The sequence below is a fragment of the Acomys minous genome, assembly GCF_964271855.1.
Source record: "Acomys minous genome assembly, chromosome: 4".
Classification (NCBI taxonomy): Eukaryota; Metazoa; Chordata; class Mammalia; order Rodentia; family Muridae; genus Acomys; species Acomys minous.
The window spans coordinates 26,212,877-26,280,756 of NC_140486.1; the positions used below are offsets into that span (position 1 = coordinate 26,212,877).

Consider the following 67,880-nt stretch of genomic DNA (forward strand, 5'->3'; position numbering starts at 1 on the left):
CTCTAACTCTGCAGATAAGCGGCTAGATGAAAAAAAAAAAAACACCCCCCCAAAACAAAACAAAACAAAAAAACACCTATCTAGTTTGCCTTGAATCTCAAAGCCAGAGTTTCTTTTGGGAGGAGGTGGGGGGGGTACACATGTATATACATATATATGTGTATGTGATTTTAGGGTCATTTTCACAACCAGAGGTCCTTTGGGGAAGCTTAGGTCTATTCTGGAAAGAATCCTGGGGCTGAGAACAACCTTTCCAGCCTGTGACATGTGGCATGGATCAGCTCCACAGCATCTGGGAGAGGCTGAGCCCCAGCTTGCCTTTGCAGAGCCTGGAGCTAGCCTCTTGTAAGCAGGGTGTCCAGGTAACTTTGAGTTAGTTGGGTATCGTATTGGCTTACGACAACTATGCTTCATTTATGGAGCTGCTACATAGACTTAGGGAGGCCAACAGAAGTGCGCCGCCATCTTAAAATGATAGCAATGAGAGCAGTTTTTTGTTTGTTTGTTTGTTTGTTTGTTTTTGGTTTTTCGAGACAGGGTTTCTCTGTGTACCCTTGGCTGTCATGTCATGGACTCACTTTGTAGACCAGGCTGGCCTCGAACTCACAGCGATTCGCCTGCCTCTGCCTCCCGAGTGCTGGGATTAAAGGCCTGTGCCACCACGCCCAGCGAGAGCAGTATTTGTTTCCTGAGTAAAACGTGTAACCAAAACCATACGCACAGGGAAGGATGGCCTTGAATTTCCTGCCCCTACCCACATCCAGAGTACTAGGATTAGAGGTGTGCACCACCCTGTTGGGTCTATGTGGTGATAGAGGAGATGGAATCCAAGGCTTCATTTGTGATGGGAAGATAATCTTACTAACTGAGCTACGTACTCAGCCCAGCATTTTCTAATAGCCTGTTTCACTGATGGAGAGCTGAGTACTGGGAAACGCTCACACAGGCTGATCTGTGTCCCAGACACCGCCTAGTCATAAGGAGCAAGCCCAATGCCTTCCTTTACAAAGGACTACGTTTACTGTTGATCTGCCTTAAGGGTCACAGTGGGTGCAGGGAGGGAGGGGTTACATTGGCCAGCGGGTTAGGTTGGTGGCTCAGAAGATGCAGGTGCAACCTACAGCGATGGTTTCCATGACGACGCGCTGACGGCAGGGCCCAGGGCGCGGAGGTGGCGGACAGAGGCGGCGGCGCACGGGCACCTGGCTGAACACCGGCACGCTCACCATGCTGCGGTCCTCCTGCATGGTGAAGGGGTTCACGCAGCCCAGACATAGGCAACGCGCCTCGGGCAAGTCCGCAGGGATGCGGCTGGGGTCGTGGTTGATGCTGCAGGGAGCGAGGGAGAGAGCAGGAGGGAGAGAGCAGGGTGAGCACCACCAGGAACAACAAAGGGCTTGTCCATGCCAAACCCAAGGGGGTCCTGCGGGGTTAGGGTTAGGTCTAGTGGCCAGGGTGTGTTGTAATGAAGTCCATGTCCCAAAGAGACTCAGATCTGGGAGCTAGTCTCTGCTCCCTGGGTACTATGTCTCCAGCTTACTCCTTTCACCCAGTAAGATACCACAGAAAAACCTAAGTCTTCCGTCTTCCTTCTCTAACCCTATTTTTATATTGTGGGGAAATAATCTACAGAGGTAAAATGTGCCCGTAGGTGTACAGTCTACATTGCAAGAGGTGGGCCTGCGTTCTATTGCGCTACTGAGCCTCAGAGATCCAACAAGCTTTGGGGCGTTGTGGTTTCATTTGGATCTATTAGGTTTTTCTTTTGGTTTTCATTTTTGAAAAGATCTTGTTTTGTAGCTCAGGCTGACCTCCTTCTGCCTGCAGGCCTGTTGCCTCAGCCTTCCAGTGCTGGTGTTATACCATGTCCAGCCCAACTACTTGTTGACTTTTTAAATTCTGTTTGTGTGTGTGTGTGTGTGTGTGTGTGTGTGTGTGTGTGTGTGTGTTGTTTGCTGTTTGTTGGAGATCAGAGGAGACCTTGCAAGGAGCTACAGGGCAATTTTGGGGGGGTCTGTTCTCTCCTTCCCCATATGAATTCTGGGGATTTTGTTTTGTTTTGCTTTTTGAGACAGGGTTTTTCTGTGTAGCCTTGGCTGTCCTGGACTCGCTTTGTAGACCAGGCTAACCTCGAACTCACAGCAATCCACCTGCCTCTGCCTCCGGAGTTCTGGGATTAAAGCCCAGTTTGGGATTGCATTTTTATACCACGTTATATCCTTTCTGTCCTAGACTTTGGACACTCACTGGTGAGCAAAAACAGAAAGATCCTTCTGGGGGGCTGTCCGGAATGTACAAGTGTCTGCTCCTTCTCTTCTCTGTCTTGATTTCTTTCTTAGACAGGAGTGAGACATAAAAGAATTAGACTTAGGGACATCAATTGCCTCACTTTGCTTGGGAGCCTCTTGGAAGTGAATTTGAAATCTCCTGAACGAGCTACAGTTTTACAATCTGCATGACACACACCTGGGCACAGCCGTGTAGGAGGAAGCTGTGGCCTGAAGAATCCTTACTAACAACATTGTCACTTTCCAGAGGCTAGTCCATTCAAACCGGTAGCCACTGGCTACATGAGCTAACTTAAATTTGAGTCAACTTATACTAGTCTTTCGGTCTCATTTTAGCCACATTCCAATGGTTCAGTAGTCACCCGGCTACCACAGTGGACTTTATCACAGGAAGTTCTCCAGTCTTAGGGAACCTAAACAGCAGGGCTGGGGGCGCTCTGGGCTGAGTTAGAGAGTGAGCTAGCTATTTCTTTATTCTGTCTAATCCATGCACCTTGGGTTCCTTCTGCATGCCAACCTAGGAGGTCGAGATAGACACACAGACATGGCTTCAGCAACCCACCGCAGCAGAGAGATTCCCCAGGCCAAGGCGGGGCTGTGGACCCCAAGCATGAAGAAGCAGATGCAATGCCCCGTGATCTGGGCATTGATCCTAGGGGGTTTGACTGGGTGAACACAGGTGGTTCTGAGACCGACATTAAGAAGGTACCTTTTGTCTGGCATGAAAGAGATGTGAGCACAGCCAGCAAGTGTGGACCACAGTGTTGGACAAAGTGCTTTAGAAACACTTCAGTTGGGACCCGGAGGATAAAAAGACAGTGATGTGTATAATAGCCTATGAAGTTCATACCTCTGTTACTTCCGCGGACAGCTGGGGAAACTGAGGCCCAGCAACATGAACCCATTGACCAAAAGCCTTACAGTTGGTAAGAGGCAGAACTGGGGTTAGAACTCATCTGAATCCAAGGTCTTGAACAGCATCTGGGGGCAGTGGGAAGGGTGGCCTGCTGTGCCCAGCCCACCTACCTGTAGCCCCAAGGAGACAGGCTTCTCTTGTTGGACAGCCACAGCTGCAGGTTGACTTCGCATTTCCTCTTGGCAGGCTCAGAGCTGTTCCTCAGCTGGGCCACCATCTCTCCGAGGTTCCTCTCATACTCTTCCATGCGAGCGTAGGGCTTTACTCGAGACACCAGGTCCAGTGGCACCTGGTGAGGCCCAGGGGCCAAGGGGCCAGGCCTGCCTTGCCCCTTCCTTTTGCCTTTGGTGTTCCGGGACTGGCTTGGCCCCAGGAAGACAGAGATGGCAAGAAGGAGCAGCTGAGGAAGAAGAGGCTACTGGTCAAAGAGGCCAGAGCCAAGCCTCTCTGGGCTAAGGCCTAAGGTTAGGTGAGGGAGGAGAAAAGACACTGCCACAGTCACCTTGTTTATGGACACTTGCTTTGTGTTGGGCACTGTGGATACCACACACACACACACACACACACACACACACACACACACACACACAGAGTGCCATCTTGAAGTCCTTAAAATAGGGTATCTCCTAAAAATCCTCCTACTTACGCAATCTGCAGATCATAGCTGCCTCCCAGGACAGCACCACCATCTCCTAACCAGCTTTCCCAAGCCTGTCCTGTTTCTTCTAGTCAGTTCACTACATCAAGGCCAATGGCAGCCATTGAAAAGCGCATCTGACAATATCGCCTTCTTCCTTCATGTCCTTCCTGAGGCCCTAGGGGTGCCATGGGGGGCGGGGCGGGGTGTCTCCTGGGCCCCTCCTTTGCTCCTCTGCTTGTGTTCATCACGCTCCTTGCTGTGGGAGGGTTTTGCACAGGCCTCTGCCTGCGCAGTTCTGTCTTTTCCTTTTACTTTCTGAACACCTTGCCCAGCTGTGGGCTCTGGCTCACCGCCTCAGCAACACTACTGGACATCTTGGAGTTGCCGTAACCCATACGTCCCTCACACATGGCCAGTTGTGCTTGGGTGTGCGGTTCTTTGATAGCTACCCTACCCCCACCCCCGCCCCCATCCCCACCCCCAAGGCACAGACTCCCTGAGAGCCCTGAGCTCCTCTCCACACATCTTATGCCTCATGTCTGTATGTGCATGGTGTTCTGTCAGGCCTCATAAAACACATACAGAGTGAACGGCTTCCCCCGCCCACCCGCCCTGAAACCCAGTTGTGATAACTGTAGAGGTAGAGCAGAGGGTAGGAGGAGTGACAAGCACAGGGGTGGCTGCAAGGTGGCTGGGCCCAGCTTTTCTAGAGACTCATCCAATGGAAGGAGGAGGAGGAGGAGTCGTGAGCAGAAGAAGCCTAAAGTCTTCCAGGAATGTGGAAAAGGGAAAGGAACTTCAGGCCGCTTATAGACTGTGCTGAAAGGAAATGAGTTGAAACAAGAGTGGGCGAGAAGAAGGAACACCACATGAAGTTGGCGCGTGGTTCCTGTCAGGGTTCCTCCTCCTCTTCCTCCTCCTCCTCCTCCTCTTCCTCTGCAGCAGCAGCAGCAGACAATCTGTCTTTCCCCTGTTCCCGTTCAGGTTTTCTCACTACTTTACTGAGTCTTACCAGACTCTATGCCTTCCCTGGACGTCTCGGCCCACAGGGACCCGGCCTGATTTGTGATCCAGGCTACCCAGCAAGGCTTGACCTTTAGAAACACGTTCCAGCACAGCCCCTCTTGGCAAAGCCACTTGCTGGCATAAGAGCTGCAGCAGTGAATCGGGTTGCTAAATTCTTCCTTTTGGTCCTCCATTCTGCTGCAGAAATATTTCCCTCCCTATGCGCTTTCTCAGCTGAGCGTCTCACATACTCCTCAACTCACCTTGCAGGGGAAACGTTAAGACCAGAATCAACATCCCCACCCCAACTTTGCAGACTAGGAACAAAGACAGAAGGACTTGCTTACTATATGCGTTCTGCCCAGATCCCAGAAGCCAGGCTTGGAAAAACCCAAGTGCCTGAGTCTATCCACATCTCCCTTACATGCTTCTACCTGAAAGAGCTTCAGTGTGCCCAGGCTGTACCCAGAGCTGGAGCCCCAGCCTTGGGCCAATGACTGCAGCCTAAGACCAGGCTCTGTTCCTCTCTAGGCCTGAAGGAGACGACAGAGCTGGTCCCTGCAGAGTCCAAGCCAAACACAGGCAGCCATTAATCACTGGGAAAGAACGGCTACAGAGAAGGTGGAGGAGGGATAGGGAGCACCACGTACCAGGCTGTGTGGCCAGTCCATCCCACCAAGCCAGGCGGCAGGCCTGCAGCTGCCACCCGACAGGAACCCCAGAGGCCCGCAGAGAGAGAATGGCAGCAACAGGATGGACTGAGGCAATTATAGCTCCACAGGGGGCTGCCGGAGGGTGTGGGTGGGTGGGCTCACTGTCAGCTGGGAGCCTCGGGCCCCCAGCTGGCTGTGCCTTAGCATAGTGGCAGGCGGTGAGGGGTGTGGGGGCAGGCCAGGAGCCAGGCTGAGGTGCCCAGAGGCTGTTGACCAAAGGACAATGCCCTGTGTGTCTGGTGGGGCCCTGGCTGATGGCACCTCTGCCTGTGGCCTGCGGCCGGCTGACCAGCCAGCACCCACAGCGCCGGCTAAGACAATCAGCTTCGTTTGCTTTGGGGATGGCAAGGGGGTGAGGGTGGAGGAGGGAGGAGGAGGGATGGGCTGCTGGTCAGTCAGGAGAGAAAAATGTACTGAGACCATGTTGGCACAGAGCCAGATAGCACCCTTTTCCAGAGAAACAGATTCAGTCACTCCAGCCAGCCTCAGGTAAGCTCAGTTGGTCACCGTCCAGTTCACAGACAGGGAAACTGAGGTCTGAACAAGAAGGGGATTTACCCAGTATTCCACAGTGAATCGGCAGTGTCAGAGCTGTGCTTTGGGCCTGATTCCTACCCAGAACTCAACACACTGCCCCACACTGTTTGTGTTGGGATATTTTCTGCACAGCTCTAGCCCTCTCCGAACGAACATGCTTCTGAGTCTGTGTGCTCCACCCAGGCCAAGGTGCAGATGTCTTAAAAACTTCATGGCCAACTGTTATGGCCTTCATGGAATAACATTTGACACCTTCCGTGACAGAGCTCCACGTTGGGGGCCTGCCCCCTGGGTGACTGCTTATGACCTTCCTTCCTTCTCTCTCAGCCTCAGCTGCGTTCTCTATGTAATGGGAGTCACACCCTGGGAATAGCGGCCCCGCTGACTCCTACTTAAAAGCCTAAGTCTGTTTCCACATCTCTTGATGTAGCCACAAAGAAAAAAGGAATAAAACATGGTCATAGCTGACGATGCTTGGCACAGAGTAAGCGCTCAATAAACACATTACTGCTTATTATAAAATGATGCTCAAGAATCATTATTGTTTCTTATGATAAACAACAGCTGCCTTGCTATCAGGGCTCATGTGCCCTGACAGCTCTCCTTTTTGTACCCCTCAAATCCATGCTTCTGGTTGAGATGCTATGTGCAGCTTTCTTAAAGCAAGCCCCAGCTTCATGAGTTCAAGTGACCCCAGGGTCCATGGAGCCCCAACCCTACACAGACTTTCCCCTGGGGGAACAGGCCAACCAAATGAGAGCAGGCAGCAAATACACTCGCTGGGAGGTGGGGGAGGTGGGGGTAGGGGGAGGTGGGGCAGAGGAGGAGTGACCAGGCAAGCTCCTCAGCCTTGTCTTTCTGAGGGCCAGTCTTGGCCACTTACAAGAACTGGTAAGAGGAGGAGGGCAGGGCGAGAGGCTCCTGAATGTCACAAGATTAATCTGTGTGGGGCAGGTTTCCACAGCATAACTGAGAAGCTGGCTGGGCCATGAGCTCCTCGAGAGATACCACCATATTTGGTCAAATACTAGACAGGGCTCTGTTTTGTCCTTGGAAACTCCAGAGGGCGGGAGACTCTGAAAATACCTCCGTGGGCAACAAGCCCCCACCCCCAGGCCTGGCTCTCCCAGCCCCTCTTTGAACAAATGAAAAAACCCAGCTGAGGAGTGAATGAGGGCAGCTTGGCTAATTGTTCGCTTTCTTCTGCCACTACAGCGGGATCCATAAAGAAGTGAAGAAATTCAAAAGTATGTCCTGGAATATGGCGGTCCCTCTGCTTTTCAGAAGCCCAGAAATATCCATCCCCTTACTCGCTAGAACATGCACCCTTCCTAATGATCCTTAAGGATGAAACAGCTGCCTAGTACCCAGCTACAGGGTGTGCCAGCAGAGATTCCAAAATAACAGAGCCTGGTGGTACAGCCTGAGATGGCATCGCTTGGGAAGTAGAGGCAAAAGGATCAGGAGTTCAAGACCATCTCCAGCTGTATACATCAAGTTCAAGGCCAGCCCGGGATAGAAGAACTCAGTCTCAAAACATAACAAGAGGAAAGGCATTGATTTATCTCCAGTGTTTTAGTCCAGAGATGTAGACACAGGAAACCCAGGAACCTTCATTTTAATACGAACCCAGTCTGGAAGCAACAGAGGTCCTTACCACTCCCCCATCAAGTGTTGAAGTGCAGGGAAGGTGTGCTTTACCCAGGTTCACAAGGGCTTTCCCAGGCTCACACGGCACCTGTGCTGGAGCTGCAAGCAGGACCAGCCCCCTGGTTCTGTTCACTGATCCTCTCGCAGTGCTCATAAGTGGCAGACAGGCTTGGGCCAGGCTGGGCCTCCTTGCTGGGCCTGAGAGGTCGGATCACTCACAATGGGCCTCAGGGATGGCAGAGGGGCCATCACTAATTTCCCCATTCCTGGGCTGTACCAGTAAGAAGCCTCCTCCTCTGTGCTGTGCCTTTGACACACCACAGAAGGCTCACCCTCCTTGAGTGTGGACATGTGGACAGTCTCAGAGGTCAGTGCCAGGGCCAAGAAGAAGGTAAAGATATCAGGTCTTCAGAGGCCCCTCCTGCCTCGTATATGAGGATGGTTCTTGGGTCTTTATGGATAAGGGTTAGCACATGTGAAGAAAGGCATAGCAGATGGAGGGATGGGCAGCCGGCAGTAGCAGTGATCCGGCATTCCCTGAACCTTCTATTGCAGAGAGCCTCACTGCACCCACCACTAGATGGCACCAACAGAAAGCCAGACAGCTCTGAAGAGCACCATGGCCCATTCCTTCCTCCCCAGGAAGATTCTAAGGCAGGATTAGAGCTCCAGTGGGCAGACAAGGCCTGTGCCTGCCCCTGGCTTCCAATAACAATGTAGTTAAGGACCCAGTGCTAACGACACCTTCCATTTCATAGTAGGCATGGCCAGCCATCCTGTGGAGGGATGTGACTGAGAGTTTCTATCTGATGACCCCAAATACCCACTTCTCTTTGAACACCTACTATACACTATACACTAGGCCTTTAGTACATGAAACCTGGTACCATAGTCTCAGAAAAGAGCAAGTAGAGGCTGAGGAGGTAGCTCAGATGATAAGATGTTAGCCACATAAGCATGAGAGCTTTGTTTCAACCACCAGACCCTAAGTAAAAAAGCCAGGAGTGCTGGTGTGTACTGTAACCCCAGTGTTGGGGAGGTAGAAACTGGCAAATCCCTAGAGATTGCTGGCCAGTCAGCCTAGCCTACTTGGCAAGACCAATGGGAGACCCTGTCTCAAAAAACAAGATAGAGTGCTGGAGAGATGGCTCAGGGGTTAAGAGCACTGGCTGCTCTTCCAAAGGTCCTGAGTTCAATTCCCAGCAACCATATGGTGGCTCACAACCATCTCTAATGAGATCTGGTGCCCTCTTCTACATGTAGGCATACATGCAGGCAGAATACTGGATACATAATAAATTTAAAACAAACAAGATGGAAACTAGGTGTGATGGTGTACACCCTTAATCCCAGCACTCAGGAGTCAGAAGCAGGCTGATCAGAGTTCGAGGCCAGCCTGGTCTACACAGATGGAGCTCCAGGACAGCCAGGGCCACACAGAGAAACCCTGAGGGATGACATCTGAGGTTGTCCTCTGACCTCCCAAATGAAGTGTGTGGTTGAAACCTATCCTTGGAACTCAAGAGTGAGCGATCAGAGCTATGGGGACGCAGAGGAGCCCGCCCACCCTCCAGTGTGGTTCAAAGCCAGCCACAGGCTGATGGGTACTAGTCACAGTCCTGTCTTCCTCACCATAGCTGTGTGACTTTGGGAAAGGGGCTGGTTTATCTGAGCCTTTGTTTCCCCTGTACAATAGAGGTAATACTGGGCATGGAGCTCGCTTGCACAGCTTGCACAAAGCCCTGGGTTCAATTTCTGGCACTGAATAAAGGAGGTGTGGTGGCTAATGCCTGTCACCCCAGCACTCAGAAAGCAGAGGCAGGAGAATTAGAACGTTAAGGTTATTCTTGGCTATGTAGTAAAATTGAGATCAGCCTAGGCTACAAGAGACCCTGTCTCAAAATAGCAACAGCTTGAATGGCAATATTAAAGTCCTTTGGGCAATGCCTGGCAAATGTGAGTGTCCAACTAATGATAGCAGGAATTGGAATTGCTATTAGTATAAAAGGAGTTTTAACTTGGGCTTTTGCGGGGATGCTTTTAGAGTTTTCCTAAGTAGAAATTTAGCATTATCAAATGAATGGGGATGGGGCTTCTTTATTCAATGTGCCTACCCTGGAGCTTCAGCCGGGCCAGGAGGCTTTGGTGGATGTGAGCCCAGACCCTGGTCAAGGGGATCCAGTTAGAGGCAGCAAGAGACTCACAGGCTCTTTTGCTGGCAACCCTCCACCCCAGCGCATCCCTCCAAGAGGTCCTGCCTCCTTCGCCCTGCTGCTCCCCCCCACCCCCCTGTGCCCTTGGGTAAGAACCCTTCTTACAAGCCCTTATTTGCACAAAAGCCTCACTGCTCACTGCAGAGTCCCAGCCAACAGGGTCTATTTTAAGCTCCAGAGACAGAAACATTGTTGGTGGGAATAGCCCTAGCCAGCAAGCTCCCAGTTCTCAAAAAAGGGAATGGCGGGGTGAATGGGACGTGTAGAAGGACAGCCATGTCAGCAGGGCCCCTGGGCTTAGGCCAGATACTAGCATCTGCACCCTCAAAGGACAGAGGTCAAGCAAGTGTGAGTTGGAGGCAGCTCCCTGGTGACCAACCTTGAGATGCCTGTCGGGCAGTGTCCAGCCATGAGAACACCAAGGCCACGCTTCTAGGCTGCAGAGTGGCCGTTTGCTCCACTTTGGGTCTTGTTAGCACTCACCACCCGAAGACACCCTCCTGGGCAGGGACCCCTTGCCAGCTATTCCAGTATAGGGTCTCTGCTGGTGACCTCCCTGTCTTCCAGAGGCATCCTTCTCCCAGGACACGCATTCCACCTTTGATGTAACAGGCACTTCATATTTGGTCTCTTTGGGCTGTTTCAGTTGTAACCTCCGTTTCTTGTGCACGTTCATGGGTGTGTTTCTGCTCGTTGGTTTTTTGTGAAGACTAATGCTTAGACATAGACTTTTTCAACCAAAGTAATCTGAACCCCAATCCGAGGCATGCAGCAGCTGGGCTACTTGGGGTTACCTGGGGCAGGTACCCCCTCCTCCGTCAGAGGAGAGAGAATGATGAAAGTGAAGTCATGTGAGTGACACATCTGTTAACTGTGCCGTGAATGGCCGAGCTGCCGTTTGCTTGCCCATAATATTCTTAGCTCTGTCCACTCAGGTAGCATAGCATAATTCTAGTCAGTTCAGTTCTAAAAAACCTTCTAAGTCCCAGAGAGACAAGGCCCCCCCCCTCAAAGAGAAAAAACAACCCTAGGGGAGATGGGTGCCCCATGTGTTTCAGCAAAAAGCCTAGCTGGGGCACCGTGTGTAAGACAAGTGGGAGCTCAGGCTTTCCAAGCTTGAAACTCCCAGCATGGAGAAATTCTCTGATCTTCTGTACTGGCCTCAGAGCCCCAAAAGCACGGTCCTCCTGCCTGGACTAGCTCAGGTCCCGGGGCAGGAAGGAGCAGGATATAAACAGCTTGTCTGCAGAGCACAGGCACTGGGCCCCCTGCTCACCCGCCCATCTGTGCCTCAGACCCAGGGGATGTTTATAATCTGTTAGAGTCTCCAGGACTCTGACACCCATCTCCCAAGCCACCACTCCCGCCCCCCTCCTTCCTGCGTGGCTCTGTGTCTCTTTGGGGTAGGAGGCCCCACTGCCCAGGAAAAAAAAAAGAACAGCCACAGAGCCCAGGCCTCAGTGGAGGAACTCGCCAGGTTAGCTAGGAGAAGGGATGGGCCAGCTGGTGTCTCTGGCCAGCTTATAAGGAGTCTTGGAGTGAGGTGGGCTAAGGTGGAGAGCCATGTCTTATGTATGTCAGATTTAACACTAGACTCTAGCTGGGGAGACTGGCAGGGAGCTGTTTTGTTTGGGGGGTGGCTCTCTGGTGTGGACCTGGGGGCAGATGGCCTTGAGGATAGTGTCGGTGCTTTTCTGTGGTTCTGGAGTACTTATTCACCTGCCCTGGAGTGCCTGGGGCCAGGTTGATGATGTAGATTTGCTCACATTCCCCCCAAGGGCAACTTACAGCCCAGCACTTGGGAAGCAGGGAACAACTCTAAGTGCACTCACTCACCCTATGGCAAGGAGCCTTGGTTGCCATAGCCAGGACCTCTGTCCCTATCCTACTGACCTCCAGAAAGTTCATAGGTACTTTAAGGCTACAGTGACTCACAATCCAGCCTCCCTAGTGAGCTTGTCTGTGTTGTTTGGGGGAAATAGTGATGGCTGTTATTTCTAGTTAGCGAGCAGTGTCCTTACTAAGCGACTGCAATGTGCCCGACCTTGTTCTAGGCACTGGGGACAGCATGGAACACTTAAACTGGATCCTAAACTTGTGCTCCAGTGGACAGTGACAATGCCCCTGCCTCAGGAGCAGCAAGTCTGCTCAGTCTTCTGCATCTCCCATATCTATGGCAACTGCTGCATCTTCTGAGAAGCCTGTGACCCCGGGCTCAACTCATATGGAGAAAAGTGCTCTCCCTAGAATATGAAGTCTTGCCAAATTTCCATGGGAGGGCAGTTCTCTAGACATCACAAGCAAAGAAGAGCCAGCCTGTGTGACGCTAGCCACTTCTTGAGCCTGGCTCTCAGGAGAGAAGCCCTGTCATCGCTCTGATGTTAGAAGGAGCTTCACGGACCCTAGCTCTGGCATGAACAAGATGTCCTACCCAGGTCCACCACAGAGGCAGGTAACCACTGCCTGGTGGTAAGAGTGATATTCCTCACTCACAGGCAGGCAGCACTCTGCAGTTTAAAGGCAGTCATTCCTGTGACTTCATTTCCCCAGTACAGGAAGCGAACTCACTATAAACGCAACAAAAGAAGCAAGAAGGAAGAGAAGAAACATGCCCGTGGCCATATAGTGAGGGAAAGAGAGGCAGAGCTCCGGATGAATGCTGGGTCTGCACCGTCCCTAGTCTTTGTTCTGGTTTAGAGAAAGGTAAGGGACACCAGGCTGGCTGAAATCAGAGGTGGGGGTGACCCAACATCAGATGGCTTCAATCTGAGGGCCAGAGGTGGGATGATTTCAAACTATGTCCACAGCTGCCTGAAGGGAGAGGCAGAGGGCTCCGTGCCCGAGTGCAAGGACACTGAGTCAGCCCTGTAGAGATGCAGGGGTCAGGCTGACCGGCTCTGTCTTCCCAGTGTGCTCTCCCAGAGACAGCCTGACTTGTCTGTTACACATGGCTCTGCTCAGAGGACTTTCTCTTCCATACTAGTATCCCCTTCCTTCCCACCCCCTACCCCCCATTATCTCAGCACCCTCGAGCTACGTCTGGCTGGGTATTCCAGAACCACATGTCTTCTTAAGGAAATTGTACATCTTCCCTTCAGCTCTCAAGCTCCATGGGACCATCAAAGGACATTTTTCCGACTCTCCTATCAAATGTCCTTCGTGTCTGAACCTTTCAAAGCTAATGCCTCTGTCTGTGCCAAGCAGTCACGGTCAGGATAAGCCTAGTTGTGCTGCAACAACTAGCAGCCCCCAAATCTAAGAGAGTTGGTGCCTCCAAGGTGTCCTCATCGCTTATGCCACATGACCCATACAGGTTACAGAGCCCCTTTCAACAGAAGCATTCAGAGATACAGAGATGGAAACTTCCACATCGGACTCATGACCATAATTAGGCTTAGAGATTTCTAGACAACCGATCTATGAGGCCAAGGATAGGTTTCAACTACACACTTCATTTGGGAAAAAAATTTATCTCTCTCTCTCTTTTTAAAAAATGCAACACAATGGGTGGCAGCAGCATACGCTTTTAGTCTCAGCACTTGGGATGCAGAAGCAGGCAGATTTCTGTGAGTTCAAGGCCAGCGTGGTCTACAAATCGAGTCCAGGACAGCTAGGGCTACACAGAGAACCCTTGTCTCAAAAACCCAAAAATAAATAAATAAGATAAATAAAAAATTGCCATCAGGGACTCATACCCAGGGTCTAGCATATGACAGGTGAATGCTCTACCACAGGGCTGTACACCCAGCCTTCCTTTTTTTCTCTTTGTACTTTCTCATCTGTAAAATGGGGGCGGTGAGGAAATACCCACCTCCCTACTTTGCTGGGAGTTGAGCTGGCGGGATGGAGGTGTTAGTACAAGAGTCTGGTTCACAGAGCTTTCTGTCAGCTCTCATGACAGGAGTACAGGGCTACCCTGGTTTAACATGTGGCCATCTCTCCACAGAACAGCCCTGGCTCTTCCCCACTGTTGTCCTATTTCATCCCTGTCCATTCTTTTCCCATCAGTTCCTGTCCCATTTGTTTGTTTGTTTGTTTCATTTCCTCTCACTGGAGGGGAATTGGGGACTGAAGACTGAGGCAAAGAAAGGTGTGCCTGTGTGTCTTCCCCACCCCTACTGGACGTATGCAGCAGCTCAAGTTCACTACCAAATTCTGTGGTGTCAAGAGAAGGGAAATGGAATTTGGAAAAGAATCCCCGCTTGAGATGAGACATAGTGGTAAACACAGAAGTCAACTAGCCTTTGCTGGAGCTGGAAGAAGCTTTGAGAACAACACTCCTCGACTATTATCTTTCCCCCTTGACTCTTATTTTTCCCAAGGATGGGAAAACAAATGTTCAGTGAGGGAAAGAGACTGGTGCTGTGACACACAGAGCTCAGTGTCAGAATTGGGACCAGAGCCCACTTCCTTTACTCTAAAGCTTGGGACTTTCCATGTAGCACCTAAGGGGACAGCATGCTTCACCATCAAGATAGAGGGGGAGGGGACCACCTCGGAGTTATGGCATGTCCTCTGTTCACAGGGCTGTACTCCAGCGGAGTTGAAAAGCTAAGAGCCTTATAAACATTACCTTATTAAGGCTTCTTGGAAACCCAAGGTCACAGCTCCTCTGGGTCCTGGGACACCAGCTGAATGTCCAGCGCGAACAGGCAGAGGACAATGTTAAATTTTTCTCTTGGGTTAGCAAACCTGGCTTCTAATTATAGGATTTGTTTAACAGTCCTGAGTGGTTTATGAAGGAAGGCTTGGAGTCACCAGCAGTCCGAAAGGCAGACTGAGGAGTATCAAATGGAAAGACTGGGCAGGGTGGGCGTGTCTGTAGGGAGGGGAGCTCTCGCAGCATGGCAGAGGATGGGCAAGCACAGTCCATGGGCAAGCCAGGCAGGAGGGGGCGTAACCTACTAGGCAGGCTGCTCTCAATTGAAAACCATGCCTCCCAAGTACCCTCTGTTAGCATAACCTCTGTCCGGAGGGGGCGGGGGGAGGGTAGGGGGGATGGGCAGAGCTGTCCTGGTACCACCTCCATCTATCACCATGGTCCAACTTTTTGCCCACAGACACAGGGAGTGAATACTGATAGGGAGGGAGGGGAGCCAGAACCATCCCCCACATGCCAAACCATCCACTGTATTGTCACACCCCCCCCTCCTCCTCATTCAGGACCGCATTGCTCAGTCTACGACCTCACCACTTAGACACCCTGCAAATCCTTAATGTCTCAAGTCTCCCAAACCCCACAACACTTCCACCCGAGAGTTAGCATCCACAAGCGTATTTGCTTTTCAGGAGGATTTCTCTGGGGGCTGGAGAGATGGCTCAGCGGTTAAGAGCACTGTCTGTTCTTCCAGAGGTCCTGAGTTCAATTCCCAGCAACCACATGGTGGCTCACAATCATCTATAATGAGATCTGGTGTCCTCTCCTGGCGTGCAGGCACACATTAAATAAATAAATAAATATTTAAACCCTTTCCTTTAAAAAAAAAAGTCTTTGTGCTGATTGGTAGTGACACATTCCCTTAATTCTAACACTCAGGAGGCAGAGGCAGGCAGATCTCTGTGAGTTTGAACCCAGCCTGTTCTACAAAGAGAGTGCAGGACAGTCAGAGCTACCTGTCTCAAAAAACCCTGTCTCAAAAAACAAAACAAAACAAAACAAAAAACAAAACAGGAAGGAAGGAAGGAAGAAAACAAAGACCAAGTAAATAAATAAAAATCTTACTGGGCATGGTGGCACATGTCTTTAATCCCAGCACTCATGAGGCAGAGGCAAGCAGATCTCTGTGAGTGCAAGGTCAGCCTGGTCTAGAGAGCAAGTCCAGGACAGCCAAGTCTACATACACAGAGAAGCCCTTTCTCAAACACAAAAACAAGCAAACAAACAAAAAATAAAATCTGTGTAAGGTATGAATAAAGATCAGAAGGAACGGCTCAACTGGTAAGGATCTATTTGTTACCAAGCCTGACAACCTAAGTCCAATCCTTTGGACCCACATAATGGAAGGAAAAAACCTCCCACCCACTGGGCAAACATCTTGCCACTGAGCTACATTCCCAAACAAGATTCTGTTTTCTGTCTGTTTGTTTGTTTATTGACAAAGTCTCCCAGCTTGCCTGAAACTCATGATCCTTTTGCCTCATCCTCTCAAGTGCTGAAATTGCGCGCGCGCGCACACACACACACACACACACACACACACACACACAGAGAGAGAGAGAGAGAGAGAGAGAGAGAGAGAGAGAGAGAGAAAGAGAGAGAGAGATTTTAAAATAATTTTTTACATATACATTTATATTATTACACGTATATAAAATAAACTGCATACAGCAAGAAGAACCACAAAACAATCAGGAATTATATTAGAGAGAGAGATTTAAAAAAAAAAAGCCTTTCTTGCCCTGTTCTAAATCCTTGCAAACTGTTTCCCAGAAGTTTCCCAGACTTCTCAGTAGGAACTGAGTTCTTGGTGTACCCTGGTGTCCCGCTGGCTTGCCTTCTCTAAGAGACAGTGACAATCCTTAAAAGCAGGCTTAGTCTCTGAAGCACCTAACTGGTCCATTATGAAGTATAGACAGGAGTGACTGTCCCAATAAAGGCATGAACAAAGGCACGAGTGCATTAACCCCGCCCCCTTCTGAAATCCTGCATGCCTCACAAGACCTCTCCTGTCACGTAGCGCTGCGTTCTGTACAGTGCAGTTGTTCATGACTGCATGGGCCGGTGACATTGCTCCTCCTCCCCCAACCCGTCCCTCTTTCATTTGCCAGAAGGCATTCTCAGAGAACAAGACAGACACACCTAAAGCCGCATCAAATCCAAAGGCTTCAGTCACAGGGCCAGTGATGTCCCTCTCGTTTTTGTTTCTTGTTCTGTTTTGTGTTTCATGTTTTGTTTTGTTTGTTTGTTTGTTTGTTTTGAGACAGGGTTTCTCTGCGTAGCCTTGGATGTTCTGGACCCCCTTTGTAGACCAGGCTGACCTCGAACTCACAGTGATCCACCGGCCCCCACTCCCCACCCCCACCCCACCCCTCCACCCCACCCCCGCCCAGTGCTGGGATTACAGGCATGCACCACCACGTCCGCCTCAGTGTCCCTCCTGTTTAGAAACCTGGAAGAAACGCATTTTCATCCTTCTCCAAAAGAGAATCTTGGTAAATACCATGTAGCAGAAATGATCTGACTTCCCTATCTCGCCACCTGGTATCCAGCCCAGTGCTCTACACAAGCAATACTCTGGCATTTTTGTTTGAGAGAAGAAAGCAGCCAAAATTATCTGCAGCCCTCAGCAACCAAACACACTATTCAGGAGAGCAGAGGCAGGAAGAGAGATGCCTCCACACCCTTCTCAGAGCCCGGCCCACATGGGCCTTTGTCACAAATTGGGTGTCATGGTCCTAGCCACCCAGAGCAAGGCAGTGGCCAAACAGATGGAAAGTGTGGCTTCCTGACTCAGATCCCTTCTCAGCCATTTATAATGCATTCAAGAAGAGTGTGGAGTTTGGGGTGCACGTTCATTCAATTTCCTGGGCACAAGGTAAGTGCTGGTGGCAGGAACTATCATGGATGAGAGACTATTTTTTGAAGTAATCCTGAGCTAAAAATAATGATAAAGTGGGGTTGGAGAGATGACTCAGTTACCTAAGAGCACTTCCTGCTGTGGTAGAGGACTTGGGTTTGGTTCCCACCACGCACATGATTGAGGACTCACAAACACCTGTAACTCCTGTTCCAGGGGAATCTGATGCCCTCTTCTGTCCTCTGTGGGTACTGCATATACATGGTACACATACATATGTGTAGGCAAAACACTCAATCACATACAATAAGGCAAATAAGCCTTAAAAATAAATAAATAACAGAACCACCAGGTAGTGGTGGTGCACGCCTTTAATCCCAGCACTTGAGAGGCAGAGGCAGGCGTATCGCTGTGAGTTCGAGGCCAGCCTGGTCTACAAAGCAAGTCCAGGACTGCCAAGGATAACACAGAGAAACCTTGTCCCCAAAAACCTAAATAAATAAATAAGTAAAATAGCAGAGCCAAAAAATTGTGTATGATAGCCTTGTGTAAAGAATTTACAGTTAGTTCTCAGAATGTAGAATTAGAGTCTAGTCTAAAGTATGTGACAGTTCTGAGGACCACAGCATCTTGAGTGAATTGTGTGCAATGGAGCTTCCCATCCAGTAGTGTTGTGCAAGAGACTTTCCTTGGGGAGAAGCAACACACACACACACACACACACACACACACACACACACAAACACACACACACACACACACACACCTACTCATCCCAGAAAGCATAACTCATGACTGACCAAAGTAATGATTGCACCAAAGTCCATCTTGGTAGAGCAGTGGGCCTTTGTAAGGGTTGTTCGCAGGGGGATGGGTGAGGGGTTATGGTCAGGAGCAGGGGTGAGTCAAAAGCAGCTACATGACTGGAAAGCTCAGCACAACATGGAGGATGACCCTCACAAGCTGCAACCCTGGAACTTTGTACAAGCTACTGGCTGCTTCACAGGTCCGAGAGAGCTCTCTGCGATGTGGCTCCTCAGGATCTCCTTCCCTTGCAGCTGCTTACTTCTTCTCAATAGGGGCCTACTCCTCTGGATAGGGGCCTTAGAGAATCTTCTAAGACTTTCCCATTGGCCACACACACACACACACACACACACACACACACACACACACACTTATGCAGACCATTTGTCTATCTCAGGAATCTTAAGTCTCAAACCTCCTTCCCCCTTCAGCCCCCTCTCAGAGGGAATGTTTCAACTCTGAGGAAACTGTTACCCAAGAAGTAAGTCTGCCTTTAATCCCAGCATTTGGGAGACAGAGGCAGGTGGATATTTGTGAGTTCGAGACCAGCCTGTTCTACAAAGAAAGTCCAGGACAGCCAAGGCTACACAGAGAAATCCTGTCTCTAAAAACCAAAGCAGAAGAAGGAGGAGGAGGAGGAGGAAGAGGAGGAGGAGAAGAAAGTCTGATTAGCGATGGCTATCAATTGTCAATCATAGGACTTTAACCCTCCTCCACCTCTTAGTTCCTGAGACTAGGGAAGTCTCTAGTACCCCAGACTTATGTCCTCAATGATGTGAAGCTTGTTACTGTAGAATGATGGGATGGAAGAACGGTGTGGTAGGTTAATGGTATCAGGTTTAGGTTGAAGGGTCTTTGTAGCATCGTTTCCAACCTCTTCAAACTAAAATCTAAACTGAAAACTACCTCACCGAGACTTTCTGGAGGAAGGTAACCGTTAGAGCTGTTGAAAGCACCATGGTCATGTATGTAGCAATATCCCATCACTCATGTGCAGGGTTGAGCTGTACACCTTCCTTGAATTAATAAGTTGAAGTCCTAGTCCTCAACACCTCAGGATTTGGCACTGAGATGTGTCCAGACTCTTTCTACCTTGAATTCCCTACCATGACAGACCATGCTTTGAGCTATGAACCAGAGTAAAGTCACTCTCCCTTGGGTTGGTCTTGGTGGCATAATTTAATCACAGCAACAGGAAAGAGAGCTAAGACATTGGCCTTACTTGGAAATAGGGCTTTTCAGGTATGATTAGGATGAGGTCACATAAGCACCCTTAAGAGGATGGAAATTAGAGACGGACACGGAAGTGAAGCCAGGGGAACATGGCGGCAGAAATGGGAGTGATGCAAGCCAAGCAACTCCAAAGATTGCTTACTCTTCAGAAGCTAAGCAAGAGTGGGGACCACCTTCCTTCTCACAGCCTTAGAAGGAAGCCACCTTGTCAACCTCCTGACTTCATACACCCTACATACACATGCACACCCAGGCATATGCCACCACCCCACGTGCATGGCAGCTGAAAGTCAGGAGAACTGCTGGTGTCGTCATATTCAAAGGCCAGAGAACCAAGGAGCTGCTGGGTTAGTTCCTGGAGACCACACGACAGGGCTGGGAGGAGACAGATCTCAGCTGAGAAGGGGGTGAGGCCGCAGACTCACCCTTTCTGCTTCCCTGTTTCATTTACATGTCATGGGTTCGACAGTGAGCAGCCACTCTAGCAGAGGTAGGCTTCCTTTACACGGTTCCTGATAAATCCGACACACCAGAGGTAGCATTTTCTTTTACAGACCACCCAAGTATCACTTAGTCCAGCCAAACTAAGTCAGAGGACTAACCATGGCACTTCTTCCTGATGGCCAGAGTGGCAGTGGCCTGGCAGAGGACAGCTCTCTTGAGTTATCAAACTCAAACATTCTTTCGACACATTCTTTCCAACAATGCATTTTGATACACACTCAACCATATGCACGCTCACCTGTATAAGTGACTTGTTCTTAATATTTATTTATGGTGTGTGTGTGTGTGTGTGTGTGTGTGTGTGTGTGTGTGTGTGTGTGTGCTTGCGTGTGTGCACATGTGCACCACATTCATGAAGTGTCCTCAGGGCCAGAAGAGGGCATCAGATCCCCTGGGACTGGAGTTATAGGTGGTTGGGAGCCACGATGTGTGTGCTGAGAATTGAACCCATGGCCTCTAAAAGGGCAGCTAATGTCCTTATCCACTGAGCTACCTCTCCAGGCCCTGAGATGTGTTCTTCTGTACTATTGGGAGTGAAGTTAACATTTCCAGGTTGTTCCTGAAGGTTCACATGTTCAAGGCCCCTCCCAGTGCTCTTACTACCCACCTCTTGGTTGCATACAAGAACCCCCATGCTGCCAGCTTTGGGTGGGTGGTGTGCAGACACCCTGAGCTGTGTCAGCCCCTTTGGTCCTGTGAGTTCACTCACTGCAGGGGAAAGACATGAAGGGCCAACCTAGGCCGATCTAGTTACCTTCTGAGTTGTGAGGTCAAGTTCAGGACTCCCAGAGGGGCCAGAGGGGTGGAAGCCAGTGTTCCCACTATACCTGGCAAAGGGCCCATGTCAACTAACCAGAGCCTTTTAGTGCAACCTGTTCCCATTTCCTGTCGGTGTCCCATGCCAGGCTGGCCCATAGTTTTGAGAGAACTACACTACACATTGTTCCCTCCACCTCCACAACTGCTCTTCCCTGGCGAGCAGCACAAAGCGTTTGTCACATCCTTCTCCGGGACAATGGGCAGCTCACCTTCCCCTGCCGTTCCCAGAGATGCTCCCCCAGGCGGTGCATAGTCAGATTCTGTCTTGGCTTGTCTGTGCGGGAGACTAAGGAAGAAGGGAAAAAGAAAACCTAACTCAATTTGGCTGCTCCCACATTTATCCACCTTGCCCATTCACAGAGGCATCGTTTCACTCCAGTGAAATTATAGCATGTGTCTTCTGTACCTCTGCTAGTTTGAAAACCTCATTAATATGTTGGGGGATGCTCTCTAGCATGATGTCTTCCAGAAGCAATACATCCCCTTCCAACTGAGAGGCTCACCGGGAATACGTTTTTTGAGAGGATAGTTTGATCACAAAGCAAGGAATTAAAAGACTTATGAGCCTGGTGGTGGCGCACGCCTTTAATCCCAGCACTCGGGAGGCAGAGGCAGGCGGATCGCTGTGAGTTCCTGCAGTCTGGTCTACAAAGTCAGTTCCAGAACAGTCAGGGCTACACAATGAAACCCTGTCTCAGAAAACAAAACAAAACAAAACAAAGATTTTTGAATTAATTAAGCAACTTATTGGGACAGTACAATGGCTCAACAGAAAAAGACACACAGGGATAGCCTAGATTTGTCCTTTGGAATGAGAGAAAAGACTCCTAAAAGTTGTCCTTTGACCACCACATGTGCACACTTGTGTACCCGAGTGAACACACACACACACACACACACACACACACATGCACACACATGCACACACACACTTACTTAAACAATTTAAGAAAAAAGATAATCCCAGCACTTGGGAGGCAGAAGCAGGTGGCAGGTGGATCTCTGTGAGTTTGAGGTCAGCCTGGTCTACAAAGTGAGTCCAGGACAGCCAAGGCTACACAGAGAAACCCTGTCTTAAAAAACAAACAAACAAAAAAAGAGGTTTATTTTGGCTCACAATAGAAGGTACAGTCCATGGGGAGAGGAAGTCATGGGAGCAGAACCCGGAGGCTGGTCACATGATGTCTGCAGTCAGGAAGCAGCAAGCATAGGGGTCAGAATTCAATTTGCTTTCTCTTCTTGACTCAGCCTCGGGCCCTGTCTTGTAGGATAATGCCAGTCACATTCAGAGCGAGTCCTCCAACCTCATAGATCTCTGCAGACACTCCCAGAGAGACGGTCCCATAGCCGCTCCAAATCTAGTCCTGTTGACCGTGAAGATGAACCCTTACAAATTTCAGCAGTGAAGAAGGAATGTGGCCTCACCTCTCAGATTCAAACACCACTGAAGAAAGCATGTAGCGCTTGGGGAGGGTTGAGAATTATTGTTGTTGTTGTTGTTGTTGTTGTTGTTGTTTGGGGGGACTCTGGTTTTTTTGTTTGTTTGTTGTTTGTTTCTGTTTAGACAGGGCTTCATTCTATAGCCAGGTCTACACAGAGAAACTCTGCTTCAAAAAGAAAGAAAGAAAAGAAGGAAGAGAGGGAGGGAGGGAGGAAGGAAAGAAGGAAAGAAAGAAAGGAAGGAAGCAAAGAAAGAAAGAAATAGAGCCTCGTTTAAGCTGCCCAGGGTCTATGGCCCAACCAGGCTGTGGTGGTTTGTATGAGTTATGATTCCAGGAGGCTTGGGTGTTTGAGCATTTGATCCCCACTTGGTGGCGCTGTTGAGGGATGTGGTGTAGCCTTGTTAGGGGAAAGGACATCGCTGGGGGTGGGCTTTGGAGTTTATAGCCTTGCCTCACTTCTGGTTCGCTCTCTCTTCCTTATGTTTATGGTTGAAGATGTGGGCTTACAGCTTCCTACCCCTGCCATCATGCCTACTGCTTGCTGCCATGCTTCCTGCCGTGATGGACTCATTCATCTGGAACCATGAGCCAAAATAAACTCTTTCTCATATGTCACGTTGGGGCGTGGTGCTTTATTAAAGCAATAGAGAAGTAACTAACTAATAGAGAAGTACAGGCCTGGGGTTCTTAGTGATTCTCCTGCCTCAGCTTCCTGAGAGCTGATACAGGTGTGTGCCACCATGACGTTTTGGAGCTTGACTTTTTTTTTTTTCCTTTTTTGTTTGTTCTTAAGGCAAGGCTACATAGCCCTGGCTGGCCTAGAACTCGCTATGTAGCCCTGGCTGGCCTCCCACTCACAGAGATCCATCCGCCTCTGCCTCTGCCTCTGCCTCCTAGCAGATAAAAGGTATGTACCACCACCACCAAGCTTGGAGCTTAACTTTTAACTTAGGGGTTATTGACCCTGTCTTTTTTTTTTTTTTTTCTCACCTCTGAGCTGTACCCTTGGGGAGAACTTGTAGGAAGTCAAGGCTAAACGCAAGGGAAAGGCTGAGGGTTGAAATAAGAAATGAGACAGGCAGTGGAGGCGCACACCTTTAGTCCTAGCATTCAAGAGGCAGAGGCGGGTAGCTCCGTAAATTTCAAGGCCAGCCTGGTCTGCAAAGTGAGTCCAGGACAACCAGAGCTACACAGAGAAACCCTGTCCTCGAAAAACCAAGAGAGAGAAGGAAATATGCAATGAAATTCAGAGGTTCTCTGTGCTAGAAGGGACTTCCCAAATCGTTATCCAGCCTCTACTTGCAGAATTCCTTGCCTTACTGGGGCAATCCATCAGCCTCTATCAACTTTCACGTGTCCACTGATTGTCTCAGGGTCTTTTCTGGGCAGGGGGTGTAGCTCAGTTGCTAGAGTGCTGGTCTAGCATGCCCAAGCTGTGGGCTGGGTCCTGAATACTGCGTAAACCTGTGTGTGATGGTACATGCCTGTAATCTCAGCACTTGGAAGGTAGAGGAAGCACCAGGAATGGAAGGCCAGCATCATCTACATAGCAACCATGAGATCCTGGCTTTTTTTTTTTTAAGTCTCTCCTGTGTCCCCACCTGAACCAACTAGAGTCCCTCTTTGGTCCCCTTGCAGAGGTAGAGGCAGCCCTGTCTTCCCAGGTCTCTTTAAGTCCATGTCATGAAAATGGCTTATTTTATTTTATTTTATTTTATTTTATTGGAAGGGAGCTGGGGGAAACAAAGTCTTTGTCTATTGCCTTCAATTCCTGGACTAAAGCTGTCCTCCCGGCCTGCCTGCTGAGCAGCTAGGACAACAGGTGTGCACCACCATCCTGACAGTGGACTTTCTGGTAATCCTGCTGTTAGCTCACAGGTAGAGGCAGCTAAGTGACACCACAGAGCTCTAGGGTGGACTCAGTGCTGAGTCCCCACAGCTCACACTGCAGCTTTTTCTTTTCTTTTCTGTCGTAAGCCACAGTGCATGACTGAAGTAGCACGGTCTCCGAGAGGGTTTTCCTTCGCAATTCTGATGGGCTGGCTCTGCCTTCCCTCTGGGCTCTGTAGGTGGCACTTTACTGTACTCATCAGGAACCCCTGGCCTGGAGAGAGGAAGTTTCACTCCTAGCAACCTTGTCAGATAGCTAACTCCCAGGCAGAGATTGAGGAAGGGGGGTATCATGAGCCGGCTCCACTCACCACCTCTCACTTGCTTTCCAATAAATGCACATACGGAGTTCTCTCCCAGCCTGCAGAAGGAAGCAGGGACATCAACAGTGACTGCTGGGTGGCAAGCCCTTGAGACTTAAGTGCTTCAGCAGCTCCACTCCAAGGAGGTGGAAGGCTAGTGTCACAGACACCTGCACCACCACCCCCCAGCCCACCCCCCACTGCCCACCCCCACCGCCCCAGGCATCAAGGGGTAGAACTGAGCCCAGGCTGACCGCCCCCCCCCGCCCCCACCCCTTCTGCGGCTCACTCTATTCCACAGGATGCACTGCCACCCTGCCAAGCATCATGATCACACAGAAAGGGAGTGGCTGGTATCCTACTGTCAAAAGGTAAAAATTCAGAATGCCACAGGTAACTTTGCCCACACTCAGAGCTGGGTATTTGTAACGGCAGAAAGAAGCACAGGCCTGCCCACATGCAGGAAACTCTTCCCTCAACGGTCATTTGGTAGGCGAGGAGTGCTTTATTCTCCTAGTTGATTTGAAGCCAATTAAGATTAACAGTGTGTGCCAGGCATGGTGGCACACGCCTTTAGCACCAGCACCTGGGAAGCAGAGGCAGGCTGGATCTTTGTGAGTTCAAGACCAGCCTGATCTATACAGTGAGACCAGGACAGCCAAAGCTATGTAGAAAGACTCTGTCTCAAACAAACAAACAAGCAAACACAGGAGCTGGGAAGTGGTGGCACACGCCTTTAATCCCAGCACTTGAGCGACAGAGGCAGGCGGATCTCTGTGAGTTCGAGGACAGCCTAGTCTACAAAGTGAGTCCAGGACAGCAAAGGCTACAGAGAGAAACCCTGTCTCAAAACCAAAACATCAACAACAACAAAACCCACAACAACAAACAACCCCCAACAGTGTCTCTGACTTATCACCTGATACTTAAAAAAATTTTTTTTTCATTTTATGTGCATGCCTGCATTGCGTATATGTCTGGGTAAGGGTGTCAGATCTTGGAGTTACAGACAGTCATGAGCTGCCATGTGTGTGCTGGGAATTGAACCCAAGTCGTCTGGAAGAGCATTTGGCACGTTTAACCACTTAGCCATCTCTCCAGACCCTATACTTTTTAAAAAAATGATTTCTTTTTATTTTATGTATGCTGGTGTTCTGCCTGCTAGTATGTGTGTGACAGTGTCAGATCCCCTGGAACTGGAGTTACAGACGGTTATAAGCTGCCATGTGGGTGCTGGGAATTGAACCCAAATCCTTTGGAAGAGAAGCCAATGTTCTTAACTCTCCAGCCCTATTACCGCATACTTTAAGGACCCCCCGGTTGGACCCACAGAGGATGGCATGTGTCTGTTACTAGCAGGAATGTGAGGATAAGAGGCAGATCATATAGAGTGTGGCCCCAGAAAAGGGAAAGCTGGCCAGCTCTGGGTCCTGCCCAGTCGGGGCTGGGCAGTCTGCAGCAGACTGTCACTAGTCAGTCAGTGGACATTGAGGGGAAGCCCTGAGGCATGAAGGGCAAGGACAAAGTAATGGCCTTTGGCAGAGGGCATGGCTGGCCACTGGGAGGAGCTCTTTGCAGACCTCGGAGCTGAGACTCCCGCTGGCCACTGCCTCTCACGCAGCACCTCCATATGCATTTCTGACCAACACTGTGGGAAGCCTGGAGACGCAAAGCTGGTCCAGGAAGTCACCAAGTCCTAGAAGAGCCTGTGGTCAACCAGTCAGGAAAATGGGTGATATAGTGTGTGGTGAGTCCTAGGAGGATGCGAACAGTGGTAGGAAATACTGAGATGCCCAGGGGGCGACTCTCAAAGATGGCGGCTGAGAATGGAGCTGGAACAGGGGAGGGAGAGCTAAGGCCTTGGCCTGGGTGTGGTGGTGCATACTTGTAAACTCAACACTGGAGACCTGAGAGTCCTAGACCACCTACCTAGCCCGTAGAATGAGCCACTGAAAAATAAAGAGGTTTGCGGGTGTCCCTTAGGGTGTGAGAGTACCCAGCAGGGCAAGCCTGACTCCAAGTGCCTGCACTGTCTGGGTAGCTTTACTGGGTGGACCCTGGACCTCCTTTGCACGGGCATAGGAGTGGCCGCTCAAGAGCCTGGATTTCTGGAGGAAAGATTTGCCTTCCCCAGAGCCTGCCACACATCACTATTGCCATCACTCTCTGAGCCCCAGAAGCTTCAACTGGTGTCTTTCTCTTGGGGGGCGGGGGGGATTCTCTAAACATTTCAGGGCCCTTTGTCCAGTCCTGGGACTTGAGGCAGCAGAAAGAAATTCTCTCACACACAGTTCTCTCCCAGGAGTTTGCTCAGTTCCCAGGCTGACAACTGGCAACCCTCAGAAGTCCTTCCCACCCCCCCAATCCCTCCCCAACTCCCTTCCTCCTCTCCTCCCTGCCTCCTCCTCCCCCTGCTGCCCTTCTCCAGTTTAATAACTTCCACATGGGCTCTGGCGGCTGGAGCCAAGCCCTCAGCATTGTCTGAAACCTCCAAATTTAGAAGAAATATGAAAATTGTCAACCACTCCTTCCTTAGGGGGTAAAAGCAACATTCGGCACCAGGGGCAGGTCAAGGCGAGGCGGTCACGTGGCTGGCGCCCTGGCCAATGGGGGACCCAGGGAGGACCCAGCACCCGCCTTGCCCCAACACCAGGCTCGCTGCTTCAGCTCATATAAGGTAAAAGGCAGCGAGGCCTCTGTGGCCAGAGAGCCACGGGCAAGGGGCTGAGCAGAGGGGGGTCTGATGCTAGTTGCTTAAAAATGCCCCGGTTGCATCAAGAGGTGCCAGAGCCCAGTCAACTTAGTTGAGAAGCAGTGACACCCACAACCGTACCCCAAATAGGCTGGGCCTCCACCTCGGAAGATTCATCCCTGGGCCAGACACCAGCCAAGGTAAGGACCAGTCACAGACATGGGTCCCTGAGCGGGTCCCTGGGCCTTCCTCCCAGGGTCTCTGGTCTCTGCTCTGTGCTAATTGCTCTGCGCTTTCTGCCTCTTTGGATCTCAGTTGCCCTGTCTGTACCAGCGCTGGAGCCGGTGGTCCCTACGCATGGCCCAGCCCTGAGCAGCTCTAGGCCTATGAGCCTGTTGGCTGCTGCGGTTGAATAAGGACTGAGGGCCAAGCTCCCACAGTGCCTCGCCTGGGCAGTTTTCCCTGTCTCTACCTTGACACTACTCTGCCTTGCTATACCATGTGTTCACAGCTCCAGGAACCTGCGGCTCCCGTTGAGGAAAACTGTTTCCAAATGGCAGGCTCAAAAAGCCAAAACTGGGGAAGCCGCAGTCGTATAAGTTCAGGGCTCCAGGGAGCAGGAGGCAAAGAACTGGAAGGGTCGGGGTGCTGGCTGTGTGTGGAGGGGAGCAGCGGGAACTAGCAAGGGACAGTGGGAGGAAGGGCTGAGCTCCAAGCCCAGATCTACACTCAGTGCTGGATTATGAAGCTCTGAGCAGGTACCCATCCCTCTCCAGGCCAGCTTGTCTGTCTAGATATGAAAGGACCCAGGGACTGGACCAAACGGTCTGGAGACTTACATAGGGTGTGGCTTCTGAGCTATTTGGGTGAAGTTCCCCTTAGGAGATTCATGAGCTACATTCATCTTTGACTATAGACTCTGGCTGCAAGCAGTTGGTCAAAGCCCTGAGAGCTGTTGGAAGCTGAACCCGAGGTGATAGAGAGCACCCGCCTCCCCTAAACCCCCATCCCTGCCGGGGTGTCTAGCTGAAGCCCGGGATCTGGTTTCCCCAGGGTGCTGTGCTGCCTCTAGTGGGCACAGGGATGATGATGTGTGGTGCAATAAGCCCTGGGTGCAGGACTTCAGGGCAGGAGTCGGGTGAAGAAATCACAGAGAGGTTCCAGGGCCTGGGAAGGAAAGGCCTGTGATGGGTGTCGTGGGGGCCAGGCAGAGCTCAGATCAGAACTCACAGGCAGCATCCAGCCTTGAGCCCAGAATGGAACATTGTCCTCCAGCTTCAGACGGTGCAATTTTTATTCCTTCTTGTACCTGGTCACCCAAAGCCATACGGTTCTGGAGGAAGCACTGAGCTCCAGCTGATAAGGTCCAAGGCTTGTTTACAAACCTGAAGCGCTAGATGCGGTCATCTGCCATCTCACCTTAGGTTTCTTCCGCTGTGGAACAGGTGCAGCCTAAGTTTTGACCCCATAAGGCCATGGTGAGGACTAAGAGACACATGCCTTGGCTATGCTTAGGGAGAGGCAATGAAATAGAGGGAGGAAATGCCCAGAGTGCCCTAGAGAGAGAAAGCTCTGGAAAAAGAGAGGTAGAATGAATCCTAGTGAGAGGGAAGGGTCAAAGAGCAGCCAGCCTGAGGCCACTCCCTTTGCACTCACCCTCTGCTCGGAGCTAGGAACGGGCTGCCCGAGGTCCCAGAGCTGTAGAGCAGTCTGAGACCTTCAGCACACAGCTGGGCAGCTGCAAGCCGGGAGTGGAAGCATAACTCCAGATCCATAAGCAGGCTGACAACAGAGCTGGGGCAGACTGTGTTGTGTGACTGTCTACCTAGCCAGCGTGAATAAGAAATATATTGCTTTCATTTGTTGAGCACTTAGGAGATCCAGGAACCTGAGACTTTTATGCTGAAGATGTTCATATTTCATTGACTCCTTATAGCACTGGGGAAGCAAGGTGCAGTTATTCCCACTTTACAGAGAGGTCGGACACTGTATGTGTGCTGGCTGTCGCAGGCTGTTGTCTCCAACAACAGCCTCCAGCTTCCTGCTCGGCTATGGCTACCGTGGATTTCCTAGGAAGTGTGCAGTAAATCTTACGGATAAACTACGTATGGGGGCCATCCCCTGGACCCAGACACTAGCTTAATGGTTTGCATTACTGTAGTTCTACTAAGATTATTCTCAGGTGGGGGGGGTCCCTGGTTATAGAGGAAGAAACCACAGCCCACCCAAGGAGACATGAACCCGGCCTCTGCCTGCATGCTCTTCATTTGCCTCCCCCAAGCCCCTGAGCGCTATGCTAAGGAAGCCAGACGCATGGAGGAGACTCTGGTCTCAGAATTTGTACTGGGTATGGATGAAAGGCTCCCAAGCTCTGAGGCTCACCCACAACCATGCCACTGTCCCAGAACAGACTGTCGCTGCCCCCCTCCCTCCCCATCACACTGTAGCTCTGCGGCTAACCTCAGCACTTTCTCCTACCTGGCTAATTCTAGAGAAAAGCTAATTCATACCGTTCTGCGGGATAGAAGGTTCTGGACCCTGAGCTGTCACAGACAGAAGCAGTTTTGAGTGACTTCTCAGGTGACACCACTCCCCAGAGTAGGTCACTAAGGTCCCTGATGGTGGCCCTGCCACTTGTTCCAGTTTTCCATCAGATCTGCTTCCAGGGGCTCATGACCTGGGTGGCTCAAAGAATCATGAGAAAGCTGGGCATGGCGGTGTATGCCTTTAATCTCAGCACTCAGGAGTTAGAGGCAGGAGGATTTCAGTAAATTCAAGGCCAACCAGGTCAGCCAAGGGCTACATCCCGGCCGAAGAGGGGGAGGCAGCATGAGAAATGTTACCTTCTGTTTTCTGTTTGGTTTTAAACACACCTCCTGTACACAGAGGCCAGAGTTTCTCCTGTGTATACCTGGAGGCAGTACAGGAACAGACTATTCCCACTGAGTGGACCCCTCTTCTTGACCACACTAGAAATGATGGGATTTCTTGAAAATGCTTTCTTTTGTATACATTGACTAATGTATGGAAGAGGGCTGAGGGTGTATCTTAGTAGTAGAGCATCTTGTCTGCATGTGTGAGGCCCTTGGTCTGACCACAAAGAACCACAAAGAAAGGGAGGGATGGAGGAGGGAGAGAGGGAGGGAGAGAAGGAGAGAGGCAGGCAGGCATACTCATGTATACCCTGCAGGCTGCACGGATCAGTCCTTGTCCACACAGGCACTTAGGAAGACCCTGGGAGAGAGAGGAGGCTAAGCACTAGTCATCCTGGTGCACCCTCAGTCCAGTGCCTGGGGGTGAGCTACAGCGCTTGGGTGGATAGAGTCGGGGGATTAGCCTCTGCTAACAGCCCATGTAGGCTAGCCCCACAGGGACCTGGCATCTGCACTCACTGCGAGAGCTCTGAGGCCAGCCATCCTCCTCCTTGCAAAATCATCTGTTGGTGTCAGCCTGGAAACACTACAGGCCTTTTCTCCCATTTGAAATGTGCCCGATGCACAGTGGCCCACACAGTCCAGCTCCGGCAAGCTACTTTTTGGGTCTGTTGCAGATGTGAAGTTCTGCAGGGGCTGGGGGCAGGGAGGGGGCCCCCTGAATACAAGATGAAGGAGACAGAGATAATCAACTGCTGTAGAAACAATGTGACATCACAGGAAGCTGAGATCCCAGGGCCAGGTCGGCACAGGTTGCTGGGACTTGAATCTTAATTTTATTTGTTTGTTTGTTTGTTTGTTTATCTATCTATTTATTGCCTAGAAGCAGCTGCGGTTCCTTGAGCTTCTGTCTCTCCATCTGTAAAGTAGGACCGTTAAGGTACTTAACAAGGATAGTTTATTGGACTGTTTGGATTAGAGGAACTGAAGCCCTTAAAGCCCATGGACCAATGATGGGGACGGGGGGCGGGGGGGTGGGGGCAGGTGCGGGACTAGGCCAGAAAAGGCAGCTGCTCCAGCCCCAAGCAGCTCCTCAGGGAAGGGGATACCCGTCTGCATCCTAGCTTCTTTCAAACGCAACAATTCTCAAGTCAGGAATTTTAGCACATGCTTATAATACCAGCACTCAGGAGGTAGAGGCAGGTGGATCAAGAATTCAGGACCCTGGCTGGGTGTGGTGGCGCACAGCACTACTTGGGAGGCAGAAGCAGGTAGATCACTGTAAGTTCGAGGCCAACCTGGTCTACAAAGCCAGTACAGGACAGCCAAGGCTACACAGAGAAACCCTATCTCGGAGGGGAAAAAACAAAAACAAAAAAGAAGTTATAGTTGTCACAGTGGAGATGTTGTGAGCCAATTGGTAAAGTGTTTGCTGGGAAGGCTCAAGGTCCTGTGCTCCATTCCCAAAACTGAAATCTCCCACACAACCCAAATTGTTATCCCTTTATCCTTTGGGTCAGACAGATCTGAGAAGTTGGATCATTTGCTCAAAACCACACAGCTTAATAGGCAAAATTGGGTGGCACACGCCTTTAATCTCAGCACTGAGAAGGCAGAAGCAGAAGGCAACTCGCTGTGAGTTGGAGGCCAGCCTGGTCTACAAAGTGAGTCCAGGACAGCCAAGGCTAACACAGAGAAACCCTGTCACAAACAAACAAACAAACAAACAAACAAAAATTGGCAAAATTTTACGTCTAAATCTGGCTGACTCCATGTGCTGAACTGCTATTTTCTAAAATCAGCCAAGAAGGCTCTGTATGAATCAGAGCCAGTTCCAGCTTTCACCTCCTTCATGGGACGCCTGACATTTAGGGGAGGAAGCTATGTGCCTTCTAGATTAAGAATAACTATGGTGACAGAATACACATTGTCCCCACTCTCAACCACAGCCCAGCTGAGGGCAGAAAATGCAGACTCTGGCCAGACCGCTGTCTGTGTCTCCTCGGAGGCCCCATCAGCACGAGAAACAGCCCTTTCCCCACACAGCCCTTCGGAGTCTTGCCAAAGGAACAGTGAACTAGGCCAAGTCTAGGAAAGGTGACCTCACCCGGGGGACCTCCCCAAGAGCCATGTCAATCAATATTTCTGTGGACCCTAACCTTATCACAGAGAGAACGCTAAAAAGAACGCTGGCCCTCCTAACCAACTCTCTGCCCTTCTCCCTATGCTTTCCCCAGGCAGACAGAAATGGCAACAAGTCAAAATAGGCTGCTGGCCTAGATGGTATAAGTAGTGGCCATGATACATCCCCCTGCCCCCCCCCCCCCCCGCCTTGCTTGCCTGCCTTCCTTGAGCCAGCAGATCTCAGTCATATAGCCACCAACCTTGAAGAGCCTACAGTATCCCCTGAGGTAAACTGAACAGGCCCTGGTCCTAGCTCTATAGCCATTAACCTTGAGGAAGCTCCTGCCCTGATGAGCCCCTTTAGGTCCTGATGTCACCAGTTGGGATGGGAGGGGGACAGCTCATGGCCTGTCGATGTAGACACCAGGACTCCATCTGAGAAGAAACAGCCAGGTGGAGGAGAAAAGAGAGAACAGGGTGGAGAGGAAATGGGAGGGTGTGCTCCTTCTGAGAGGCAGAACTGCCAGGGGGCTTTCAGACCGCCAAGGGAATCTAAGGAACTCAACTGAGGCTGGAGGCAGGCGAAGGGAGAGACCTGGGCTCTGAAGTGGCTTTCAGTAGGCAGGGAACATTTTGGTTTCTTGTTGGTAATTTTATTGAATCTGTCTTCTTCCCCAAAACATATCCAGACCAAGAACTCCAGAGGAGTGAAGAGATGAGGGAATGTGGCTTTGGGGTAATGTCGGGCAAGGGAAAAGAAGAGGCGGGGACAGGGAGCCAGCAGGCTACAGTCACCAAGAGCTTGCTGGGAAGCAGGGATTCTGCAGCAGCCAGGAGGACAGGGCCTGAAGCCCCAGAGATGCAGGCAGCATCTGCACGCTAGAGGGGGCGTGGGGGACGGGTCTCCAATAGTCTGTTTAAAGAGAGGGGTGGTTTGGGAGTAGAGAGCATCCTACCCCAAGTAGCATGCGCTATTAGCAGCGATGACACAGAGAAGTCGGGTAGCAGAGACACCATGGGGCATAAGGTTGCCATGGGACAGCCATAAGTCCCTGGCTGCTCGCATGTCAGATTCTAGCCAGATATGACGTCAATTCTGCCCTGAGTTTGCACGGGGGCATCTTGGGCTCCCCTACCGCCTACTTCCCTTCATTCCACTGTGATCTTTTGCTTTTCCCAGGGGACTCCAGGCCTGACCAGAGAGACCCCGGGGGCCTATTTATGAGAACAGGGTCCCTGGGGACCATTCGTCCAATGGCCTCCCACCCTGCAGGAGTGAGACCCCGTGGACAGAGCCTCTGAGAGCCTGTTCACACGCTCCGCTCCGGCGAGTCTGCACGGAGATTCCAGCAGGGTCACAGGAAAAGCGGCCCGACTTAGGATCAAAATGTCTCAGTTTTTCCCTCTTCGGCTCCCTCCTTTTCCCCAGCCGTGGGCGTGACAGGAAGCTGATGAGGGAAGCAAGCAGCTTCCCTGGGCTGACTCACAAAAGCCAGCATGGTGAGCTGGGGTGTGGGAGCAACTCTAGGTATTCCGTTACCTTCTAGAACCTGAGGAGGTGGGCAGTCCCAGGAAGCTGCCCAGGGACCAGCGAGGCGCAACAGGCAGGGCAGAGATGCTCCAGGGGAGCTTCCTGAACCCAAGGTCAAGCTAGGCACAGAGTCCGGGCTTCCCTGAATAGAGGCAGAGGGGCATAGGAGAGAGGTTTTGGGGGACCGTGAGTGATAAACCCCTGCCACAGGCTGACGCTAGAACTCACGTCCTGTCATCCTCCCCCTGGTAACCTGGTGGCTTCTTGGTACAACTGATGCTTGGTATATAAGCATCGGAGCTCTGTCTCCTCATGTCAGCAGTAAATAAGCTGAGGAGAAACTTCCCCAAGATCATTGCAGTGTCTAAGTAGATATGTCCTTTAGAGCTCCATTGCCTTCTAGCCAATGTTGGGGACAGTGAGGCTCCTCATGTCAAAGGCAGGACAGAGGAGAGCCAGGTACACAACCAGGGCATGCCATGGACCACTGTCTGCTAATTCCTGCTGTTCTGTCTTCCAAGTCCCCTTATGTAGGCAGAGATGGTCCCCAAGCTGTTGGAACTACAAACAGGAGGGGGCCTCCTGCAAAAGAGCACCAAGGTAGCGGGGCGTGGTGATGCACACCTTTAATTCCAGCACTCAGGAGGCAGAGGCAGGTGGATCGCTGTGAGTTTGAGGCCAGCCTGGTCTACAAAGTGAGTCTAGGAGAGCCAACGCAACACAGAGAAATCCTGTCTCAAAAAAACCAAAAAAAGAAAAAAAAATTTTTAATTAAAAAAAAAAAAAAAAGAGCACCAAGGCTGGGATGGACTTGCTCTCCATATGACCTTGAAGTAGAGGTACTTTCTGGCCTCAGTGCATTCAGTAGGGTCTGGACCCAATAAGCCAGAACAGCGGAGGATCCCCTGCCCCTCCCAAGATCTCCTGCCTCACTAATCTTAGATTTACCCCGAGGAGGTTTGGCACAGGAAGTGGGCGGTGGGCCACAGGAAGAAAACAGCAGCCTACGGATTCTTCTATGACCAAGCTTTGCTTTGTAGCCAAGAAATTCCCAGAGAGAGAAAAAGCGTGGAAGCAAGCATAGCATGATTACTCATGCCTGCAGTCCAGCTCTGGGAAATCTAAGGAGAGCTGCTGTGAGCTCAAAGGTAGCCTGGCCTGGTGGCGTATGCCTGTAAATCCCAGCACTTTGGGAGGCAGAGGCAGTTGGAGCTCTGTGAGTTCAAGGCCAGCCTGGTCTACAAAGAGAGTCCAGGACAGCTAAGGCAACATCTTCAAAAGCCAAAAAAAAAAAAAAAGGTAGCCTGGGATACATAGTGAGTTCAAGGTAAGACTAAGCCATGCAATAGGAACCAGAAAGTGTGTGTGTGTGTGTGTGCGTGCGTGCGTGTGTGTGTGTGTGTGTGTGTGTGTGCGCGCGCGCGCACGTACATGCTTATGAGACAGAGAGGTAAGTGGATCTCTGTGAATTCAAGGCCAGTCTGGTCTACATAGTGAGATGCTATCTTTAAAAAAAATAATTAATTAATTAATTAATTAACTAAAGTCATCCCAGTGAGGGAAGCTAAGACCAAGGAGGTCAGCAGAGTATTCAAAGTCACAAAGCAAGTCAAAACTGAAGGAGAACCAGGGCCTCCGGTTCCCAAGTCCGTGTTCTCTCTGCTGTCTGCAGTGCTTTCCAGAACAACGGGCACAAATGCCACCCTGGTATGAATTTGGGTCAGTTGGCCTCAGTGCCTTAGGCACAAGAAATCTCATCTCCTTCCTTACCTGCACTCAGTGTCTTCCTGGAAACAGAGAACTGTGTGAACCAGAGATACTCGAGACCCACTACCCGCATCCAGCAGATCCTAGGACCCACTACCCGCATCCAGCAGATCCTAGGACCCACTACCCGCATCCAGCAGATCCTAGGACCCACTACCCGCATCCAGCAGATCCTAGGACCCACTACCAGCATCCAGCAGATCCTAGGACCCAATTCCAGCATCCAGCAGATCCTAGGACCCAATACCCGCATCCAGCAGATCCTAGGACCCACTACCCGCATCCAGCAGATCCTAGGACCCACTACCCGCATCCAGCAAACCTGCAAGGCTTTCCTGAGTGGCCCCTGCTGCCCCCACCTCGGCTCTTCACACAGGAAATCCCACCAAGCTGTGTGTCCTACCAGCCCTGGCCCACCCTAGACCCCATGGCTGGCCTTCATCCAGAGTTGTAGGCTCCAGCCCAGCTTTCCTCTGAGAATCTGGACCCTTTTTTTTTTTTTTCCTTACCATAAAAGGGCAAGTGTGCCTTTCGCAGCCCTGCTGGGAGAAAGGCTGAGTTATTTTTAGATGGAGCATTTACTCCTAACCCAAAATGGAGCTGTTCCTTTGCACCACAGCCCCCTCCCCAGCTGCTGCTGTCTCCCTTCCCCTTACCCCCATTTGTGGCCATCAGTATCTACCCAACTGGTGTGTGTGTGTGTGTGTGCGTGCGCGAGCGCGCGCGCGCACACACACACACACACGGGGTCTCTTCTCTGCGCATCCCCTCCCCTCTTCCCAGATCCTTTCACAGCCAGCTTCCCTCTTCTTGCCCTCCCTCAGACCTCCTTTCTGGTTACTTACTGAAGAAAGTGACACATCTGTACCCCCCGCCCCCCCCCAGCCCCCTCCTGAAACAGTATTTACAACATACATTCCAAACATCCGCCATCTGGATTCTAAGAAGAGCCAAAAGCTATTTGGAGAAGGAAGTCGTGATTACTCCAGCTTCAAAGCCAGGGAACTTAAGGCCCTCTTCTCCCCCACCCTCCTTCCTCCCAGAGCTCCCCCCCCCCCCCCCCCCCCCCCCCCGTGGACCAGTGACATCCTTCAGTCAATAGATGAGGTCAGGACCTTGCCTGGTCCTTGGATCCCTGACTTCAAGCACTCCCTTTGCATCCCTTGCCTCTCCTTGCCTCCGAGTTCTCATCTGAACAAGGGTGTGAGACCAGGATGCTCCAAGGCTTCAGGTCCCAGCACAGCACACTGAGACTAGGTTTGAACTGAGCCATGAGGAAATGAGGACAAGGACAGGGGTGAGATAGGAAAGTCCTGACACCGTGAAGTCCCCTCCTCTCCTAGCGGGCCCTGCATGTGTAGCTCCTGACACCCAGAGAGGAGAAGACCCCTGCACAACAGCTGCAGGGATTGTAGCCACAGAAGCTTTATCCCTGCCTGCTAATCTTCCTCTAAACAGTGCAGAAGAAACCAGAGCCTGTTATCCAGGAAGTATGACCATTCCTACGAAGCCCTATATAACCCTGGAGTTGCCAATTTGTTTTACAAACTGGACAAGACGGACTAGGAGGGTGGCTCAATTGGTAAAGTGCTTGCTTGCTGTGCAAGCATGAAGTGAGATCCTGGATTCAGGTCTCCAGCACCCATAAAAAAACAAAAACAAAACAAAACAAAACAAAAAACAATGACAACAACAGAAACTGGTGCTCCGACAACACCTATATAATCCCAGTGCCAAGGAGGACAAGGCAGAATGGCCCTTGACCTTGTTAGGCAAGCAATGTAGCAGAATCAGCAAGCTTCAGAGAGAGGACTTGTTTCAAAAAATAAGGCAGAGGGGCTAGAGAGATGGCTCAGCACCTAAGAGCACTGGTTGTTCTCGCAGAGGACCCGGGTTCGATTCCCAGGGCCTGTGTGGTGGCTCACTCCTGTAACTTCAGTCCTCAGGGATCCAACACACTCCTGTGGCCTCGGAGGGCAACTGCACTTACACATACAGAGACATACTTAAAAACAAAGAAAAAAGTTTTAATAGTAGAGAGCAATACGAGACATCTAATGGCGATCTCTGGTCTTTAAACTTACTGGTACGTGTGTGTGTGTGTGTGTGTGTGTGTGTGTGTTTGTGCACACATATCTGTACAGGAACACACAAGCATATACACAAGCCCAAAAGAGGCAGACAGAACAGAAGCAAGATGTTTATAATGGCAATGGGGTTTTTGGTTGTTTGTTTAAACAAATACACAAACAAGAGAGAAATGCCATAGGAAAAAGACAGCTACGCCCACAACAAGAAAACCATAGCTTCCAGTGTCTGGCGGCCTTGTCAGCACCCAGATGATTTCTGCTCATACTAAAAATGCTTTTTTCTGTTCTCAACCTCCTTCCCTTCAAGACAAGCAGGACAATCTGGGCTTCGGGAGAGCGGGGACAGTGCGTGCTGGACTGCACGCACGAGGCCAGCTGGGACTCCTAGACTAATGAGCTGTCTGACTGTGACCTTGAGGGAGCGCTGTGAGCTCTGAGACCCTTGGAAAAATGGCACTACAAAGGGTCCTAATGAGACTCAGGCAACCATTCTTAGCAGGGGGGAGGGGCATCTGGACTCTTCTCCCCAACCTGGCCTGGAGAAGCCAAGAGAAGCTGAGCAGAAAGCTGTGCGGAAAGCAGCCTCTTCCAGGATTTTGCCCTCGTTGGAAAGCTAGGGATCTAGATGTTTCAGCCTTCCCTCTCACCCCAGGGTCTGAGCTGCTGGAGGCAAGGCTTGGGGTTCCAGAGGAACCAGGGGCCTCTTTTTCTTCCTTCTCTTCCCTTTTCCCTGCATTGTTGGTTTCCACCTCAAGTTGCATTCCCAGGGTTTGCTCAACAGTCCCAGAACACCATTCCCTGGGGAGCAAGTAGGGAGCGTGTGAGGCTGGTGAACTTTACAGGGTGACAAGGGGCTGAGGGCGCACTGGGAACAGAAGCTGGGGGAAGCTGTGCAGGAGGGAGCATGCGGGGGTGGGGTGGGGGGTGGGGGAGCAGGCAGTGGTAGCTCCTTCAGTCAGCATCTATATCTCTCTACATGTCTGTCCATTTTGGCCCTGCGTTTACCATGCTAATGATAAAAACTGCAGCCATTATTTCTTGACTTATCATGCGCCTGGAACTGTGTTCGATCTCGGTTACCTCTGCCTGTCCAAAGCAAGGATGTGAGGTCAGAAGCTGAGTGAAGACAAGGATCCTCAGACACAGATGGGAAGTGCTGGGGATGAGATTCAAAAGGGTGGTGGTGGCTCACCTTTAATCCCAGCACTCGGGAGGCAGAGGCAAGCAGCTCGCCGTGAGTTCGAAGCCAGCCTGGTCTACAAAGCGAGTCTAGGACAGCCAAGGCTACACAGAGAAACCCTGTCTTGAAAAACAAAAAAACAAAAAACAAAACAAAAAAATCAGAAATAAAAAAAGAAAGAAAGAAAAAGAAAAAAGAAAAGGAGGACCCACCTCCCCTTTATTCTGTCGAAGCATGTAGTGGCAACCAAGCCCAGGAGCTAAGGGAAGCTAACGTAGAAAGTCTCTCCCAAAAGAACAGCTAGGGCTTGTTTTCTGAGAGATGGTTCTGGCTTTGGCAATGGCCTTGACCATGAGAGCTTTGCTTTATGGTCATGCAAGGTGAGCCAGCACCTTGTCTGCTTTGGGTACTGGTCAGTAGATTACCTAGAGCAAACTGCAAAGCTTCATTCACTGCCTCCCTCCTCGGCCATCCTACAGGCTGAGAGCCTTGTGCGTGATGGGAAAGAGTTTTGGTCACTGAGTTAGCCCCAGGTGGTGGTCTTCGCCAACATAGACCATTTGTGATATGAGAGGTGGGAACCACGAGCCATCAGTGCCTCCTCTGGGCAATGCCCTTGCAGAACAAGTGCTTTCACAGGTATAGCTGTGTTAGAAGGGAAGGTGGCAACCCTTCCTTGCATCAGAGCTTAGAGTTTCCCTGAAGTCCGCTTTGAAAGCCAGATGGGCACAGCGCTGATCATGACCAAGTAGGGCCCAGGGGGCAATTTCATGGGGCCTGACAAACCTCAGCAAGTCAGCCCAAGGCTTCTTCTGCTGGGAGAGGCCCAGGCCCTTTCTCAGTCTCTCTGAGAGCAGGCTTTTGGAGTTCAATGCTCTGGTCACAGGGTGGCCCAGCATTCTTCTGACATCCAGATCGTTTGTTCTTTTCAGGCATGAGTGATGGCTGGTAGGATTCACCACACACGCAGCTGAGAAAAAAGAGCCCCAGAGAGGACTCTTTCTAAGAAGGAACGGTGAAGGCAGCCCTGCTCCCAGAATTGTAAGTGCCCCCCCTTCCCTTGTCCCCACATATACCCTAACTCAGGTGGCTCCAGGAATAACTTGGGGCACTTAGACAAGCTCCGTATCCCAATGCTCAGAATGACCAGGAAACTAGGCCTGGCCGTCCCAAAGAGCAGAGCCTAGTCAAAGGGTGGCCTTCCAGTAATGTTGAAGTCTGAGGAAGAGATGAAATAAATGAAAGCAAAGAAGAGGGGACTCAGTGGGCGTGAGAAGCCTTCCCACCCACCTCCTACCCGACCCCACCTTCCCTAGAGATGGAAGAGCTTTGTTGGAGCAGCACTCGGGGTGGGGGAGGGGGTCCTGGGCCTCTGAGCAAGGACTACACTATTGGTAACAGCAGCTCCTGGGGGGTGGGGTGGGGAGAGGGTCTCCTTCATCCTTCCTAGGGTCTGAGCATGCAGCATCCTGCATTTGGTAGCACACAGGAAAGATCAGTGGTAGAAGCCTCCATAGGACAGGCAGGGAAACTGAGGTCCAGAAGGGAGGCACACACTCAGAATTGCAAGGCCAGGCAGCATAGAAAAGTCTGGCACAGAACTAGCAGGGATGGAATAAACAGAGGAAGAACTTGGGGTAGGGAAGAGAAAGCAGAGAGGCAGGGCTGCAGAAAAGAACCACTATTCAGCGGATGAAGAAAAGGCTTGTATAACACAGCCCACCTGTTCACCCCTGTGTAGCCTCCACATGCGTGTGAACGTGCACCCCAACACAGCACGCAGCCAGTCTTCACTGGCGAGCAAATGAGCTGCAGAGACTGGTGTAAACAAATTGGATTAGGAGGCTGCAGGCGTCTCCTGTACGGCCCTAGGGTAGACATTAAACAGGCCTGTAGAGTGGCCAGCTGCACTCTCTCTGGCATGGGGACAATCAGCCTTGAGCCCCCAATCCCTCCCCCATCCAGTCCCAGGAAGGAGCCTTACAGACTATGCTAGGATGATGGATGGGGTGAGGGAGGTTCCAGGGCTGGCCTGAGAGCACACAGGATGTTAGTGCTTGTGTGAGGCACATTTCTGAGCTGTTCCCAGCAGCCCACCCCTCCACCCCCTTGGGCTCCCCTCTGGGGCCTCTCCCACGGTCACTGCTGCTGGCCTGGGACTTGGGCCTAGGCTGAGGTTCCTATCAGAGTCTAGGGCCTGAGCCCTGAGCACATCTGACCCCTCAGTCCCACAGCTGGCTGTTGGGGGCACCATCTCAGGAAGCATCGGCACAGAGAGACATGGGAGGCCACTGTAGAGGACAGAAGTGACCTGGGAGCAGAGGGGAAAGGCCATCTAAAGACACTCGGCGTTTTCTCACTCGTTGCTTCACCTGATCCTCAGACCAGGCTGCAGAGCTGGAATTATGATGGGTACAAATGTGACCAGCTTATTCATTCAGTACTTCTACCTAGCCCTTTCTCAGAGGCCCTAATCTGCACCAGGCCGTGTGCCATATGCCCAGGACACCATGTAAATAGCCTAGTGCCCCTGTCTGATGAAATTGTTCCCTTTAGGCTGTGTTGTAGAACATTAGGGCTTTCCTGATTTCCCAAGGCCACACCTCCAACAAATCCAGCTTTCTGCAGAGCACGTGTGATGGCTGAGCCTGCCCCTTTACGCTGCAGCAAGGCAATCAGCTCAGAATCTGATGCCAGGTGCCAGGCCCTGATCCCAGACAGCCTGAGTTAAATTCTGTCTCATTTCCAGTTCAGTTGCATAGCTGTTCCTAGCCTCTCGGGGCATGTTTTCTCTTCTGCAAAATGGAGGAGCAATTGGTCTCATCCTATAAGGCTGACTGGGAAGTAATTATTTTTCATACTCTCCTTGTATACAGAGAGAAACCCGCTACACCAGAGGCCAAGAGAGCTCCTCGGTTTGTCTAGGTGGTTCCCAATATAGGTGCTAGGTCTTGCCTGCCTTCCCAGCAGCAGCTCAGGTGACCGGTGGTGGCCCTCCGTCCTCTGAGTGGTGACTGAGGTGGGGAATGACAGGCAGGGTTCCTAGCTCAGAGCTGCTTTGCCATATAAGGGCAGGAGCCACAGAGGGCCCTGCCTGGGCCTGGCCAGAGACTATCCAGACAACCACTGTTTATTTTCTCCTTCACCCTCCCCTCCTCTCACCCCTCTGAGAAGCTTCCCGACAGACAGAAAGACAGAGATTCCCTAGCCTGGAGACATTTTCTCAAGACGTGGGGGAAAAGGAGAAAAAGCCGGCCACCCCCTGGCAGCCGGCATCCAAGCTGCTGAGAGCCAACACCAAGAGCACCAGGTAAGATCCGGAGTCTACCTGGGTTAGCCACCTCTTTTAACAGAAACAGAGAGCCAAACCTCAGAGATGAAGGGTCCCAGTGAGAAATGTCCCTGCTTGAACCCTGTCTTCTTCCAACGGCACTGCAGGGCGAAGGAGCCTTTCTTGGGCTAAATGATGCACAAAGGTTACACACTTCTTCTCAATGAGGCTGCACTTGAGAGAGAGATGGGGATCTGGACAAGCTCTGCCTACCAGCCCAGCACATGTCCACGTATGTTCCCGGGGCCAGAGAGAGAAGGCACACCTTCCTGTGCCAGTGCTCCTCCCCAACATCCCAGTCCCTACCCCACCCCTTCCAGGAGGCCTTTGAGCTACCCAGAAGGTGGGGGAAGGAGCCTCCCTGGCCACAATCTCTTAGCGGTCCTTTCTCAGGCTCTCTGGAGTTTGGCTGAGTCTGGCCCCATGCCCTACACAGGTGTTTTCCTTCCCCTCTGAGTCCTGCAAGGGCAAGGACAGTGTTAGGCTGCGCTAGGCAGGAGTGCAGGGACATACTCCCTGAGCCACAGACAGGGTGATGGGTCTGCTGGATGAGCCAGCACGACTGTGAGGCCCTGTCGCAAACCCAGAGGACTAAGACGTTGAGATGTAGAGAGAGCGTGGAGGTTAAGGTAAGGAGCCAGGCCCAGCTGCTCTGAGTTAAGGAGCCCAAGCTTGGAGCCTTGCACTCTTACCCTGGGAAAATTCTATTTTCTCTGGAGCCTTGGAGACCTACGGGGATATGTGCAGTTAAACCATCTTGATTATTCTAGAATCATAGGGACATAAATAGACAGTCTTTATCCAGGGATGGGGCAAAGAAGAGAGGCAAAGACCTTTCTGGACATTTACTTCTCCTTAAGAAAGACAGGCCACCTTCTGTCCAGTTCCTGTGTCCCAGCCAGAAGGTGTAAACGCTTTGCTATGTTCTCCTTTATCCCAGGGTGGGATAGCAGCAGCCCTCAGTTCCCCTTTCTGAATCTGTGTCTGCAAACCTAGAAGCGACCCCTCCCTCCCCCCACCCCCCCCCCACCCCCGCCCTATTCCTGGTCCTCCATCCAAGGTGATCGTTTCCAGCCACACTAGCTGTCCAGAAGGCGGAAGAGGCTCTGGCATCCTGCCTCAAGCATAGCCATCAGGTGCTCTGTTTTCCACTTTGGTCTGCAGTTGTGTTATAATGTGTAAGGGGCATCTTTTAACCTACCTAAGCAGGAATGATGCTTGCTATGAATGGAAAGCTAACGCTATCCAGAGTTTAAAACGATTATGTGAGAATGCAGCATCAGTACCGTGCTGTCCCCTTCGCCTGTGGCTTGCCAGGCCCCTGAGCCTGTATAATCTGTCATCAGAAGGACAGCAGAGGCACATCGGCCAGGTTTTCTTCCCCATACACGGGACACTAGGCTGCCAGGCATTGTGGCACATCCCTGTAATCTCAGAATTCCAGAAGTGGAGGCAGGGGAACCAAGAATTCTACACAATGAATATGTTTGCAGCTAACCTGATCTACATGTGTCTCTATTTCTAAAAAGAAGGAGGGGCGTGGGGAGGGGGGAAGTAAGAGGGAAGGGAGGGCAGACAAAGCAGCAGGGGACAACCCAAATGGTGGGTCGGTCACCAAATGACTCCCAGCAATCACCCACTCCCTCTGCTGCCCCCAGAAAGCAAAGGCAGTGTAGGCAAAAGGGCTTTGGGCACAGTTGCATCCAGGGAAGGCTCCTAGCAACCCAGCTATGCTGTGTCCACCCCTCCTAGCTACTTACTGAAATGTCCCTTGATGGAGTTCAGTCCCACCTCTCCCAGGGTCCATGGGAGCTGTGGGGAATGACGTGGAGAGGACAAGACGTTCTGATTCCAAAAGTCCTGTGTAAGATCAGGTAAGAGGGCTGGGGACAGCTTCTGAGAACCTGGGGGCAGAAGTGTCCTAGCCTTAGCAACAAATCAGAGAGGCTTTCCCCCACCCTTCCGGCACCCCATCCCCAACGTGGGGTTGCTGCTAGATTCCTGTTGGGAGGCCCAGGAGTTGGTTTCTCAAAATGGAGCTGAACAACCTTTTTCCTCTTTTCTCCCAGCCCTGAGGAAAGGCTTGTCTGCCCCCTTCAGCCAACCCTAAACGTGTGTGTCATCTGGCTTCAAGGTCACCACAGTCTCCATGAAGCAAAGACCTTCTGGGGACCTTAGGATCTTGGCGAGAGCAGGGTGAGTGAGTGGTTTGGAATGGGGGTGCCCTGCTCACCTGGAAGTTCCCACCCAAGCCATGGCCACAGAAGAAAATGAATTATCCGTGTGGTCACTCGGTCAGTCACCACATGTATCTGCTTTGTGTGTTGTCATGTGCAAAGTCACCATCGGCAGGGTCTAGGGACCCCACATTGTAATATATGGACCCTGGCCTCGGGGAACTGGAGAGGTAAGCAGAGGTGACCCAGAGATGACACACCCCAAGGCCACAGAGGAGGACGTGGGTTCTGCTCAAGCAGTGTTCCATGTGGTTCTAATGTGGGGGCTGAGGGAAGCCGGCAGGCTCCCTTTCCCCATGAGGGAAGATGGTCAGAGATGAAAACTGTGCCTGAAGAGTTAGGAAGAAATAGAATTCAGCAAATGGGCAAGAGCATAAAGGCGGTATCCTCGGGTCTGAAGAAGTACACAGTGGTTTCTTACAAGCAGTCATTTCCCATAGTGCAGACTGAGACGTGTAGGGGACAAAAGCAAGAATCACAAGAGAAGGCACATATCTAAATGTGCAAGGCCTTGGGCTCCATTCCCAGTATTGTGTGTGCGCGCACACACACACACACACACACACACACACACACACACACAATTAACTTCATACTTTAAATGGATGGGTACTATCTCAAGCAAGCTAACTTAAAAAGAAAAAGGAGATAAAGGTAGAAATTTCGGCCCTAGAGCGCTCCAGGGCTAGGCAAGAACAGGGTGCCACATTGCGCATGCTCACATGCCTGCACTCCTTTTCCCCCTGCCCAGGAGGAAAGCCGCAGCCTGAGCGCGGAGCGCCTGTCTCCCAGCCTGAGGTGCAGTGCTGCATCTCTGGTCAGTTGGGAGTCTGAGATGAAGCACTGTAGCTCAGGAAGGGAGAAGTTGTTCTGCAGCCATCATCGGGACGTGGTAAGTGTTGACGTGGGGGTAGCAGGCTCCATAGGATGTCCCTAGACTCCGTGCCAGCAGCTGTGGTGATGTTCCTGGGTTCGATCTGTATTGGGGCTGATCACCCTGTGCCACGTGTAACAGTAAGCACTGGCCCATTCGGTGGAGGCCAGCACCAACATCCTGCCTTTTCTTCCTCTTCCTGAGTCCAGAGAAGACGGTGGTAACAAACCAAAGCATCTGCCCATTCTGGGACGGTTCCAACCCACCCCAGAATCCTTCTCAACATTGCCTACTGAGCACCCACTATGAGTGATTCTGGGGTGATACCCAGATCTCATCTCTGTAGATCAGACAATCCCTGACAACCCTTAATCTTGGGGGTAGCCGCCCAGGCTCCTGGCAGCCCAACCCACTGTAGATGACACTGTCACATTGCAACATCAAAACGTTAGGCTTGGACTCACAGTCTTCACTCTTTGACCCACTAACCCTGGCTCTGTGCTATACTGTCTAAATCCGGCCCGGCATCTCACAAGAGAGGTGAGGGGCGACAGAGGAGAGAGCCTCTGGGATATACCCATTGATATTTAACCCCACCCCCCAAGCCTGGTCACAGGAAGGTGACCCACTTCACGGAGGGGAAAACTAAGTCTGGGTTAACTGGCTGGCCTTAGGTCACGTATGGATCGTGCTGAGCTGGGGTTGTGTCTTCACCCATTTGCCTTCAACTCCGCTTTCTTATCCACTGTTGAGACTGTGGAACCCGGAGCAGGGGAGCAGGAAAACAGGACAAACCACACTCCAGTCTGGTTTCCTCGTGGCTCTAGTAGCAGAGGCAGGACCACACACTTCTGACAATCCTGTGGCCTCTCTTTCTTCATGCTGCCTCCTTGCCCACCGAGGAGGTCCTATCTGATGCCACTTTATAGTTAAGGACAAATGAGGGTCAGAATTTAAATGACCTGCTGGAGGCCAATGGTGACAAAGTCTCTAGAGCCTGGGAACATAGTAGTTGGCCAGAGTACACATGGGCCATGGCCACGGGGGAAGGGACTGGTCCCAGATGCTTTCTCATCATCAGTTCTGATAGATCGGCGTCAGCAGGCTGGCCTTTGACCACAGGGAAGGTACTTTCCAAGCCACTCAGAGGTCTAGTTGCTCTTCCCAGCCCAGGAAGCTGCACCGTGGGAAGTGGGGTGCGTGCAGCACCCCCACACTGGCTACCAGAGCTAGGGCTGAATACAGTGAAAACTGCTGGTCCCTAGGGGCGTGGCAAGTGCTGAAGGCATCTCTCTTCCCACCTTGTCCTCACGGTCCAGTTTTCCCAGGAATCCCTTGGATGCTGAGATGGGGATTCCTGGAAATACTGTTCTTGAGGTCATGGCTTCACAGCTGGATCTGCCTCCTTCCCAGCCTGGTATTTCCTCCCCCCGGGGATGAGGGAGGAGAAGGCGGTAAGAGGTAAGGCCTGGGGAGCTCCCTTCTGACCTTTGCATTGCTTTTCTTTCCACTGTGTCCATATTTCATAACATTCCCCAAGAGGCTGGATGTGGGAACCTCAGAACTGCCTCACTCTTGAGAAACTTGTCTCAAACTGCAGCGCTTGAACCAGGACTCTATGAGGCAGCCTTTTCTCTACTCCGACCCTCCGCATTCCTTCCCTGCAGGCCTTGTGGTGAGGAAGGGCCACAGGCCCACATCCATGTTACTAAGAAAGCAATACACAAATGTATTTAAAAGTTTATTAAATCAGTTAGGTAAACTGAAAACCGTTAATCTCAGTTGGATTTGGAGTGCAGCCACAGGACAATGAGCTTTCAAGGTAGAATATACAAGATTTCGAGCGCCCCCTGGTGGTGTTTCTGCCACTGCAGGAACACTGTGGTCTCCATACACAGCACAGGAACCACTCTGCTGCCTTCTTCCTGTTTCTGCCCATTTCTATCAAAATCCTGTTGGTCTAATCACTTTTGAGCCCCTGGCATACTTAAGCCTTATTCATCTCTTGCCAGAGATGCTTTCATGGCTTGCAGGTGGTTTTTCCTTAGGTCCAAACTAAAGCAAGTTCACATAGACAGCAAAAAACAGAGCCAGGATCGATTTCAAGTTCAGTGGCCACTGGCATTCCATGTCTGAGCCAAAAGAAAAAAAGTAGGGTACTCTTCCCTTATAGCTCCCAGCCCTACAACTCTTGGGAGTTCATTCTTGTCAATAAATCTTTGTTCAGTGGGGAGGAGGGTGCCTTTAATCCCAACAAAGGCAGAGGCAGATAGATCTCTAATTTGGAGGCCATTCTGTTCTACAGAGTGAGTCCCTGTCTCAAAAAAATAAATCTAGAGCCAGGATGCAGCTCAGTTGGTAGATGCATGAATCCCTAGGTTCTGGGCCTACCACTTGCACAAATCAGGTGTGGTGGTACATGGCTGTAATCCCAGCACAAGGGAGGTAAAGGCAGGAGGATCACAAGGAGACAGTCACCCCTGGCTCAATAGTGAGGCTGAGGCCAGTCTGGGCTTACATGAGACCCTGTCTTAAGGCGGTGAAGCGCAAACTATGAAAATTAAAAATAAAAAGACTGCCTCTCTGGTTACACATATGGGATGCAGACTGGATAGAAGTCAAAATTCTCAATGAAATCCATATATAATATAGAATTTGGGCTGGAGAGATGAGTTGGCTTATCAGTAAAGGCACTTGCCACCAAATCTGATGCCTTAAGTACAATCTCTGGAACCTAGGCCGTGGAAGGAGAAAACTGTCTCCTGAAAATTGTCCTCTGACCTCCACATGCGTGGCCCGCTATGTTCAGCAAACGTGCATACACACACAATAAAAAGAAATAAGTGGTAAGGAAAAGGAGAATTTAGGGAGATGTGGCTCCATCGGTAAAGAAGCGCTGACCTCAGATGCCCAGTGCCTCTGCGGAAAGCCAGGTGTGGTGTCACACTTACAGTCCTAGTGCTGGTGTCACACTTACAGTCCTAGTGCTGGTGTCACAGAGAAAGGAAAGAGGACCCCTGGAGTTCTTCAGCCAGCCAGTCTAGCCAGAGTTGGTGAGCTCCAGGTTTAGTGAGAGACACTGTATCAAAATCATAAGATGGAGAGTGACAGAGGACACTAAACAAACACACACACACACACACACACACACACACACACACACCTTAGAACTATCCTTAAACTGTCCCCAGTACATTTTTGCTGAGTTGGTGGAGGTGACAACTGACATAAGCTCCACAGCCCCTGTCTTGAGGTGCAGCCCCACATCTCCAGAGACCAAGGGGGTCCCCAGGGACATCCTAAGTTGTGCTCCTTGCATGTGTCCAGAGGACATTTCTGAAGAGAGATTCCTTGCTGCTCACACTCCGAGGCTGTTGCTGACCCTACTCTGAGGATATCAGACTTGTGGATGGTAACAGTACCACCTTCCTTTCTCTGGCTGTTTACACACATGGCGCCATCTCTGTGCTCAGTGAAGTAGCAGAGAGGGAGCCCAAGGCTGAAAAGAGATTTAAGACACTTACCTTAGGTCACACTGAGGAGTTGTGACAGGTCCCAGCCAATGCTTACGGTTTCCACCATCATACTGTGCCCCAATCATGGGGCCTGGCTCCCTCAGGCTGCCCCGACCCCAGCGGCTTTCCTGCTGGGGAAGAAGAGCAAGCCTTTCTCTCTGTGTTCTGTGACAGTAATAAAGTGTTGGACCTTTGCTCTGTGTCTTGTTTCATCCTGGGAGTGTGGGGGGTGAAGGAAAAAGACTTTGCATTATTCACTGATGTCACCCCCAAGTGCCTCCGCTTGGCTGACACCTCCAAAGGCCAGTGCAGAGAAAGCAGGCAGGAGCTATAACCTGGCTGCTCATCACGTTCCTGGTGTCTCAGGATGATTCCAGGCCATGACTCAAAGTACTTCAGTGTGGAGGTGTGTGAGGGTATGGAGACCCTTAAGGTTAAGCAAGAGCCACAGAGGACTTGTGGGTCTGCACAGCTTTCCCTCTCCTTCCATTCCATTCCAGAAAGCACAGTCTGAAACCAAATATTCACTCTGTCACATAAATGAATGATTCTAAATGATGGCAGGCCATAATCCCAGCTCTGCAGTGACACAGCTTCAGTTGTACCCCAGGCCACAAGGCTGACACATGAAGATAAATTTTTTTTGAGAGATAGGGTCTCACCATGTAGCCCCACCATGCAGCCCCAAGCTGGCCTTGAACTTGCAATTATTCTTGGCTCAGCCTCCAAGGGCTGAGGTTGGGTTACAGAGATGACTCAGTGGTTAAGAGCACTCGATGTGTTCCCAGAGCCCATGTTGAGAGGTTCACAACTGCATGTAACTCCAGGAGAGCCTACGCTCTCTGCTGGCTTCCATGGGCACCTGCACACAAATATGCTCATAAATAGAATATGATTAAACCAAAGGCCTGGTGTTATAAGTGTGCACCATCACACCAGGAGCCAGGACACTTAAGACAGTCATATGGCCAGTCGCTGGTGGCATATGCCTTTAATCCCAGCACTTGGGAGAGAGAGGCAGATGGATCTCTGTGGGTTCAAGGCCAGCCTGGTCTACATAGCGAGTTCCAGGGTGGCCAGGGCTACACACACAGAAACCCTTTCTCGAAGAATACAAACAAAGACAGGGCTGGAGAGATGGCTTGCTCAGTGGTTAAGAGCCCTGGCTGCTCTTCAAGAGGTCCTGAGTTTAATTCCCAGCAACCACATGGTGGCTCACAACCATCTGTAATGCAATCTGATTCCATCTTCTGGTGTCCATGAAAACTGAGCACTCGGGCTGGAGAGATGGCTCAGCTGTTAAGAGCACTGTCTGCTCTTCCAGAGGTCATGAGTTCAATTCCCAGCAACCACATGGTGGCTCACAGCCATCTATAATGTGATCTGATGCATACTGTTTACATAATAAATAAATCTAGAAAAAAAAGAAAACAGAGCACTCATACATAAAATAAACAAATAGATCTCAAACAAACAAACAAACACAGTCATGTGCCTTGCATGATTCTCCAAACCACTATATTTAGCCTACAACGTGCACCCTTATGTGGTCATTCCCAGGTGCCAAGGGCCACATACATTGTTCTCCTACGCCCCAGAACAATCTGAGAGAAAGGCCTGAGAAGCTTCGATGAACAGGGCTCTGAGGCTCCAGGATCATTCCAGCCACTTGAGTGACTAACAGGGAGCAGGAGAGATGGACCAAGGGTGCCTCCTGCAACAGTTTGTGCTTTTCAGCTCTGAAACAGTGCCCAGCATGACGTCACTATCTTCTCAAGGACCACAGGCTTTATCTTTGCCGCAGTTCCTTCTGGAACTCCCACTTGAAGCCCTTATGGAGCTGAGGACCAGCTAACTGCCAGCAAGTCAACACTGTGACTTAAGATTTGCAGGGTCTCCAGGTAGAGGGGTGAGCAGGAAGAACAATAAGAAAGACCCTAGAGGTGCCCTTTTGTTTGTTTGTTTGTTTTTCGAGACAGGGTTTCTCTGTGTAACAGCTCTAGCTGTCTTGGAACTTATTCTGTAGACCAGGCTGGCCTCGAACTCACAGAGACCCGCCTACTTCTGCCTCTCAAGTGCTGGGATTAAAGGTGTACGCCACCACCACCTGGCCCAGAGGTGCCCTCTTTATTACTTAGGTTTTTCTGGGGGGGCAGGTGGTGAAACAAGGTTTCTCTATATAGCCCTGTGTGTCCTAGAACTCTTGATGTAGACCAGGATGGCCTCGAACTCAGAGATTGCCAGCCCCAGCCTCCCAAACGCTGGGATGAATGGCAGGCACCGCCATACCCCACTTGTTTAGGGATTTTTATTCACCTAAGCTTCGGTGTGCCAGGGAAATCCTGCTGTGAGGATGGTCCCATCATGACTCACATGCAGAACTCCGCTTTCGGCTGGGGCAGCTGAGACATACAGTCCCCTACAGCTGGAACAATTTCACAAGCATCTGTTAAGTGCCATGACACAGGCTTCTGTCCTGGGAAGGGAGGAAACAGAACAGCACCTCAGACCCAAGCTCTTCCCAGATGGAGACCCTAGAGTGCCTAGCCTTTACTTACTAAGGGGAGGAAGGGTGGCTGCCTTTGGAAACGTGGGGTGACTCAGGCTGGGGCCTAGAGCGCCCTCATGTGGCCCATCCTGGGAAGTCAGGCTTCCTATTCCCTAGGACTTTCCATAACGTCATCAGTGGCCAATGTCTATTGCTTTTGCATAGGGTTTTTCATTTTAAAATGTACTTTAATTGCAGCGCCCAGGAGGCAGAAGCAGGCAGATCTCTGCGCATTCTAAGCCAGCATGGTCTGCAGACTGAATCATGGGACAACCAGGGCTACACAGAGAAACCCTGCCTCAAAAACCAGACCAATCCTCATTCTACCCCCATAGAAACCAGCCCTAGGTAAAGTTGGGCTTGTTGCTGTTTTAAAAAAAGATTTGAACCATACACAGTGGCGCACGCCTTTAATCTCAGCACTCGGGAGGCAGAAGCAGGTGGGTTACTGTGAGTTCGAGGCCAGCCTGGTCTACAAAGCTAGTCCAGAACAGCCAAGGCTACACAGAGAGACCCTGTCTCAAAACAAAACAAAACAAGACAAAACAAAACAAAAGAAACCAACCCTAGGTAAAGTTGGGCTTGCTGCTGTTTTTAAAAAAAAGATTTGAACCGTACACGGTGGTGCACGCCTTTAATCTCAGCATTAGGGAGACAGAGGCAGGTGGATCGCTGTGAGTTTGAGGCCAGCCTGGTCTACAAAGCTAGTGCAGGACAGCCAAGGCTACACAGAGAGACCCTGTCTCAAAACAAAACAAGACAAAACAAAACAAAAGAAACCAACCCTAGGTAAAGTTGGGCTTGCTGCTGTTTTAAAAAAAGATTTGAGCCATACACCGTGTCACACACTTTTAATCCCAGCACTAGGGGCAGGTGGATCACTGTGAGTTCCAGGCCAGCCTGATCTTCAGATCAAGTCCAGGGCAGCCAAGGCTACACAGAGAAACCCTGTCTCGAAAAACCAAAACAAAAGATTTAAGCATTCAGGTGAGAGGCAGAGGCAGGTGGATTGCTGTGAGTTCCAGGCCAGCTTGGTTTACAAAGTGAGTCCAGGACAGCCAAGGCTACACAGAGAAACTCTGTCTCGAAAAACCAAAAAGAGCTTCATTTGTTTTGTATGTGTGAGTGCCTGAGTGCATGCATGTGCACTGCTCACATTCTGGAGCTGATGGAAGTCAGAGGAGGCTGCTGGGTTGCCTGGTCTGGAGTTAACACTGACTCTTTTGGAGCTGCCATGTGGTGGTTAGAACTGAACCTGGGGCCTCAGTAAGAGCAGCAAGTGCTATTGACCACCGAGCCATCTCTCCAGCCCCACTTGAAGTCAAACTCTAGGGCAAGAGGCTCCTCGCCCGTTTTGTGCCCCTTAATTTTCCTTGTCTTCCTATCCTGCCTCTCACAATGACCTCCAAGTCTATCTTTGGGGCACTGGCATGAAGTGCAGGGATTTTTCTCGTTTCTTGAAACAACACACATCTATTACATGAGTTCCTATAGATCAGAAATGCTTCACTGTCTGGCTGAATCCTCTACCGTGGGTCTCACAAGATCGGTGGTTAAGGTGTCAGGCATGCTTGAATTTCTAGCAAGAGACCAGGAAGAATCCACTCCGGAGCTCACTCAGGCTGTCGGTAGAATGCGTTGCCACTTGTTTGCTATGGGACTTTCATCATCAGAAACAGCCAACCTTCCACAGACCTCTGCAGTTCCTCACATCCCAACTGAAGGGCCTGCTCTGCTATGAGAGCCGATGTGATTAGCTGGGCCCATTTGCTTAACCCAGGATGTTCTCCTTGTTTCATTATGTTTTTTTTAATTTTTAGTTTTAATTTTTATGTGCATGGGTGTTTTGCCTGCATGTATGAATGCATGATGAAAAGAAAATAAAAATGAATTCGAGACACTGAAACACTTAAACTCAAGGAAACCAACAAAAAGAGAACTCCAAAGCAGACATTAGAGCAGGAGTCACTCCTTTAATCCCAGCACTTGGGAGACAGAGGCAGGCAGATCACTGTGAGTTCCAGGCCAGCCTGGCCTACAAAGTGAATCCAGGACAGCCAAGGCTACACAGAGAGACCCTGTCTCGAAAACCAAAAAACAAACAAACAAACAAAAAAGTAGGAATCACTTTAGTGAGTGATGGCACAAAGGGAGGAAAAAAGAAAGAGGAAAAAAAAAGATAAAAGCTAATGAAACTGAGATCAATTAAAAACCCGGGCATGGTGGCGCACGCCTTTAATCCCAGCACTTGGGAGGCAGAGGCAAGTGGATTGCTGTGAGTTCGAGGCCAGCCTGGTCTACAAATCGAGTCCAGGACAGCCAAGGCCACACAGAGAAACCCTGTCTCAAAAAAAAAAAAAAAAAAAAAAAAAAAAGAAAGAAAGAAAGAAAGAACATTACCAAGATCCAGCTCTCTACTGGTTTAGCAATCAACAAACTAATATATATAGACACACCTTCCCATAATGTACCCCAACAAATGTCTATACTAACAGAAGCTTAAAGCTCAATAAAAGGATCCTCATTCCACGTAATGCTAATGACAAGTGTATACACTGATGGACCAAGACTTGCAGGAGTGAACAGGGATGGTGACAAAGAATAAGGCTGATAATTTCTTATATTTCAGGCCTAAGTTCCCAAGTGTGTACCATCCTCCCGAGTGCAGACCTCAGGCCTCCTCCACGTTGTTGCCTGCCTCCCAGGTTTAGGTTTAAACAGCGGGCAGGAAATAGGCATAACTGGGACGCCCTGGTTGCAGTGTGGTCCTGCCTGTCACTGACCCATCATAGTCTCAGTGACAATGTCTTCCTGGGAGACAAATGTCCTGGGAAGGTAGGGGATCCTTTTATCTTAGTAGTCTTCAAGCTGATGGGAGTGTCCTCTCCTGCCAGGTCAAGTACAGGCACACTGCTCCCTCATTTTCTCTTTGGCCAGTCTCTTATCACTGGGTTTAGGGTATGCCTAGCTAACTTAGGGTACTGTCTCCGTCTGCAGACCTCTAGCATACCCGCCCAGGGCCTCCGAAGAAGAGCCTTTCACAGGTTCCAGGAATCAAGTGAGGTGTCTTTCCATCCTATTCAAAATGTCAAAGTGAACTTAAGACCTTGTTCCAGCCAAGCCTGGTGGCGCACACCTTTAATCCCAGCACTCTGGAAGGCAGAGGCAGGCAGATTTCTGTGAGTTCGAGGCCAGCCTAGTCTACAGAGTGAGTCCAGGACAGCCAAGGCTACGCAGAAAAATCCTGTCTCAGAAAAAAAGGGAGGAGGAATGGAGCGACGGCTCGGAGGTTAAGAGCTCTTCCAGAGATCCTGAGTTCAATTCCCAGAAACCACATGGTGGCTCACAACCATCTATAATGGGATCTGCTGCCCTCTTCTGGCATGCAGGTGTATGTGCAGATAGGGTACCTAAAAAATAAATAAATAAAAAGAAGAAAAAGCCATTGTTCTAGCTGTGGAGTGTCAAGCAGTCTGTAGTAGTAGGCATGATGGTGGCTGTACGGAGGGAGAGGAAGGCAGGAGAGGGCCCCAAAGCTCAGGGGGCTCATGCCCCACTGCTGCCAAAGATGGGCAGGATTCATCCTCCAGCCTTCCCCTGCCCCGCAGCCTGGCTTCAAAGAATGGCAGATTTTGATGCCTTCACTGAGGCTAAGGAAGTTGAAAGACCAAAGGATTTGAGGAAAGTGATGAGAAGAGAAATCTAGAGGCTACGGGAGAAATTTTACAGCAGACAGCTCCAGGTGTAGCATGCCTAAGATCCTGGGTTTGAGTCCCAGCACTCACCTCCCCCATGTCTATTGTGGTTGGATAGAGAGAAGGAAATATAGCCCCAGGTGGACTGACCAGCCTCACACAGAGCCCATCACCTCCTAATGCCCACAAGCTCAGCAACTGTGAAGGCAGACTGGATGCCCACAAGCTCAGCAGCTGTGGAGGCAGACTGGATGCCCACAAGCTTAGCAACTGTGGATGCAGATTGATGCCCACAAACTCAGCAACTGTGGATGCAGAGAAAATGCCCACAAGCTCAGCAACTGTGGATGCAGATTGATGCCCACAAGTTCAGCAACTGTGGGTGCAGAAAAGATGCCCACAAGTTCAGCAACTGTGGGTGCAGACTAGATGCCCACAAGCTCAGCAATTGTGGCTGCAGAGAAGATGCCCACAAGCTCAGCAACTGTGGGTGCAGACTAGATGCCCACAAGCTCAGCAACTGTGGCTGCAGAGAAGATGCCCACAAGCTCAGCAACTGTGGGTGCAGACTAGATGCCCACAAGCTCAGCAACTGTGGATGCAGAGAAGATGGCCACACGCTCAGCAACTGTGGATGCAGATTGATGCCCACAAGCTCATCAACCGTGGGTGCAGATGAGCTGCAGGAACTAGCCTGGGAAATCTTAATTCCTCCCATCCCACGCTTGTGCAACCAATTCTGTGACTCAAAGTGCAAACGTCTCATCTCCAGGGTGAGTTTCAGAATCCCTGTGACTAATTTCTCCCATATTATCCAAGGAGGACAATGTGCCTAGAACGAAGTGGGGGCTTCCCATGGCTCTCTAACAACAGCTCATCCTTGATGAGGCAGACAGGGCGCTGAGCTCAGCATCCTTCATTGTCTCAGCCATACCTTGAAGCTGCCGTCATGATTTCCACCTCGAGGAGGAAGGAGAAAACAGCATGCCTAAGCCACCCCCAGTTGGCCAGCTGGTGAAAATCGTGGGGCTTGGGACTTGTACCAGGGTAGCCCTGGCCTTTGTGTCTGGAGTCTTAGCCAGTCCTTTAGGCCCATTTGTGGATAGAAACTCAGACAAAGGTTTCATGCAGTGTCCCGTGGAACTTTAAACAGCCGTAGTTCCAACAAGGTGGTGAAGGGAGTAAGCTATCTATGGGTGTGCGTGGGTTTACACTTTCCTCAAGGAACAGGCTTCTGTCTTTAGTGAAAAGACATGTGTTCATCAAAAGAAAACTGGGAGCCGAGCATGTTGTCGTAAGCCTTTATAATCCCAGCACTCGGGAGGCAGAGGCTGGCAGATTGCTGTGACTTCGAGGCCAGCCTGGTCTACAAAGCGAGTCTGGGACAGCCAAGGCTACACAGAGAAACCCTGTCTCGAGAAAGAGAAGAAGAAGAAGAAGAAGAAGAAGAAGAAGAAGAAGAAGAAGAAGAAGAAGAAGAAGAAGAAGACTGGGCAGGGCATAGTGGCGCACACTTTTAAGCCCAGCACTCAGGAGGCAGAGACAGGTAGATGTCTTCAAGTTTGAGGTCAGCCTGGTCTATACAGTGAGTTCCGGGATAGCCAGGGCTACATAGCAGGACCTTATCTGAAAAAATAAAGGAAAAAAAAAAACACGGGAAGAACATACACCAAAATGTCAACAGCAGTTAAGTCCAGGGCATGAGCACAAGGAGCTGTCTGCCTTCTTTGTACAAGGAGCATGAGCTGCTTTTGTAAGCACAAAAAAAAAAAAAAAAGTAATTAAAACAAGAGGGAGGGGAAGGAGGAACGTGAGTCAGCAGCACTTCTGAGATACCGAGCGGCTCCCCCAGAGGCTACAGCTCCCCTCCCGGCTCCCTAACCAGAAAAACCTGTGCCAGGGCCAGGTTCCCTGTTCTCTCCCTCCTCCCAGCCTCTGAAGCAAGCTACTGCCCATCTCATTAATGTCCCCTCGACCTCCATCATTCATAGGATGCCTTCTCAGGCCACTCCTGTTCCGTCTTCCCCAGGACTCTTGGGGGGCAGAAATTTCTCATGCCACCCTAAGGACGTGGAAGCAAGGGCAGGGCCCAGGATCAAAAACAGGCCTGTGATGGCATTGGGTTCAGACGCTCCACCTCTGCCAGAACTGTTCCAAGCTCATTTTAGGAACCCGAGGTTGGGGGAGCACAGAGAAAGAGCCTGTTGGAGCTTGTTTGGGCGAATGAAAGAGCAAGGGCGTGCCCGTTCTTTCCTCCATCCCTCAGCTGCCCAGGCACCTGGGCCCCTGACATCTGCTGCAGGACCCACCCTAATTTCTGTGGCCCTGGGCTAAGCTTGGAGTGTGGACACAGAGGAAAGATCTTTGGGCCAGACAAGGATGGTGGGGGAAGGAGAGGTAGGGATAGAGAGACCAGAGAGCATCACATAAGCAAAGGTGTGCAGGGCTGTACGGCTCGGGACAGTGTGTAAGACAAGAGCTGGGTGGGAACTGTGAGCATGACAGAGCAAATCACTTCATCTTTGGCTCTCAGCTCCCTCCCCTTGGAAAATGGGTCTCATAGGAGGCTCACCCACCTTCTAGATACTCTGAGGACTGGGTAAGGAGTTTTCTATTGTCTTTAGCAAATGCCTGGACAGAATGTACACTGAGTAAATGTTTCTTGTTGCTTTTGACAGGAGCATATTGGTCTGATCAAGCCAACTCATTTTGTGTGAGCATTTACCAAGAGCCCGCCATATGCCATTTGCTAGAACCCTGCCGCGCACTGTGGATATGAAGTAGATGAAACCTCCATCACATAGCTCCTGAGTTCTCCAGAGACACCAGCCCAGAAATCCAGGCATGCCTATTGGCTTCCAGCAAGCAGGAAAGGAGCTGGGGGTAACCCTGGGGCCCCACAGATGAGGGACATGCAGTGTATTGGAGCAGAGAATCGCAGAGTCATCTCCCTTAGAAATGAGAGTCACCGTTCCTGAAGCGCACAGGGTTCGTGAATGTCACTGAGGCCAGCACAGGGGCAGGGTAGCAGAAGGACCCTAAGGCCTTTGGAGCCCAGTGGACATCTGGGCTCAAGTTCAGGCCACCGGTTGATAGAGTGATGCCCCACAGAAGCCAGGAGTGAGAAGATTCCGGCTCAGAAGAAGCCAGGGTACCTGTCCAGACCTAAGCAGACAGAATAAACAGATTGTGTGTGGTAGGGGTTGGAGTCAGGATTGATATTCAGATGATTTTCCTATTTCTTTTCTTTTTTTTTTTTTAAGATGTATTTATTTATTATGTATATAGTGTTCTGCCTGTTTGTACCCCTGCAGGCCAGAAGGGGGCATCAGATCACATTATAGATGGTTGTGAGCCACCATGTGGTTGCTGGGAATTGAACTCAGGACCTCTGGAAGAGCAGTCAGTGCTCTTAGCCTCTGAGCCATCTCTCCAGCCCGATTTTCCTATTTCTACAAGAGTAACTAGAGGAAGGAGAGGCTGTGGTGTGGTGAGGAGTCAGGTAGGGGAGCTAGAAGGACCTGTGAAGGGAGAGAGTGGAGGAGAAAGGTGTGGACGGGCCTCTCTCTGTGCCTGGGGCAATTATCTGAACCTTGGTGTCTTTATCTGTCTGAAGGTTAATGATGTCCAGGTGCTCAGGTGTCTGTGTCCCTGTCATCTTCTGCCAGGCGTGGGCCAGCTAAGCACGATCCTGCAGGTGGAGTCTGGAAACCCACAGAAGCAGGTTGGGTTACCCTTGTCTGTCTGCCTGCCTGGCCTTGTTGCCCTGAAGTGGGGACAGCTTCATCGACCAAGTGTCAGACCTACAAGCAGCGTCAGGTAAGCCAGGTTCTTGACCAGTGAAACCTAACCTATGTGCTGCCTGGAATGGGGGGGGGAAAACGGAGGAAGTTACATTGGCCCAGGGTGTCTGTCTGGCTTCTAGCCAAATCCGCAAGAGTAAAGTGCCCAGCAGATGGCAGCAGAGAGCACGTTGCCAGCCTCCAAGGGCTGCATCACACACACACACAAAAAGAGTCTATGACCTTGGTAGTTGAAAACTGAGGCCCGGGGATTTTCAGGCCCGTCATTGTCAGGAAAAGGTTTCACAAGGGCTGCTGCTACGTCAGCATTCTCCCTGTCCCAGGCCCCACAGCACCACCACTCCCATCCTTTCCAGGCTCTCCAGCCATGGCAGAACGTGTTTCTTCCTTCTGGGCGGGGACATCCTTATTTCAGGAGCCACTTAAGATTGCAGCTGTTGTCAGCACAAGCCAGGGATGGCAGCAAGGGCCAGCTGTTGTCAGCATGGGAGAGGGAGGAGGGGACTGAGGACAGAAGGTTTAAGAGGCCCTAAGGGGAAGGGACCCCACCTGTCAGGGCAGGACCACCATGATTCAGGGTTTATACTTAGAAACTGTGGGACCTCTGCAGGGCCTGTGTGTTTTCTTTCTTTCTTTTTCTTTTTCTTTTTTTTTTTTTTCTTTCTTTTTTTTTAATTTTTTTTTCTTTTTTTTTTTCAAGACAGGGTTTCTCTGTGTAGCCTTGGCTGTCCTGAACTCATTTTGTAGACCAGGGTGGCCTCGAACTCACAGCGGATCCACCTGCCTCTGCCTCCGCCGAGTGCTGGGATTAAAGGCGTGCGCCACCACGTCCGGCTTGCCTGTGTGTTTTCTAAAGGCCATTCTAGTGCTGTAAGAAGAGGCTCACACTCTCACAGATGCACTTGCAAGTGCATTTTCATTTGCAAATGTGCAAGGATGGAAACCCCATTCAAGTGGACTTAAATAGATAAGAGAATTACTGGTTGGCCTCTAGAAAAATCCAGAGATGTTCCAGCTTCAGGAATTGATAGGCCCAAAGGCCAGAGTGATACCATCAAGAGTGTAGTACTCTCTGGTCTGATGGCCCCACACACACCAGTACTGGGGATTGAACATAGGGCCTCACACATGCTAGGCCACCACCTTACCACTGAGCGCTATCCCAGCCTTTCCTTATTCTCAACCAAGTTCTCCCCACACTAACAAAAACAACTCCCAGCAATACCAGACTAGCATTAGCATATCAGCTCGTGTTCCCAATAGAAAAGATGCCTTTGTCCTTACTCCCCAATGACTTCAGAACAAAACAAAACAAAACCCTGTCTCCCAAGTATTTTAACAGCCTGGCTGGATTGCGATCTGATCCTCGATTCTGTCATTGTGGCTCTGACAAGCTAGACCTGGGCACTGTGCCCACCACACGGCGAAGAAAGGATGGAGTCACTCTACCAAAACCTCATGCGCTGATGTATACTGAATCCCGAATGGAGGAGGGGCAGTCCCTCAGAAGAAAAACAGGTGTGCTGCCAAGAGGCCCACTGCAGTTCCCAGGGTGTTGGTAGGCAAAGAAAACCATTTAAGCCAATTCCAGAATGAACGGCAGGTGTCTCCAGGGAATTCTGCGATGGTGACCGACAAGAGTGTCACCTTCACGTTCACATAGACATGGAGATGTATGCTTTTTTGAGTATGCTTTTCCACAGATCGCCTGTCTGAAAAGCACATCTCACTGCAGCCTGGAAAGGCAAGTGTGCGTGTTGCTGAGCTCACAGTGCCTGAGAAGCTTCCGGACACTGGGATGGCATTCAGTCAGCATGGAGAAGGGAGAGGCTGTCCCTCTCTAATTTGTGGCTTCTCCCTGAAGCCCTGCTCTGGCTTCTCAGGCATCTCATGCAGTTCAAATGCTTGTTGAGAACATATATGTGTGCATACCATTCCAGTCAGCTACGGGTCAAGGGCTAACCTCAGACCTTCACTATAGTGACAGGGGTCTGATAGCCACACACTGCTGGGCTTTAGCAGCAAAGAGCTATCGGAAATATTATCTGAGGAAGAGATTGTCCTTCATTCATTTCCCTTTCTGCAAAGATTGTCTTGTTGCCTTAGTTAAAATACACACAAAACAGCACGTGCGCACACACGCACAAGAGAGAGAGAGAGAGAGAGAGAGAGAGAGAGTGAGTGTGTGTGTGGCTGGGCGGGGGAGGTTGCACATCTTTAATCCCAGTACTCAGGAGGCAAAAGCAGGCATATCTCTGTGAGTTAGGGGCCAACCTGATCTACAAAGCAAGTCTAGGACAGCCAGGACTATACAGAGACACCCTATCTCAAAAACAAATAAAAAACAAAACAAGCAGCCAGGTGTGTGGCATACACCTTTAATCCCAGCACTCAGAAGGCAGAGGCAGGTGGATTGATATAAATTCGAGGCCAGCCCGGTCTACAAAGTAAGTCTAGGTCAGCCAAGGCTACACAAAGAAACCCTGTCTCAAAAAACAAACAAACTAAGCCAAAACCAAACCAAACCATTTCCCATCTACCTCTGCCACAGGGCATAGCTGTGTGAGTAATTCTAGCCAATGAAATGGGAGCAAAATCATCTCAGAGAGGTCTGGGCTCTTCCTTTGGTCTCTCTTTGTCCCTTCATCTTTCTACAGTCTTTGTTGTGATCTTGCTTCCTGAATGTTCTGTGATGAGCGCCATTTTGGACCACAAGGGTCACATAGAAAGGGAGGAAGTGTGATCTCTGCCCAGGCAAAGCAGAGCTACTGGGCCAACCTTGGATCATCAAGTTTTAGATTTTGTTAGTATTGTTTGTTTGTTGTTGTTTTGAGACAAGGTTTCTTTGTGTAGCCTTGCCTGTCCTAGAATCACTCTATAGACCAGGCTGGCCTTGAACTCAAGAGATCTGCCTGCCTCTGCCTTCAGAGTTCTGGCCACCATGCCCTGTCAGTTTTAGTTTTGGGGTTTTGTTGTTGTTGTTGTTGTTGTTGTTGTTGTTGTTTAATGTTTGTTTTGTTTTATGGAAGAAAAAAGTAAGAGTTCCATTGCGGAAGCCATTACTGTGTTGAGCCTCTGCTTTCTAGAGTCAAACCTGATGGCATTGATTTCATAACCTCTCTCTAACTTGCCACAGGCCCCACCTCCTCTACCAAACTGTCTTGTAAAGGATAAAAGTACAGTTCACACATCGAGGGTGGTGTTTCACTTTGGGCTATGGTTTGTTATGAAGCAATACAACGTGTTTCCTCCTGTTCATTTGTCAGCCTGCACCAGGAGACTTCTCTCTTCCCAGAGACTCAGCAAAGGGCTTGTGATACCACCCTGGGCCTCTCTCCTCCCCGGGTCCCTCAGTATTTCTCTGAGAGCTGCCTGTATTCCATTCTCTTCATGCCATTTCCTAAAGCCGTAAGGAGAAAAAGGCCCACCATTCCCAGCTCCTTGGCACCTGTGGGTTCGTAAGGGCCTCAACGGCCCAAGTCCAAGCTAAGAGCTGACGCCTTCATGTTGCCCCAATGATGCCAAGGTTCATCTCTTTACAGAGATAAATAAAATAATACCCAGAAAAACTGGCTGGCAAGAAAGATTCCTACGGCAATATGCTCCGTGTGAGGAAAGAGGAGGAGAGCCCTCTGGCCTGCCTGGAAAGAAACCCAGGGGGCCTTGCTGCTTTCCTCTCAGCAGAGTGTGTGTGGGGGGGTGGGGGGTGGGGATGAAAACATCCCTGGACTCTGTAGTCATTCCTGCCTCCAGGAACCCACCAGTTCCCAGAGCCTCACTCCTGGCCAGTGGCCAAGGCAGCTAGTCTACAGAGAAGAGGGAAAGCAACTGCAGGGGAAAGAACAGGAGTGGTGGAAGGAGAAGCAAGGGGACATGCCTCACTCAAGGTCACCGGGCACTTTATAACCTTGCCAGTGACCCTCATGTCCTAGTGTACAGAGAGACAGCAGGGTGTCCTCCCATGACTCCTAAGCTGGCTGCTGGCTGCTGGCTGCTGGCTGCTGGCTGCAATGGTCCAAAGATGGGCTAGCTCCCAGCCAGTCTGACGGATCAGTGTCCGGAGTGTGTGCCCTCTACCAGCCAGGAGGGTGCCAAGCAGGGTAAGGTTAGTGAGAGTCCCAACAAAACAGGAGAGGAGAATAGGAAATATCAGCCCTTGCCTTCCTACTGTTCCAGTGGGAAACCAAGGCCCAGAGGACGCAGGCTTGTCCCGGGCTCCTCAGCAGCCCCCAGCTAAAGTAGGATTGCTAACCAGGCCTTGAGAGCAACACTTCATGGAGCCCTGCTCATCCCGGGGCCCCTTCTGCTCTGCTGTAGCCCCCCTTCTCCCTTCAGCTCTGTCTTCCCCAAATCTTGCCCATTCTCCTGTTCCAAGTAAATCTCTCTTCTACTCCACCAATCTATTTACTTCATCATCGTCCCTGTGCGTTACTGTGAGCACAGGACTTAGAGTTTTCCAACTGTTACAGTCTAGAGAAAGGATGTGAACAGGAGGCTGCCTATAGGTTACATGCAAATGCCTCATCATTTTATAAAAGGTACTGGGGTGGGGTTGGGTGGGGGAGGGGAGCTGGCGATGCAGCTCCATTGGTAGAGTACTTGCCTAGAATGCTCCAAGCCCTGGGTCTGTATAAACTGGGCTTCGTGCCTCATGTCTGTAATCTCAGTTTATATCTATAAATCCTCAAGGTCAGTTTTGGCTACATAACAAGTTTAAAGCCAGCCTAGGCGACATGAGACCTTGTCAAAGAAGAGGAGAGAAGAGGACAACGACAACAATTTGGATCATCTGGGGATAGTGAGCCTAGAGGTCTTGGAATCAATTGCTCTCACTGGGCCATGCTCATTACACAGACCAGTTTAGCCAGGGCTGGGGCGGGGCTGCTGTCCTTGGATGTCAGCTGCTGCACTGTAAAACCTACCTCATGGCCTGGGATGATTCACAGGGAGTAGCCAAAGGAAGGTTTGGGTGTGGCCCGTGTAACCTGCACCAGGGGAAAGTGCCTGAGATTCGACTTTGAGGCCCAGCCCTGCCCTGCCTCTGGCCTCGGTATACTGGAAGATGTCACCAGTGCTAGGCTTAGAACCAAAGGGTAATTTGTTTGCTTGCTGTGGTTAGTTGGTTGACTTTTGTTGTTGTTTGGGGTTTTCTTATTGTTTGTTTTTCGAGACAGGGTTTCTCTGTGTAGCCTTGGCTGTCCTGGACTCCCTTTGGAGATAAGGCTGGCCTCAAACTCACAGAGTTCCACCTGCTTCTGCCTCCCAAGGTGTGGGCCACCACGCCCGGCTGGTTGGTTGGCTTTTGAGATGGGGTCGTTGGGTAGTAGTGGCTCATGCCTTTAATCTCAGCACTCTCGAGGCAGAAGCAGGTGGATCTCCAGGCCTACTGAGAGAGTTCCAGGATGGCTAGGAGTAGACAGAGAAACTCTGTCTTTAAACAAACAAACAAACATAGGAGGACTGCTCTGTAGCCTAAGATGGCCCCCTTGCCTCTGCCTCTGGAGTGCTGGGATTACAGGCCTACACCACTATGCCTGAAAGTGAGTGTTGATCCATGTTCAACTCCAGCGGACTGATGTTGCTATCCGCAGAGCTATGCTGGGGAGAAGGGAGCTAGCTGCAGATAGACTGGTCCATTATTTGATAGTCCAGCCCTATTATGGTTCTTGGAGGATCTGCTTGCCATGATGAATTTGCTCCTGTGATCAAAGTTAGCAGCTCTCAGCTGGGGTAGAGCTCTCAGCTGGGAGGCTGAACCTGAACAGTCCCTGGGGGAGATAAATGTCCTTTTCAGACAAGTGGGCCCTGGCTGTGTAGGCTTAGGTCTCTTCTCTTCTTTCTGCAGGGCCCCGGAGAGTTGTTGTTGCTGTTGCTTTTGTTGTTGTTGTTTTGCCAGCTTGTCCAGCCACTGGTTCTCTGGAATTGCTCCTGCTGCTGCCAGCAGCTCCTGCTGCTGCCAGCAGCTCCTGCTGGCCAGACCAGCTGGGAACAGGCCTGGGGACTGTACTGGCCTGTGCTTTCCTGCTGCTGTTGCTGAGAAGGTAGTGAAGCTGGAGGAACAGGGAGGGCTTAGGGGCTGAAGTCCAGTCCCTGAGCTGATAAGCAGCCTAGGGCATTGCTCCTGAGAAGGAAATTCCTGTTGAGACTTCCTCCTTCCTGGGGAGCTGGTGTAGCGCCACTGTGTCTGCCTCGAGTCTGGCACATTCACTCTTGTAGGTCAGAGAGCTGGGCTGCAGTCCACTGCGTGCCTCTGGGTCTCTCTTTCTTTACCTGATTTCTCATGTTTCCACGAGCCAACTCACGTTCACTACGAGCTGTAAACATTTTATTTTATTTTACTTTTTAAAGATTCATTTTTATTTATGTGTAGGAAAATGTCTGCAGAGGGCAGAAGAGGGTGTCTGTCCCCTGGAGCTTAGTGATAGGTAGTTAGGAGGCGCCCAGTATGGGTGCCGGGAACTGAACTCAGGCCCTTGGGAAATGCTCTTAATCCCTGAGTCCCTGAGGCATTTCTCCAGCTCTGGTGTTTGTGTGTGTGTGTGTGTGTGTGTGTGTGTGTGTGTGTGTGTGTGTGTGTGATGTGTGTCAGTCTATCTGTCTGTGTAAGCACATACCATGTATGGTACCATAGAGGCCAGGAGAAGACATCAGATACCCTGGAGCTGGAGTTACAGGCAGTTGTGAACTACCAGAATAGGGTGCTGGGAATGGAACTCAGATCCTCTGCAAGAGCAGTGAAAGCTGAACTGGAGAGATGGCTTGGAGGCTAGGAGCACTGGCTGCTCTTCCCGAGGGTCCAGGTTCAATTCCCAGCACGAACATGGCAGATCACAACTGTCCATAAATCCTGTAGCAGGGGATCCAACACCCTCTTCTGACTTCCTCAGGCATCTGATACACATACATCATCTTGTATAGCAAAACAATCATTTAAAATAAAAAGAAGGGGCTAGAGCAATGGTCCAGCGATGAAGGGCATTAACCGTTCTTTTAGAGAACAGGAGTTCAAATCTCAGCACCCGCATGGCAGCTCACAACTGTCTGTAACTCCAATATCTGACATTCTCACATAAACATCCATGCAGGCAAGACACCAATGCACATAAAATAAAGGCAAATCAATTTTTAAAAAAGATAAAAATAAAAATAAATGCATCTTAAAAAGAGGGCTGGAGTATTGGTTTAGCAGTTAAGAGTACTGATGCTGTTACAGAGGACCAGGGTTTAATTCCCAGCAGCCACATGCAGCTTACAACTGTCTGTAACTCTAATTCGGGGGATCTGACACCCTGGGCACTAGGCATGTATGTGTGTGCACCACATACATGTAGGCAAAACATTCATATACAAAAAATTATCAATAATAAATAAATAGTAACTATGTCCCTTGAATGGTGTCATGTTTTTACAGGAAAGAAAAAGAACAAACAGCAAGCACACTTAACACTAGACCATCTTTCTAACCTCTGAGATGTTCCTGGTTTTTATAGGGTTTTTCTTTTTTCATATGTTTGTGTATGTGATGAGTGATAACTGCACATAGGTGTGTTGCCATGTATGTGGGCATGTATCCAGGAGGAGGCTTGAAGTTGATATCAGAAATCCTCAGCCAGGCATGGTGGCTCACACCTTTAATCCCAGCACTTGGGAGGCAGAGGAAGGAGGATCACTGTGAGTTCAAGGCCAGCCTGGTCTACAAAGTGAGTCCAGGACAGCCAAGGCTACAGAGAGAAACCCTGTCTTGAAAAACAAACAAACAGAAAAAGAAAAAGAAATCTTCCTTGATAGCTCTCCTTTTTTAGTTTACTTCGACTTGAAATTGCTTGCGAGCCAGGTGTGGTGACACACACTTTTAATCCCAACACTTGGGATGCAGAGGCAGGTTGATCTCTGTGAGTTCAGGGCCAGCTTGGTCTGCATAGTGAGTTCCAGGTCAGCCAGGGCTATGTAGGGAGATCCTGTCTCAAAAACAAAAACAAATGCTGGGCGTGGTGGCCCATGCCTTTAATCTCAGCACTCGGGAAGCAGAGGCAGGTGGATCACTGTGAGTTCCAGCCCAGCCTGGTCTACAAAGTGACTCCGGGACAGCCAAGGCTACACAGAGAAACCCTGTCTTGAAAAACCAAAACAACAACAACAAAACCAAACAAAACATGTGTATGCACATGTATGATAGAGCGACACCTTGAAGAGTCTGCTATCTTCTTCCACAATGGGGGTGCTGCGGGTTGAACCCCTGCTTGGCAATAAGTGCCTTTCACCCACTGAGCCATTTCTTCAGCTCAAGTTAATATCAAGTTTATCATATTTTTGTGAAAGGGTCTCACTATGAAGCCCTGACTAGCCTGCAACTCAGTAGGCAGACCAGGCTGGCTTCCATCTCTGCCTCCTGAATGCTAGGATTGAAAAAGCCATGTGTCAACATACCTGCCCCATAGCTTTTCCATCTAGTTCTTTGAGGCAGGGTCTGTCAGGTGAACCCTGGTTTCCTGTGTAACAGCCGTGCCGGTTCTAAACTCACTTTGTCCTAGATTCAATTTGTAGACCAGGCTGGCCTCGAACCCACAGAGATCCCTCCTGCCTCTGCCTCTCAAGTGCTAGAGTCACCTTATTTTTTTGAGACAGGGTCTCTCACTGGTACTGGAGCCTAAACCAGCTGCTTAGGCCAAGTGTCCAGAGAGCCATTGTCTCTTGTCTCTGCCTCCCAGCTCTGAGGTCACAGCCAGGCTTTTTATGTGGATCCAAGGATCTGAACACACGTTCTTAAACTTGCACAGCAAGGGTTTTAACAACTGAGCCATCTCCACAATGCCTCCAAGGTAGCTTGTGATGGTGGCTCCAGGTGACAAATACATGCAAGGATGTCTCAAGGGTGCCTGGCACTCTTGTGGTCACTGCTGCCACTGGGATTGCACCCCTCCCGCCTGCCCACTGATGCACAGGGTCCTCCTGGCCATAGACAGCCCTGTGCCACAATAGGATGGCGGTTTCACAAAGGCTGCCGAGAACAGTGAAGGTTGACAGCAGCCAAGGCTCTCAGTCACCTCTGGGCTGTTTCTTCTGTTTATGCTTCCTAAGCAGCTGGTCATGCGCCTGGCTATTTGCAGCTGAGAAACAGAGGAAAGAACTCCAGGGACCAGAAAG

General features: G+C 50.6%; 1 protein-coding gene and 1 long non-coding RNA gene across 5 annotated transcripts; one reads left to right on the top strand and one right to left on the bottom strand.

The window, feature by feature from the left end:
* Positions 1-1,039: 1,039 nt before the first annotated feature.
* On the bottom strand, positions 1,040-42,188 carry IL17B (interleukin 17B). 2 transcript variants are annotated; one of them, XM_084779392.1, is made up of 4 exons: positions 42,103-42,188; positions 21,052-21,128; positions 3,315-3,604; positions 1,040-1,329 (listed from the first exon to the last, which is right to left on the bottom strand). In XM_084779392.1, exons 2-4 carry the CDS (start codon positions 21,091-21,093, stop codon positions 1,098-1,100), a joined length of 564 nt encoding a protein of 187 aa, XP_084635518.1. In that variant the 5' UTR covers positions 21,094-21,128; positions 42,103-42,188; the 3' UTR covers positions 1,040-1,097. The 2 variants fall into 2 exon arrangements, with proteins under 2 accessions (XP_084635518.1, XP_084635519.1); XM_084779393.1 differs by lacking the exons at positions 21,052-21,128; positions 42,103-42,188 and adding an exon at positions 5,500-5,546.
* LOC311596180 lies at positions 27,159-50,452 on the top strand. 3 transcript variants are annotated; one of them, XR_014778750.1, is made up of 4 exons: positions 27,159-27,368; positions 39,666-39,774; positions 41,908-44,260; positions 50,251-50,452. It is a non-coding gene; the product is annotated as an uncharacterized lncRNA (long non-coding RNA). The 3 variants fall into 3 exon arrangements; XR_014778751.1 differs by lacking the exon at positions 50,251-50,452 and adding an exon at positions 45,053-45,093; XR_014778752.1 differs by lacking the exon at positions 50,251-50,452 and having other exon boundaries at positions 41,908-43,938; positions 44,134-44,254.
* The last annotated feature ends 17,428 nt before the right edge of the window (positions 50,453-67,880 follow it).

What these genes read in the sequence shown, in the direction of transcription:
- IL17B (XM_084779392.1), bottom strand. Translation starts at nt 21,093, where the DNA reads ATGCACCGCCTGGGGGAGCATCTCTGGGAACGGCAGGGGAAG. An exon ending in TCTGGGAACGGCAGGGGAAG is followed by an intron (nt 3,605 to 21,051) that starts GTGAGCTGCCCA and finishes CTTCTTCCTCAG; the next exon opens with CTGCTCCTTCTTGCCATCTC. An exon ending in CTGTCTCCTTGGGGCTACAG is followed by an intron (nt 1,330 to 3,314) that starts GTAGGTGGGCTG and finishes CGCTCCCTGCAG; the next exon opens with CATCAACCACGACCCCAGCC.